General features: G+C 48.3%; 2 protein-coding genes across 4 annotated transcripts; one reads left to right on the plus strand and one right to left on the minus strand.

Annotated features, from left to right (window-relative positions):
- Positions 1 to 2,397: 2,397 nt before the first annotated feature.
- Stx2 (syntaxin 2) lies at positions 2,398 to 26,691 on the minus strand. 3 transcript variants are annotated; one of them, XM_059248940.1, is made up of 11 exons: positions 26,528 to 26,691; positions 16,414 to 16,486; positions 13,034 to 13,133; positions 11,667 to 11,741; positions 10,266 to 10,339; positions 9,442 to 9,550; positions 8,804 to 8,877; positions 8,557 to 8,694; positions 6,558 to 6,668; positions 5,386 to 5,510; positions 2,398 to 4,086 (listed from the first exon to the last, which is right to left on the minus strand). In XM_059248940.1, exons 2-10 carry the CDS (start codon positions 16,432 to 16,434, stop codon positions 5,430 to 5,432), a joined length of 783 nt encoding a protein of 260 aa, XP_059104923.1. In that variant the 5' UTR covers positions 16,435 to 16,486; positions 26,528 to 26,691; the 3' UTR covers positions 2,398 to 4,086; positions 5,386 to 5,429. The 3 variants fall into 3 exon arrangements, with proteins under 3 accessions (XP_059104923.1, XP_059104920.1, XP_059104922.1); XM_059248937.1 differs by having other exon boundaries at positions 16,414 to 16,491; positions 26,528 to 26,676; XM_059248939.1 differs by lacking the exon at positions 5,386 to 5,510 and having other exon boundaries at positions 16,414 to 16,491; positions 26,528 to 26,676.
- A 12,150-nt stretch (positions 26,692 to 38,841) lies between these two features.
- Positions 38,842 to 42,193, plus strand: Ran (RAN, member RAS oncogene family). Its single transcript, XM_059248840.1, has 7 exons — positions 38,842 to 38,947; positions 39,230 to 39,275; positions 39,388 to 39,472; positions 39,598 to 39,723; positions 41,005 to 41,192; positions 41,368 to 41,538; positions 41,800 to 42,193. Exons 2-7 carry the CDS (start codon positions 39,240 to 39,242, stop codon positions 41,842 to 41,844), a joined length of 651 nt encoding a protein of 216 aa, XP_059104823.1. The 5' UTR covers positions 38,842 to 38,947; positions 39,230 to 39,239; the 3' UTR covers positions 41,845 to 42,193.
- Positions 42,194 to 70,962: the final 28,769 nt, after the last annotated feature.

The following is a 70,962-nucleotide window of genomic DNA, read 5'->3' on the forward strand; positions in this document are numbered from 1 at the left end:
CAGGCAACACCCAGGTCCAGGAAAAGCCTTAAGCTGACACCACCCAGGGATCCACCCAGGGATGAGGAAGTACCTGACACCCCACACATTCCAACCATTAGATAAGGTGGCCAGATGTCCTTGAGTCTAGCACACACCTATTTTTGTTTTACAGATACCTTAGACAATTGTCAGCCAATCAGGGTCCTGGACCCTGGAAATCCCCTCACCCCAGCCTCTGCTATGATTAAAAACTCTGCCCCACCTGAGCTCAGGGCTCTCTGCTCTCACCACTGTGTCAGACAGACAGAGGGACCAAGCTCCAGAGCTTGAAATAAAGGCTCTTTGCTTTTCCACGTGGGATTCGGTCTCTGTGGTGGTCTTTTGGGGGTCCCTGCGATCTGGGCATAACAGTGCACTGGGAAGTGCAGAAGCAACAGGAAGCAAAGGAGGAAGGGAAGTGGGACAGGACACAAGGCAGGAGGGAAAGCAAGGCAGGAACAGGAAATGAGGCAGGAACAGAAAGTGAGGCAGGCCAGGAAGTGCGGCAGGAACAGGAAGGCAGGCAGGCCAGAAGTGAGGCAGGAACAGGAAGTGAGGCAGGAACTGGAAGGCAGGTAGGCCGGGAAGTGCGGCAGGAACAGGAAGGCAGGCAGGACCAGGAAGTGAGGCAGGAACAAAAAGGCAGGCAGGCCAGGAAGTAAGGCGAGATCGGGTACCCTCTGAGATGTGTAGCTTCCTGCCCTGTCCCTCTGGATTACAGACCCCATGGGCCCAGACCTTACTTGGGTACTTTTCTGCTGCTCCTAGGCAGGGTGGGCTTGCCAGGCTCGCAGATGGTATATACGGGCATGTATGGAGCAACAACTGCTACTTCATGGAAAGAAGGGAGATGCTTCCTTCTGTGTAGAAGAGCGATTTGTGGGTGTGGATGTGTCTGTCTGTCTTAAGCTGCAGATTGAAGCCAGGGAAGCCTTGTTGAGGAGGCCAAGTCTGCCATGGAGTGATGAGACAGGGATGTTCCCTTCTTTCTACACCTGGACCAAGAGAGGCCATGCCCCTGCAGAGGACCTCTATGGAGCTATGGAGCTCCAGGTTGAGCTCCAGTCCTGTGGGACTGTTTTTATAAACATTAAAGACAAGGTAGGGTAAGGTTACTGTAGCCGAACTAAACTCCAGCTGCTGGTACCTCACAGGCCCCCAGCACACATAGGGACCTATGCTTTACTGTTTCCGTATCTGGGCCCTAGTCCCATGTGGGTCTTCTCCAGGGACTGGACTGAGGGTGAGACTCCACAGGGTGTCAGGTTCCTGGCCCCTCTTCCATGTTCTCACATTCCCTCCAGTCAGGGTGAATCCTGGGAAGACATAAAGAATGCCCACTGAGGGGCTGGAGAGATGACTCAGAGGTTAAGAGCACTGATTGCTCTTCCAGAGGTCCTGAGTTCAATTCCCAACACCCACATGGTGGCTCACAACCATTTGGTTTTTTGGGTTTTTTTTTGGTTTTTCGAGGCAGAGTTTCTCTGTGTAGCTTTGCGCCTTTCCTGGAACTCGCTTTGTAGACCAGGATGGCCTTGAACTCACAGAGACTTGCCTGCCTCTGCCTCCCGAGTGCTGGGATTAAAGGCGTGCGCCACCACCGCCCGGCTGGCTCACAACCATTTGTAATGAGACCTGGCGCCCTCTTCTGGCCTGCAGGCATACATGCAGACAGAACACTGTATACATAATAAATAAATCTTAAAAGAAAAAAAAAAAAAAACTCAACCACTGTAAAGGGGCATCTAAGCCGGGCGGTGGTGGCGCATGCCTTTAATCCCAGCACTCAGGAGGCAGAGCCAGGTGGATCTCTGTGAGTTTGAGGCCAGCCTGGTCTATTAGAGCAAGCTCCAGGCACCAAAACTACACAGAGAAACCCTGTCTCGTAAAACAAAACAAAAAAAAGAAATGTCCACTGAACTTAGCTAGAGAGACACCAAGAGACGTAAGAGAAATTCCATCCGAGTCCTGCTTGGTGAGCCACTGAATTTACTGTGGTCACTTAGAGCAGCCTGCTGCATTAAGATTTGGGAAAAGCTGTACCACAGGCAGTCCATGGACAGCTTACGGGGCAGTTACACTACCACCGAGCCCCAAGCCCCGGTCAGCCTGTGCCCAGCCCTCCAGGGTGACAGGCCTGACCAGCAGGGGTCTCCTGTGTTCATCTCAACTGCTCTGCTCTAGGTGATGATGGCCATGTCCTGCCTGGAAGACACAGCTACATGGAAGGTGTGTTTAGACTTACTGTGGCCTGTGGTTGGATCGTCTGGAGTGAGTAGACATCTATTCATGTCTCCTCAGAAAGTATCACACAACAGGGCCTTATGGAATGCAGATCTCCCCAAAAGTTCTTCTATAATGATGAGGCAGACAATATTTCTCATTTGCTTCTCTGAGAACTTTTTAATGTAAACACAAAATTTTTGAAGAAATCGTTGGAAAAAGTAACAAGACAATCTGTAAATGTATTTTTAAACAGGCTATGAAGTCAGCATAGAAATATATCCTGAGGGCTGACTCACTCACCCACACACCCCTGCCTCACTAGAAAGCCAGATTCAGGCACCCGCTTGGTCAAGAGGCCACCTGAGCACGTTGGGGGCCAAGGACTCAGGCTGGACTTGAAGGAGCCCTGGCCACGCGTGGTGGGAACCTCGGTGGCATCAGGTCCTCTGCAGCTAAATCCGATGGCACTGGAGCAGAGAGGGTGGGAGCTCCACAAACAGCTCCATCTTCAGAGCGCCCCGCTGCAGACTAGCTCTGGCCCAGGACATGTAGCCCAGCCTCCTGCGGTCGCTCTCGGCACATGGGGTGTGAGGCTAGGAGGTGTGAGGAGGCGAGTGAGTGACTCACCGCTGTAAAGGTTGTGCTTTCTAAACAGTTCGGTATCTCTCACGATTGGTGTTCCGAATCAGCGTGGCTCAATCAGATCCAACCAAGTGAGGCTGGGACAGAGTGAGCATACACACACGCGGTCAGCAGTGGGCGGCGCAGTTCACTAGGCTTTGGTGTCTTTCACATATTCAGTCAGCGTATCAGCATACAGATATGCAGTCACTGGGCCACACGGCCCACATCTTCATACCATTCATCAGTTTCTTAGGAACTCTGGGCATTGGTGGGGGTTCAGCCAAGCATCTGGTCCTTCGGATGCTGCCCAAAAATGGCTTTGCAGCTGGGACTAGTCCCTTGAGATTAGTGAGCACCAAGTCTTGGTTCCGTCATCGACTTGCCTTGAAACTCCGCCAGCACCAGTGAGCAGGGAGGAGGGCCACGTGAGTGCAGCGCAGAAATGAGCTAACGACAATCAAGACTTCTCCGACCCTTACACTTCCTAGGTCAGGGTCACCAGAAAGCCCCAACGAAAGGCCCGAGGGCCTCGAGACCACGTTCTCAGTGACAACAGCAACCTGTACATGGCTGCCTAGGGCCTGCCCATTGTCCTTCTCAAGGCAGTGTCTAGCTTAGAAAAGGGGGTTGGATGTTAATATATTAAGGAATTTAATTTATAGATATTTAAAATTACAGATACCTTACAAAACAGTTCTGTGATGATTCTGCAAGCAAGGCATGAACAGAAATCAGGCCCGGTGCGAAGACTCCTCTTTATCACTGTCAGCGAGAGCACAGAGCACACCCTAATTAAACTGCACACAAATCTGTAACACTGACATCTTTTCTTAGGATTTTTCAATCATTCCTATTTCAGTATTTCCAGGCCACTGAGACAAGGCCACCATTGTGAAATCTCTGTGGTGTCCTTCAGAGACCAAGGCTATCTGGGCTGGCATGCTGCGTCCACTCAGCTCATGGTGTTTGCATGGTATGAAAACCTCTGTGGCGCTTTATTCTTCGTCACTGATAAAAACCTCAGCACTCGGCCCAGGCCTGGGGTCTGAGAATCACATGTGAAAGGACAGGACAGGACTCTGCTGCAGGTGTGGCCGGAGTCTCTGAGGACAAAGAGCTCTTGGGGTGCTGCGGTTGCTATGACAATGCTGTTGCTAGGATAATTCCAAGGATCACAAGCAAAGTGACTACACAAATGAGGACGAACATCACCTTCTGCAAGAAAAGAGACAGGAATCTACAATGCAGAGAGAAAGAAGCACCATCCCCAGGATGCCCTGCTCTAACTTGGCAATCAAAACAACTGTCCGTCATTAGGAAACACGCTCCAGGGGAGAAAGGGGGGAACAGGAAACCACCTTTCTAGACAGGGCCCGGCTGACTGGTCTAGTTTCATGAATGAGTGAATGAGTGTGCATGTATGCATGTGTGCATGTGTGTTTTAACTGCAGGCACTATGGCAAATGTCCAGCTGGCCCAGGCAGAGGATACACCTGATTTCCAGGTCCTAGCAGGAAGAGCCCATGGGCACCCACAGAAAGCAAGCCCTTTCCTGACCATGCTGAGAGCCACCATCGGACCTTTGTGATCATATTCAGCTGACCTCATTGTGCTAGAGAAAAAAAAGTGCATGGTTGTACAAAGACTTATGAAAATATCGAAAACTACTGTTTTCTTAGCAGAGAAAATCCAATGTCATCTTTTTCAGTAGACTAAGAGGATGGCATCGGGAAAGATGTATAAACCTCCTTTCCAACAGACATGGAGCTGCAAGTCCTTCTCGTGCCAGGACGGATGCTCTCTGTGAAATCCCAAGGCCCGCACTGACCCCAAGAGCACTGCTCCTGCCCATGGCAGCCATGCCCGACAGCTGCTCAAATCATGAGAAGCCTCATGGGTGGAAAGGCCATGAGGAACTGCAGCTTGGGAGAGCCTTTCCGCCACAGTGGGAAAAAGTGTCAAGCACCACCACCGAGTGAGTGCCCAGTGTTCACAAGGATGCAGTGCAGGATGGGGGGGCGGGGGAATGATCGACAAAACAAGACTTTCCACACGGACAGTGCGACACTCACGGTCCTGCCGGAATTAGCAGGCAGGTGATCAAGTATGAGGGTTTTCATTTTAGTAGGGGTTTGCTGCCAAGAAGGGCCCTGAGAAGACTTTGGTCTGCTGCTGCTGCCCACAGCTCAAGCTCCATGCTCTCAGTTCCGTGGTGAACTGAGCAGTGAAGAGTATTTCAGTCAGTCTCGGCTGTGCCCATTATTCTGGAAGTTACAATATAAGAACCAACCTGCAGCGCTGCATTAGTGTCCACTGGGGACAGGCTCTGTGGCACCCTGCGCAGAATTGAGTGGCCTCCCAGCCTGGGTCACCTCAGTAAACGGAGGCCACTAAGACCTCCACCGAGCACTCAGCGGACAGGCCCCTGTGACTTCTAAGTGTATTAACACTGGGCAAACACACTACGGGCTGATTGAAAAGGTTAATAAGTAAATTAGTTGATTAGTCACTTACTGCCACCCTGAGGGAGAGGCAAGCACCCAGCGCCAGCTACGCAATCATTTGCCAACCGATAAGCCAATGATTAGAGCCAGGACAGCGATGACAGCCGCCACCACAGCAGCAATTATCCACTTTTTCTGTCAAAGAAAAGCAGGCTGATTACACCACTCTGATTGCACACTGCCACGGTCGAGGGCATCCTTCACTGGGAGTGGAGCGAGTGCCAGAACTCATTTTCAACTCTAACTTACAGGCCCTCTCCTGACGCCTGGAGCAGTCTTTACTTCCCAGAGTGGCTTGATCAATAAGATCAGGCCTCTGAGAGGCAGTCTGCTCTGTAACCCGGAAACACTAGCTTTCTCCGGGGCACACAACAGGCTCATACCGGTTTCCGCTGGACTGAAACATGCAACACTTTCCCAGGAGCCCCAAAAAGTCAGAGCTCTGACAAAGGAACCAGCCCGCTTCTGCCTCCCTCCCACCGGGGGCAGGCAGTGATGCCCTCTGCAGGCCCTCAGCTGTCCTGGAAGAGCTTGCATGCCCCTGTGGTGCTCTGAAGATGCAGACAGAGGTGTTACAACTTGTTGCCAAGCAGACATCATCCTCCGCACCTCTGCGGGCAGCAACGTGGAACCCAACCCCCCTCCAGCTTCAGAGATGTTATGGGAGACACCCAAGCTAGCAGAATACGTCCAGAATCCTGCACCAGTAACATCCACTGCTCCAGAATTCCCTTGGGACAGTCTGGGTGCAAGACAGAAGCCTAAGCAAAGGGATGTCTGCCTTTGAGACTACCTTCCAGGGCTCCTACACAAGACACCAGGCCTACCCACGGCCTCAGACGGCCACTTACCTAACAGAGCAAACAGCTCTCACATACAATGTGCCACCAATGATTTTTAGCTGAAACCCAAATCCCATCACCTTGTCCCTCCCTCCAGATGATGGTCAAAGGGAGCAGAGCTCAGAAGAGGCAGGCTCGTCCTGACTTGAGGTTCTTAAGGGTTTTAATTACTTACAACACTAAATGGCTAGTATACAAATAAGCCAATCAAGTTAGGAAATTTTAGTGAAAAGAATTATTTTGGTTTTAAAATAAAATACATATTTAAGGCACTTCCACAGCTAGAGAACAAGAGAAGAGAGATCACCCCAGGGCTCAGTCCTCAGCGCACGCAACTCACCCGCCTGGCTTTACTCTGATATTTGATGGCTTTCTTGGTTTCTTCCTTGGCATGTTCGACGTAGTCTACAGCATTCATCACATTTCTCTCAATGTTGTTGACCATTTCACCCTGAAAACAAGTGTCAAACTCAGCAAACGTCAAATCCCTCTGCCATGTCTCCTGAGACGGCTCTCACGGAGGCCCAGCATGAGAGGGATGGAGACAGGATGGCTCACTGTTACGAAGGAGGGACGTGCCAGCAAACGCAATCCAATTCCATTCATGTTTCAGAAGCAGCTGAACGGGGCGGGCAGTGACGGCGACAGGTGAGGACTATCTACGGATGAGTTATGACCTGACATATCTTCATAGATACACAGTGAAGGGAGGCCGCAAGCTTGGATTCGTCTCATGTTTTACTGCTGTGTAAAACATTGCACACACAAAGGATGATGTCTTTTCTAACAGGCAGAAAGTCACCACTGTTTATCTTTACAATATCAGCGAACTAAGGACAGCCTCTGGGTGACAATAAACTGATGACCAGACATGAAAATGGAAGAGACTCCACAGCATGTTGGGGGGATGGGGTGCATTACCTGGGTCCTGTCCAGGAGGAGAGAGAGTCTGCAGCAGCCAATAGCAAAGCATTGGAGAAGGATGGACAGGTAACTATCATTCACAAACAAATGTACTACAAAGTCCTGACTCTGTGTTTCTGGATTATCAACATGACACAATGTCAGACTTCTAAAAGGTAACAGGGAAGTGAGGCCACCAATGGTGGCTGGTCCTAATGATGCTTCATACCACACACTAGCTTTGGAGTGATCATAACTAAAACCTGAGCTGTTCCAAAGCTTTGTGATTTCAAAATCAATCTACCATTCTTATCTAACTACCTGGAAAGTCAACAGATACCCCGCTCCCCAGTTCTAAGACCAAGTGGCAACTGGTCCATCCCAGGTCAAAAAGAAACACAACGTGTCCATCTCTGCCCGTCAATGCCCATCCCTGCCCACAGATACCCATTCCAACCCACCAGTGCCTATCTTTGCCTCTACATAACTGTTAGCATCCTCCACAGGTGTATGGTACTTGAGATTTTTCACACGTTTTTATGATAAGGTTTATCAAAATAAACACCATTCAGGGCATGTGGTGATGGATATCCTAAACCCTTTACTTATCCAGGCAATCACAGAACATCACTAGCTATCAGCAAAGATACCCTGACAGCCGTCTCAGAAAGAGGAGAGGAACAAAATCTTGTCTCACTGGAGGCCGGCTGCACTGTAGCCTGCTCCAGACTCTCCTGAGGGATCTGGAAACCCTGGAAGACTAGTTCAGTCTCTGCAGGTTCCTACTGCAACTGAGTCAGTATGGACACATCACACATGCACACACAACTCGATGTTGTTATACTTGCAGGCACTCTGTGGTCCTCCCTGCCTGAGCTGCAGAGCAGGCAAGAACACCACAGTCAGTCTCACTGATTTTCCCTCAAGGTTAGTCTGGAGGCACTGGCATGACCCTTGCTCAGCCATTCTTGTGGGCAACAGCCCCAAGAGAGGAAGACCAACACCCCCCACAGTCCTGCCATTTTCAGGGTGCTTGGCTTGGCCACCTCCTTCCTGTGTGAGCACTGTTACAGGTAGCTGAGGTCACATGATGTGTGTTCACCTATATTTACACTTATACATATCCATGGCTACACGAAGGTTTCTGTATATCCTTTAATTTTAACCTAAAACCCACCACAGACATTTAAAGACTTCGTTATTCTCCGTGAACAAGCACCTGGTGTTGCCTGTGGCTCTCTATTTAAGTCGCTGGCCTGTGAGCATGCCATGACTCCTGGAACTAGCCAGTATCCTACTGAGGAAGTGTACACTCGGGTTTCAGTTCAGCATTAACACCACGAACAACTCCTGAATTTTGAGCCTGGATACCCAGCCATGGCTTTTTTGGCCAGAGCAGGCTGACTCTCCACGACCGGTGGAAGGTCCCTCATTACCTGGGTCTCCACAAACATGGCCATATCCATGAACATCTCGTGCAGCTCTCGGATGCTGGTCTCCAGCTTCATGATGTCTTTGTGACGTGACTCGATCTCGTTGAGAGCTTGCCTAGTGATTTGTGAATCTGATATAATCTTCGGAAGGTAAAAGGAAAAGCATTACTAACTCCAGACTGGCTGGAAGGTTAAAGGCAAAAACTGCCCGTCTACGCTAAGTGTGTGCATTCAGAGCTGTGGCACTCACATCCGAGATGAAGATGGACGGCTTCCCGCTCTCCAGCATCTCCTCCAGCTCATCGTCCGTGGTGGTCCTCCCAGCTGAGGGACAGCGGAACTGCACTGAGGATGCAGCCGTGGCTCAAGAGCCAGGGCTGGCCAACTAAGGGGACCCCTAAGATCTAACTGGGCCACTGACATCGCCAACAGGGTTTCCCTGCCCTTCCTAAGAGCCTTTCCTGGGCAGTTAATGTGGCAGAAATGGGACTGAGATGCGTCACAAACCCACCCTGGTGTTACACAGGGGCGGCAGTGCTCTCCCCTACAGGTTCACCACAGGCTTCTGGCCAGAGGGAGCTCAGCTGAAGGTGGCCTGTGACAACTGGATGACTAAACACACGGGAGGTCATCTCCCAGCCAGGCTGGAGGGGCGGCAGGACACAGAAAGGCCTGCAGAAATCAGGACCTCAAGCTTTCCAAATGTGACTGACGGAAAAGCAACAGCAGTTCCGAGCGACTCAGCATTGGCCCCTCACTCCAAACTGAACACATCTGGCTGACTCTAGGCCCAAAGCCCAGGCATTAGAAAAGGGCTTTCGGGTTTATGGTGCAGTTAAGAGGTGTGAAGGATCCGTGAAGAGTGTCTCCCACACTCTCCCCACTCACTGATCTCCAGCTGCCGCTGGATTCGGCCTTTGCTTCGCTCCCGAAACAGGATCTGTGCTTCATTGTACTCCGTCATGACCTCCACAAACTTCCGAGACAGCACCGAGTGCTACAAGGTGGAGAACACGGCGTTACTGTCTGAGAGTCATTCCTTCCCTAGGAGTGGGAAGCTCGGACTGTCACTCCCTGCCAGTAGAAAATAGAGCAAATGCAGCAAGGGAGGCTGCATGACCTGGGCTCACCGGGCCGTGGTGACACACGCCTTTAATCCCAGCACTCAAGAGGCAGAGGAGGGTGGATCTCTGTGAGTTCAAGGTCAGCTTGGTCTATGAGACTCTGTCTCAAAAAACAAAACAAAACAAAACACCACCACCACCAACAACAACAACAAATAATCTGAGGCCTACAGCCCGCGGCTGACCTCTGGAGGTGGTTATTAGGGGAGGCTGAATCCAGCTGCTAGGCTTGGTCACACAGAGTTGAACTTCCGAGGTTTCAACCATAAACCCCAAACAGTTAAGACCAAACCACTAACATCCAGATGATTCAGCTGGTCCCCTGCTCTGTGGCACAGACCATGTGGGTTTCTGGGGCGTCTCTTCACAGTGAAGAGATGCAGCCCACAGGCGGGCAGCTGGTGACCAGAAAGATCAAAGAACTGGGCTCGGATGTGGCTCGGTGACAGAGCTCTTGCTGAGCACATGCAGGGCACCAGCTCCAATTCCCAGCACAATAAAAAAAAAAATGAAATTGCTTTGAGTTTGGACCAAGTGAAATGCCGTTCTTCTGCATCACTTCAATCTAACTGAGGCTGGAAGGCTGACCTGGGTCCGTCGTATCCGCAGGTCCACAGAAGTTCGGTTCCCACTCTCGTCTTGATCACAACTCTGCTCAATAGCTACAAGGAAGCAGGGCAGTCACTCAGATATGACAGCAGTCTCAGTATGGCCTCAATTTTCCCCATAAAACTAAACAACAGGTGACCTCTTAAAATAATCCTCTAAAGCAGTGGTTCTCAACCTTCCTAACACTGTGACCCTTTAATACAGTTCCTCATGTTGTGGTGACCACCAACCATAAAATTATTTTTGTTGCTACTTCGTAACTGTAATTTTGCTGCTGTTATGAATTGTAATGTAAATATTTGATGTGCAGGATATTTGATATCAATCCCCCAAAGGGGTCAAGACTCACAGGTTGAGAACCACTGTTCTAAAGACTAGCCACCAGAAGAAATGCTTATACACTGCACACACACACATGTATTCAATGACAGACATGTAGACAGACATGTGCAAACACCTGTGTCTACACACATTAACACACATGTAAACACAAATACCAACAAATAAGCATGCATACAGTGTATGCAAACACACCAAAACCATAAACACATGCATACAGAAAAACACACAAAAAGCAAAACCATGCACAAATATGTACACAGATATGTGACTGTGCATGGGCCTTGTATGTTAGTATTTATGCATTTGTATGCTTGTATTTGTGTGTATGCATTTGTGTAGCCACACGTGTGTCTCTGTGTTGCTCTGGTTCTGTATGCATGTGTGTGCATTTGTGTTTTAAGTATTTGGTGTGTATATTTGGGTTGTGTCAGGTGTCTTTAAACATCCAGTCACTGTGATGAGTCTGAATTAGATATAAAGTGGTTGTACTCTTGGGAACAACACTGTTTTTAAGGTGCACACTCTCAGGGTCTGCCTGGAGACCAGTGGGGAGTGCATTAGGACCTGGGCAGCATGTCTGCCTCCGGAGCTGCTGCCCAAGAAGAGGGTGTGACACGCAGAGATGAGATTTGTTCCCTTTGATGTGTCTCTGTGAGTTAAACACGTCTTCCTCACAGATCAAAGAAGGCAACTTGTATTTAAGCACTGTGCGAAAAGCCACAACCCTCACCCAGGCCAGGTGTCACGCTCAACACAGAGCACCATGACCTCAGCTGGGCTCCTGGCGGCTGGAAAGCACGTTCTAGCTAAGAGACCCATCTGAGAGCTTTGTGACTCACTATCAAGGCTATTCCCCTTCTCAATGCCACCAACAGGGCCACAGTGAGATGTAGCATGGGAACCAGCGGCCCAGACACACACAGCCAACCTACTTAGAAGTAGTCTCAATTTTCATTTTGGGAAATGTGAGAGTAACAAAAGTCCAAGGAAAAGGTACCAATGTCCACACCGCTCCAGCACCCTAGAAGGCAGACTTACCCTTCAGCTTGCCTCGGATCCGGTTAGCAGTTTTCTTGATCTCTTTGTTCAGGTCTTCCAGCTCTTCTTTTATTTCTTTAAAAGGTTCAAATAAAGCATTTGAGCTGGAACACTCGACCCCTGCACATCCACGCATGCGGGCCAAGCACAGAAGCATCGGGCCCTCTCTCCCCAGTGCCTTCCCAAGCATGCTCGCCCCAGCCCCCACTGCCATGCCCAGACCAGCTCCTGGTACACCCTGAACTGTACCATCAGATGCAGCTGGTAGGGGGACCAGAACTGCAGGCTCACTCCTGCTAACCTTCACCAGGACAGGAAGTACACACAACCACACCCTGGAAGAGGCCTGCCCTGGCACCAGAGGTCCCTCCTGCTGGGGCCATCCTCCCAGTCCTCCTTGCTCCATGGGACACACCATGCATGCCACTCTCCAGGAGACCTGGCTCTAGACCTTCAGAACCAACTCTGGTGCCCTAGCTATTCTCGGGGTGAAAGGTCACCTGCTGCGGCTAACTGACAATGGTAGTCCCTCAGCAATGTCTGAACCCTTATGGCATCTAAGGAGGCTCTGGGGGACCCCACCCAGAGTCTTTCTTGCAATCTGAGGTGAGGTGAGAAAAACACCCAAGGAGCTGAGGCACACCAGGGCCTGGCAGATGCCAGGGAGGCCCTACAAATCCCCAGTGTGACCAGAAAATCAGAGAGACTCTGAGGCTCTCCAGGAGGAAGCAGAATATGCAGCCTGAAAACAGGCAGACTGGCTCCTTGGGGCAGCGGAGTGGCTAACGGTCAGTGAGCTGGCCTAAAGTTACAGTGTGTAGAAGCAACCAGACACTGGGGGAGGCCTCACAGGCCACGCCTCATTTTCTGGCTTTTTCTGTAAGAGGTAGCCAACACTGAAAGTTTCAAAACAAAGGCATTCGATGTTTCTAAGCAGAGCTGAGATTTAGAAAGATTATTCTGATATCCTAAGGCATGGGGAAATGGAAATGCCCGCTGAGCCCAGTCCCACCTGCTCTGTGAGCACACGGCACACAGCTCACCTCCAGATTCAGAATCCCCTCTCAGTCCTGATCACTAACCCAGCTCTGACAAGCAACCACTGCTTTCCAAATTAGCCTATTGTTAATATCCGCAAACACCAGGTCCACCATCCCTCAACGGTGTGCAGAGTGCAGACCACTGTCATGACTGGAGTCCCACCGGGCACACTCACATATCCTTTGGATCCTACCTAGCAGTGGTCCTCACCCAGCTGGACTCTGACACCCTGGAATGCCAAGGGGACCTGGGCCTGCTAGTATACATGCACACAGGGCTCCATCTAAGGTGAAGCTGGAGGACAGACAGACAGGCGACAGACTTACTTCCTTCTGGGTTTGGAGCAGAAAGGATGATGCTGTGGTTCTTCTTCACATCTTCCACGTACTGAGCAATCCTGGCTATGCTGCCTCGAATCTCCTCCACCTAGGAGAGACACTGGTAAGATCAAAGCTGCCACTGCTGTCCATCTCCCAAAGAGGGAGGCTGGATTATCGCTTAAAAAAAACAAAAACAAAAGGGCTCAGTGGGTGAAGGTGCTTGTCACCAAACCTGACAATCTGAGTTTGATCCCTGAGACCCACAGTGGAAGAAGAGAGCCAACTCCCAAAAGTTACCCTGACTTCCACTTGCCTGTTGTAACATGCACATGAGCGTATACACACATACATACACACACACACACACACCCATACTACTACTATTAGGATTAAAGCAGCCAGGCGGTGGTGGCACACGCCTTTAATCCCAGCACTTGGGAGGCAGAGCCAGGCGGATCTCTGTGAGTTCGAGGCCAGCCTGGGCTACAGAGTGAGTTCCAGGAAAGGCGCAAAGCTACACAGAGAAACCCTGTCTCGAAAAACCAAAAAAAAAAAAAAAAAAAAAAAAGACCTATGGCCTAGTTGGAGGAAGTGTGTCACTAGGGGTGGGCTTTGAGTATTCAGAGGCTCAAGCTAGGCCTGGTAGTTCACTCTCTCTTCCTGTTGCCTGTGGATCCAGATGTAGAACTCTCAGCTACCTCTCCAGCACCATGATGCCTGCGTGCCGCCATGCTTCCCACAATGATGATAATGGACTAAACCTCTGAACTGTAAGCCAGCCTCAACTCAATATTTTCCTTCATAAGAGCTGCCGTGGTCATGGTGTCTCTTCACAGCAGTGAAATCCTAACTAGGATCCTGGGTGATCTAGCTGGTCCCTTCACAACAGAGACTAAAGAACTCATGTCAGGAAGGAAGACGTGATGCGAGAGAGGAGCACTGTGCTGTCGAGAGGGAGGGGCTGCAAACCAGGAAAGTAGACTCCAGACCCAAGTGTGGTCCCTCCTTCCTCTGCAGCAGTCTTAGCTTGACCTGAGCCGGTAACGCTCCCTGAAGACAGACAGCTCTAGAGCTAGGAGACAGGATGTGCTGCTTACAGCCCCAGTCTTCTGGTCACTTGTCACAGCAAAACAGGAAACACACATTCGCACGTTTTTATGAAAAAGTACTTTCCTTCTTGTGGTGGTTTGGATGGGAATGCCCTCCACAGGGTCCATATTTGAATACTTGGTACCCAGCTGTCGGCATGTTTGGGTCGGTTTCAGAGGTGTGGCCTTCAGGGAGGAAGTATGTCACTGGGGCAGGCCTTCAGGTTTCCCGATCTCATACTATCCCCGACAGCCAGCTCTCTCTGTTTTGTGCAGTTTAAGATGTGAGCTCTCGGCCTGCTGCTCCAGCTGCCATGCCTGCAACTTACTGCCACGCCTCCCTGCCATAATGGACTCTTATCCCTCTCTCCTCTGTAAGTTCTCTTGGTCATGGTGATTTATCACGGCAACAGAAAAGTAATTAACATACCTCCAGATCCGTGAAACTATACACAGCGAGGCACATTATGTATAGACAGATTGAGCTTTCTATGGAGGCAGGCTGGTCTTGTGTCCCAAGTTACTGCTGAACAACTCTGTCCCTGCACCTTCCTGGGGTGCAGGAGTGAAGAGGCACACACCTCAGTGTCACTGTGACCCTTCTGAAGGGCGGTGGGGGGGCCAGGAAACCATGGCCCAAGGCCCAGAGACATTCTGAAAACCGAGGTATTAAAGAAAAGTCCCACATGTAACTCCACTGTTGCAGGGCGGAGCAGTGGCTCCACAAGGCGGGGGTGGCGTAGGCCACCTCACTCACCACTGCTACTACAGCAGCACAGACAGCACATCCTAGGGAGTGCAGTTACAGTAACCATGGAAACACCACAATAAAAGCTAGTGGGGGGTGGGGAGCTGGAGAGATGGCTGGGCAGTTAGAGCACTGACTGCTGTTCCAGAGGACCTGGGTTCAATTCCCAGCAACCACATGGCAGCTCACAACCATTTGCAACTATAATTCTAGGGGACCCAACACCTTCTCCTGGCCTCTGTGGGTACTGCATGCCTGTGATGTACAGACATATATGCAGGCAAACCACCTATAAACATCAATTAATTGAATAAAAATGGATTCTTTCAACATCTTGGCTGTGTTGCTGTGGAGGCTGAAATCAAGGGAGAGTACTGGCCCCAGTGCAGAGATGACATTTCAGTTTGCATTAGAAAGTACCACTTCCCAGAGTCTCTTCCACCCACTGTAACCATCTTCTCAGAAGTTCCCCACTCGGGGCCTCGCTTTATTGGTCTTTACCCAAACCCTCCCTAGTCAGGAGCAAATTCTGTCGTCTGCATCATTCTGTGTGATGTGTACAGTCTAAAGGCCCTTCTACTGGAGGGAGACCTTCTGTGAACAAGTCCTGAGTGTTTCTCTGTCGAAGGTGTCACTTCACAGGAGCAACTACGAAATAAGAAAGTCTGTAACAAATAAATGCTGCTTGTGCTTCTGGGAGAATCAGATAAATACATTCACAGTCAAAGGTCTCGGAGCACAAGTACCCTGCTTCCCACGTGGCCCCAGACGCTGAGCTAGAAGTCAGGATTCCTGCTTCCAAGGGACCAAAGAGCCACTCCAGAGGTGTGGCTGGCTTCCCAAGAGAGGAAGTACTGCTTGGGACATTGCAGCTCCAAGTCATAGAAAGAGCAGCAAATACACAGCCCTGACCCCCCCACCCAGGTACACTGGTCCTACGTCCCACAGTGCCTCCATCCCTTGTGTATATCCAGCCCTCCCTCCCAGGCTGTCCGAATGAATAGTCACTTGACTCTGTGTCAATATTAAATGTAATTGTGATGCTGCTGAAAGTCCCAAAGGACTTACATATTTCAAACAACTTTAAAAACAGCCACGTTCAGGAGGCTGAGGCAGTGGGATGGCAGGGTTAACGGTAACCTGAGCCACACATGGAGACATTATCTCAAAACTCCAAAATCAAAAAACAAGCAAAAATACAGTCACATGTCAGTCATGATGGGGACACACTGAGGACCATATGGCTGGGTGACTTGCCCATGGGAGTGACATGGAGTACAGATGGCTTTGATGGTACCAGTGGCACAACCTCATGGTACCACAGTCAGATAGAAGGTCCACCGTGCACAACCTCATGGTACCACAGTCAGATAGAAGGTCCACCGTGCACAACCTCATGGTACCACAGTCAGATAGAAGGTCCACCGTTAGCTAAGACGCAGTTCCAGGGTGCACGTGTGTGCTGTTTCACAGGTGACTACAAACACTGCTACAGTAAGGTAATCAAGGCCAAAGGTAAAGTCTGAGGCTGCACTTCATTAAGAACTTACCTGATGGAAGAAATCATCCATGAAATGGTCCTTCTCAGCAATGACGACAGTATTGTCTCCATCGTCGCTTTTCCTACACTACAATGGAAAACATTTTCAGAATGTCGCACAGGCTCCACAGCACCTCAGCCCACTGAACACTAAGTGCGGCAGAGCAGCCACACTCCACAGCCTGCAGCCACCTAATTCTGCAGCTTCTTCGTGGTGACAGGTGACACCAAGGGGGGAGGGGGGCAGAGCTCAGGAAGAAAACAAAGGCCAGATACCTATGCAGGTGAGTGCATCTTCAGTGTGGGCCACTCAAAACAGGTTTGTCTCATTACAGATGGTTGTGAGCCACCATGCGGTTGCTGGGAACTGAGGTGGCTCGCAACCATCTACAATGAGATCTGGTGCCCTCTACTGGCAGGTAGGCATGCATACAGGCAGAACTCTGTATACATTAACTAAAAAACAAAAACAGGTGTCTCCAAGAACTGAAGTACTGTACATACACACACACACATACACACAGAGTCATCCCAGGGATTGACTCTGGGCTCTAAGCATGCTAAGCAAGTACTCTTAACGCTGGGCTACATCATTATCCCTGTAATAGTTGTATTTTCTGTAAAGATTAAAAATGCTACTGGGGGTGGGAGCTGGAGAGATGGCTCAGTAGTTAAGAGAATTGGTTGCTCTTCCAGAGATCCTAACTTCAATTCCCAGCACCTACATGGAGGCTCACAACTGTCTATAACTGTAGTCCCATGGGATCTGTGCAGATGAACATGAAGGCAAAACACCATATACATAAAATATATAAACAAATAAATCTTTTTTTTTTTTTTTTTTTTTAAGCTGGGCGGTGGTGGCACATGCCTTTAATCCCAGCACTCAGGAGGCAGAGGCAGGCAGACCAGCCTGGTCTTCAGAGCAAGTCCCAGGATAGCCAGGGCTACACAGAGAAACCCTGTCTCAAACAATAAAAAAAAAAAAAAAAAAAAAAAAAAAAGGCCAGGCGTGGTGCACACGCCTTTAATGCCAGCACTCGGGAGGCAGAGGCAGATGAATCTCTGTGAGTTCGAGACCAGCCTGGTCTACAAAGCGAATTCTAAGACAGCCAGGGCTGTTACACAGAGAAACCCTATCTTGAAAAACAAAACAAAAAGTAAAATAAATAAAAAAAAAATGCTACTAGGTTTGGTGGTGTATACCTATGATCCTAGCACTTGAGAGGTGGAGGCAGAATGACCAAAAGTTCCAGGTCAACCTCCACTACATAGTGAGTTTAAGGCCGGCCTGGGAAACAGGAGAGCTTCCTTATCTAAAAACAAACAGAACTCCTGACAGCACTAGCTAACTTTTGCAGAGTGCATACTAACTTCCGAGGTATGTCAGCTGGCATCCTTTCTTTCTAAGAGGGTAATGATCACCACACTGTGTTAATAATAAGAAACATTAGGACAAGGAAAGAGGAGTTGGGGAAGCCAGAATGAAGTAACTGGAGAAGACAGTAACATCACAGACACAGCCAGAACCGAGCTACTTTTTAGCAACGGCCTAAAACAGGACCAAACATACACAGAGCCAGGCACTTCCTTAAGCCTGATGCATGGCCTTGGATCCTGAGAGCGCTGGATGACGTACTAGCCCAGCTGTTGCTGCCCTTGGGGCCTGGGGCCTTGTGTCTGCACAGGATGCTAGAGGAATGCTGGCATTGCCTGTGCAGGAACCCACCTGGAAGCCTCCCTTCCACGCCATCAAAGCCTCTAGCAGCGCAGACAACTCTAAATTAGCCAGAATCGGCTTTTGTCACAGCTCTAAGCCCCCTCAGAAGCTGGCCTCTAAATCCCACTGCTGAGCCCAGCCTGCCAGGAGGCACAGGGGAGGGACTTGCTGAGCTCTCTCCCCTAGGGCAGCCCCATGAGTCAGCAAGATCCCAGCCTCCCAGCCTCCTGTCCAGCAGCCAAGCCCGGCAAGGCATCTTTAAGAACCGACCTCCAGCCGGGCGGTGGTGGCGCACGCCTTTAATCCCAGCACTCGGGAGGCAGAGCCAGGCGGATCTCTGTGAGTTCGAGGCCAGCCTGGGCTACCAAGTGAGTTCCAGGAAAGGCACAAAGCTACACAGAGAAACCCTGTCTCAAAAAACCAAAAAAAAAAAAAAAGAACCGACCTCCAGGGCTTGAGGAACGGAGCCTTCACCCTGCAGGTCTGACACAGCAGTACTCCTTTACCACCCATGAAAACTTGCAAACAAAATTCTACTACAATTCTCAGCTGAAATAAAAGTCTGCGAATTTTAAGACACGTTAAAGCTGGGCAGTGTGGCGCTGGCCATTAACCCCAGCACTCGGGAGGCAGAGGCAGCGACCTGAGTTCCAGGCCAGTCAGGGTTACAGAGAGAGACCCTGCCCCCTACTTCCTACCCCCCCCCCAAAAAAAGAAAACAAAGGAAGAAAGAGAAATATGTTATAAATCACAACAAATTCTGCCTCTCTCGGTACCACCCAGGACCCTAAGGCACGCTCAGCTCTTCCCACATCCTATACACCCTCTAGTGCTGTTTGCGTGGATAAGATGGCTGGTTAGTTAAGGCTGGGAATGTGGCTCTAAGACAGAGACAAGAGTATGAGAGGAACCTCTGTCACTAGGGGAGATGAGTGTGAAGGAGCCCCAAAATAGCTTGACCACACAGCAGCCATGACAGGCTTAGGGGCCTAGACACAGCTTCTGTGACAGGCTTACTGGCAGGCAACACCCAGGTCCAGGAAAAGCCTTAAGCTGATACCACCCAGGGATCCACCCAGGGGTGAGGAAGTACCTGACACCCCACACATTACAACCATTAGATAAGGTGGCCAGATGTCCTTGAGTCTAGCACACACCTATTTTTGTTTTACAGATACCCCTAGACAATTGTCAGCCAATCAGGGTCCTGGACCCTGGAAATCCCCTCACCCCAACCTCTGCTATGATTAAAAACTCTGCCCCACCTGAGCTCAGGGCTCTCTGCTCTCACCACAGTGTCGGACAGACAGAGGGACCAAGCTCTGGAGCTTGAAATAAAGGCTCTTTGCTTTTCCACGTGGGATTCATCTCCGTGGTGGTCCTTTGGGGGTCCCTGCGATCTGGGTATAACAATGAGACCTTATAGCCAGGACCAGCTTAATAAAAAAGGGACATCACCTAAGAGTGCCTTATATATCCACGAAGCCTAGCACAGCCCCCTCTGGCTTCTCAGGGCCACACACCTACATCCTGTCTTCCTAGCCCATGGACACCCCTTCTGTGTGACTTTCCCCTGAGCCCAAGTCACACTGTCAGTCAATGGCTCGCCCAGATGCCGGGAATGAAGAACAGTACTGAAATACGTATGACAGACTGTCCCGACAGCCCTAAGCAAGGGAACCACAGTTGGGACAGGGGCACTGCCATGCCCCTGTAGTTAGGATGGCTACTCCAGAGGAGGGTGGATCATTAATTAAGCCGAGACAGTCACAGAGCAAGGCAGACAACGGTGAGACCAGAGCACAGGGGATCTGCATGCTTGGAAAAGGAGTGTCGAGGACCCGTGTCTCGGAATCTACAAGATGCAAAGAGAAATTTTAGCCATGGCTTTTAGGGGCGCTGACACCCTCATTTCACACCTGAAGCCTCAAATGCCTCTGGAAACTGGGGCAGGAGGATCTCAAATTTGAAGCCAGAAAGCCTGGCAATAATGCCATACAGCTTTAATGCCAATACTTGGGAGGCAGAGGAAGGTGGATTTCTATGAGTTCAAGGCCAGCCTGGTCTACATAGCAAGTTCTAAGACAACCAGGACTACACAGAGGTCCTGTCTCAAATAAAAAAACTTGAAGCCACCCTGTATAACCCAGTGAGATCCTCTTGGAAAAAAAGAAAAAAACAAAAAACTGGTGCTGGTGGGACATGCCTATAATTCCAGCACTTGGGAAGCAGAGATAGGAGGATCCTGAGTTTAGGGCCAGACTGGACTACACAGAAATGGGGTACCTCAAGTAATGGGGCAATCCTCTCTGAGAATGAGCCATGGCCTGAAAGAAAATGTGCCCAGAGTCTCAGAGACACAAGGCAGTGGCAAGTTCAAGAAAGGGTGATTAGGGAATCAGGGGCACATGGAGAGAAACCATTCTGCACCTCTGGGCAGGCCGCTGGGACAAAAGGTGACCATTGCTATGGACACTAAGCAAAGACAGACAGAGACTTCCCGGTGGTGAAGGTGTGAGTGAGGCTGAGAGGGAGGCATGCAGGGCCACAGAGGCTAGGAAAGCTGTCAGGAAGTAGGCTGGCTCATCCTGCAGCTAAGAGGCCAAGAGGAAGTCTGGCCATGGCAGATGCTCTCAGGCCATAGAGTTTACATATATCTTGAGCAAAAACAGGAAACAATTGGTCTACGGGAAAACCCAGAATCTCCTCTACATGACCCGATCCGTTCTGATTTACTAACATCCTAAAATGCAGCTCACTGTGCCTTCTTCTCTTCCTCCCTCAACCACGGGAATCCACGGCATACAGGCACTTCCAGTCTGTCTCTAGGGCCTCATCTAGCTCAGACCTGGCACTCTCTCTGTGCTTGTATGTCGTTAGTCAGAGACAGATTCACCCTGGACGCAGAGGTTAATCGATCTCAGGCAACTTGCTCCAGGTTTTGTGTTAAATGGGCAGTGGAGCCAAGCAAGAAGCTTCTCTCGGCCCATACAAAATCTGTGAATGCAAACCGCTTTCCACAACTAATCCGCTTTGCAATAAGATCTTACTACATCACCTAAGCGAACTTGGAACTCAGGACCCTCCTGCCTCAACCTCCCAAACATTGGAATCATGGTCATTCAAAGGAGATCATTTTTAAGTCCTTCACAGATGATCACCATGAGTTCCTTTTCCTCAGGTGGATGCATATACAGCTAATGAGGAGCTTTTCTGCAAAACCTCAAACTCTGGGTCACTATGACCATTGCAGTTCAGCCATTTTAACCACAAAATTAAACACTACAACTTATCTACAAAAAAGCAGCATTTGGATATACGGTTTGAAGAGGCAGGCAACCCATCCCAAACTACTTGAAAAAAGAACATATTTCACTAAACCAAAATTAAACGTATCTGGAAAGTAACCCTTTGCGCTCTTTTGAAACAGGGTCTCATGTGGCCCAGGCCAGAAGCTATGAACTCAGGATGCTTTACATTTCTGACCCTTCTACATCCCCCTCCCAAATGCTGCAATTACAGCCATGGGCCACCACGCCCCTTTCCTGCTCACACTTATAATCCCAGCAAGGAGAGGCTGAGGCAGGAGGCTTGCTAGGAGGTCAAGGTTGGCCTAGGCTACATAGTTCCACGCTGGCCTGGGCTGTAGTGTAAGACCATCCCCCAAACTTCCCCAACCAAAAAGAAAAACAAGTTACTTTAAACATGCCAAATTCAATTCAGATAATTTTAGACTAGGGATATTAAAGAGAAAGTGGCTTTTTCTAACTTCCTGAAAACAGAAAACCTAGTAGGTATCAACAGTCTAAGCCCAGGGCACTTGCCTCTTGTCCCAGAGGTTCCTGGGTTAGATACATATCTCTCTCTGAGAGGCAGAAAGACAACTATCATACAAGAAAATCCAAGTATTCAGAGTTTCGTATATGAATGACTTGGGCAGAGGATGGGGCTCAGTGGGAGAGCACTTGGCACACTTCCACAAGCCCTGAGTTCTATCCACAATGCCGGAGAAAACAACTGAGAGTCACAATTCATTTGCCTGAGCTCCGTGGTGGAAGCTTCCACTACGCTGCTAACTGCCCGGTCCTTGCTTGGAACGGCAGGACACTGGACCAGATATGGTCACTTCCAGGTCCAAAATTCTACAAGAAAACCAAGTCACTGTTCGCTGTGTGTAACACATGCAGGCAATGAGTAGGGATTGGCACACGCCCTAGTGTATGTGTACATGAAAGCCAGGTGACAACCTCAGCTGTCATTCCTCAGGCACTGTCCTCCTATATTTTTGAGACGGGTTTCTCACCGCCCTGAACTCCAGGGAAATCTGCCTATTTCCACCTCCTCAGAGTTAGAATTACAGTATGTACCGCGATGCCTTTTAAAATGTGGGTTCTGAGGACTGCCCCCATTGTCCTCAAGCTCGCAAGACAAGCACTTTACCAACTAAGCCATCTCCCCAGCCCACCGATTCACATGCCCGCCCTATTTCTGGACATCCTGGGATAGAGAATGACTTACTGGGGCCAATGAGATGGCTCAGTGGGTCAGTGTGCCTGCCATCAAGCCTGACCACCTCAGTGTGACTGTAGACTCAAATGGTGGAGACCAAAACAACTCCAGCCGGGCGGTGGTGGCGCACGCCTTTAATCCCAGCACTCGGGAGGCAGAGCCAGGCGGATCTCTGTGAGTTCGAGGCCAGCCTGGTCTACAAAGCGAGTTCCAGGAAAGGTGCAAAGCTACACAGAGAAACCCAAGTTGTCTTCTGACTTCCACATGCACACTGTGGTGCATGCACTCAAATAAATACATCAAGTTTATGTATTTGTTTTAAGATTTCTGTTTGAGTTTCTGACTTGAGTTTCAATTAGAAAAAAAAAAAATCAACTAATTAGGTTTGGGATCAGGACAGAATTCCCAACAACTTCTGAGATGGCCCTCAGCATACTTCTGCCACTTTGTACTACTCATCTATTCATATGGAGGAGCTTTGGCACATTGACTATTATAAAATCCAAAAAGCAATGCTGTGCTCTGAATCCCATAGTATCAAATATTCAGCCAAGATTTAATGCTTTATGTAAAAACAAACACATATATCTCATTTGCTGTCATCCTAGATAAATGATAAGTGCATGGATACCAAGAAATTGTTTAAACATCATCTCTCCATGATTTATCATCATCAGTTAATGATCCATTTGTATAACTGTATTACAGACTTACACATGCAGGAGCATGTAAAAATTTCTCAAGTGAAAAGGGGTCACTAGTGAAAACATTTAAGAAACCAGGTCTTAGGGCAGTGGGCCTCGGACCCTGCTCCAAGGCTGCAACCATTCACAGAGTGGAGGCTGGGTTTCCGCTGCAAACGCAAACCCAGCCACAACCAGCAGCAATCACTCTGGTGTTTTCAAGAGGGAAGAAATCCAATCGATGACGGTGGCCTTGACAGTCTCGACTCCTGCCCATTCTATCATCACAAACTCCAATTTCACAGTGACCGCTTCATTCACAGTGGTGGCATCTTTACACAAATGGAATGCATGAAGTCAAGTCACTTCTAATACAATTAGTCACTGACACTTTATGTGCAGCAGTACAGATGGAACTAGAAACTGGTTACAGTGGATGATGTTGAGACAAACAAGGGGGAACCCGGGGAAATGATACACACAGCTAAAGCACTGTTAGGCTAGCATTAGAGACAATGACAGGCTCTTAAGGTTTTCATCATAAACGGTCTTTCCAACGTTCATCTTTCCGTCAACATGCAAAGACACTGGTGGATGAGGCAGCTGATGCTCTCGCTGCTCCAGCTGCCTTAAGCAAAAGGACTGTCGGTCAAACAGCCATCTGGACTCCCCCTAGGCCAGCACCAGCCATGTTGAACATTACATGCTTTGAGGAACCCACACAATGCCTGGAGCTGACGGCCCCAGCCTCCAAAAGGCACAGCCTCTTGCCAGGGTTTTCAGCCTGCACGCGACTTGTTGCTATCACAAGCCTTTGTGAACTCTGGGGGACCCTGGAACCATTTTCCCCTAAATCAGCAGGATGGATGCTAAAGAGGCAAACTGGGGATTTGCTGGGATTGGCGCAAACCCATTTGCAAAGGGGGTCTGGGATTGGTACGCACCTTCCCCCCACCTAGACAGCCAGGCTGTCCAGCTCCTTCAGCGCTCATCTGGATAGTGGGCTGGGCTGGCCCTGCCTCATGCAAGCAAGCTTCTTTGGAGTGGTCTTGCCCCACCCCCCACTTCCAGTGGCGCAGGAGGGGACTGGTGGCATGGAGAGAGGCAGATGCAGCAGCTCTGACTGACAGGGGAGCGGACAGGACAGCCTGACTGAGTCACAGCAGCTACAAGGGAGGAAGGGCAAGACCAGGGTCAACAGAGAAGCAGAAGCAGCCAAAGCGGCAGTCGCTGCATGGTGGGAAGCGGCTCAGCAGCTCTAGGGTGTGACAGGAAGGAGCAGATGAGCGGCGCCGGAGCACAAGGAGCGGAGGCCCGAGGCGCACAGAAGCCTTTAAGGGCCACAGAAGAGTTCCAGAGGGCTGTCAGGTCTTTAGGGCCAAGACCTCAGCCGAGACCATCCTAGCAGCTGTTAAGGTCCCACTGCCCAAGTACACTTGCTCGGGGTCCCACTCCCAGTGCCTAGAGCTGTGACACTGGAGGGCACCGCCTCCTGCTGCTGCTGCTGCTGCTGCTGCTGCTGCTGCTGCTGCTCCCTGCCAAGAGTCCAGCCCTGGAAGCAATTTCTCTCCCTTCCCAGGTTTCTACCTGGATCCAGCAAAAAGACCCCCCAGGTGGGTGGGGTCCCCAAGCAGATCAGCACAGAAACACGAATGCCGTGTGTGTAGACGTTAAGACGCTGCTCTCCAGGGGGTAGAAAACAGAATGGTTACAGGGTCTGGGAAGGGTACAAGGGAACAGTGTAGACAGGTGGCTCTGGGGTCCAGCTGGAGAGGAAAAATGCCTTCCAATGCTCAGCATCACAGTGGGGTAACTATGGCCAATGACTCCAGGTAGCTACTGAGGAGGCTCTTGAGGTGCTCACCCCAAAGAAATGATAAGCATCTGGGAGGGTATGGTCAATCACCCTGACTGGGTCTGAACTGCTTACATGTCTTGAATATCACATCACACCCTAAAAGTGGGTACAATGACTGTGTCCACTGCAAATGTAGATATACATTGTAAGCCCTCTTCCCCTCTAAAGAGCTCAGCCTTTCTCTTGCTACAATGCTCACTAGTGACTAAAGCCCTGTGTTAAAGTGTAAACACATTTCTGGTCCCCAGTGCACTGGGAAAATACCCCAGGCAGCTGTGGGTGGTGGTGACCGCACCAGGCACCTAGCCCCTGAGCGCCAAGTTCGTGTGGCGTGTCTGTGAGGGACCCTTGGTACAGCATTCTGTATCAGGCCCGAAACACAGCAGTGGGAAAAGGGACCCTACAGGGTGGAGCAGGCGGTTGGAGAGGTTGTGATAAGAGCCTTGCAAATGAGACCAGGCAGGCAGTGCCATGGTGAGTCCCAAGCAGGCATCAAACATCAGCCCAGGCCTGGAGGTCTAAGCCCAGCCCTTGTTCCTTGCCTAAAAACCCTGAACCACCTCTCACTCATTGAAATTAGACCTGTTAGGGGTCAAAAAGATCCTGACCCAAACATCAGTCCACAGCAGCCAGGGGTATAAGTGCCAAGGCAGGCAGAGAACCCATTCCCAGACACCTACTGGAACCTGTGCCCAGAAGTGCTCTCCCCAGACTAGGATACAGCCAGGACAGGCTCTGGACCTCTCCTATTGCCCACCCCTGGAGTCCCAACAACCTGAGTTCCTTGGAACCCAGGGAACCCCAGGAGTCCTGTCCCAGGGACCCACGGAGATCTCGCCCCCCAGGAACCCCACCCTAACAACCCATGAAGACCCCAGGAACCCTAGAGCCCTTCCCCTGAGACTCTGCTCAGAAATACTGCTCAGGTCCCTTCTGTGCATCCTGTGACGCTAGAAAACCCTGGAGCCCACTCCCTGGGACCCTGCTCGGAAGCCGCTTGGGTCCTTCCTCAAGACTACTCCCTGCCACCCCTGGGGACCCCGGTGCCTCTGGAGGCCCCAGGACACCTAGAACTCTCTTATTCGATCCCTCCTAGAGGGACTGCCCAGGTCCCTCCCGGGGTGTTCTTCCTCAGAGCTCTCTTCCCTGGTCTCCCTCTCCAGGCCCACCTCCTGGGGTCCTCTCCCGGCCCCCCTACTCAAGCTCCTCCTAGGATCTTGCTCCTGGACTCCCCTTCCTGAGTCCCTCCCCCATCATCCCTCTCTCCGGGTCCCTCCTGGAGTCTCTGCCCCGGACCCTCAGCAGCCCGCCCGCCCGCCCGCCGGCCCGGACCGCTATCCGGCGCACCGCTCACCGCCGTGAGGTCGGGCAGCCGGTCCCGCATCCCCACCGGCCAGCAGGGCGGGGCACCCGCCTCTCAGCTGCCCGGCCGCACACTCTCGAGTGGCCGCGTCGCCGCCTCTGCCCGCCGGGGTCCTGGCCCCGCGCCGCCGCCCTCCCTCCGGCAGGCGCTACCACGGCAACCGCGCCCGCGCTCTCTGCGCTTGCGCCTGCCCCACCCCCTCCCGCGGGACCCCGGGCGCCTGGGCGGGTCGTCGCGAGGGGTGGGGAAGTGGGCGTGGTTCCATCTAGGGGCGGCGCCTGGCCTAAGTCCTCGGCCCGCGTGGTTAGACTGTTTAACACGCTGTCTCTGCCCTTGCTGATCGCTGCACTTTCGCTCGTTTTGTGTACTCAAACAATTCAAGAGCTGGGGATGTAGATCAGTGGCTAGTCCTTGCCTGCCATGCCCTAGATGTATGCCCAACCGCGAAAAAACAAAATTCTAAATTCACCATTACAGCACACACACGGACAGCAAGGCAATCTGAATAAGGTAGGCACACCTATCACCTATCCTGACCCTGAGAGCGCCACACCTGGGTCCTCAGACAAAGAACACCTGCAGGCTCCACCGTTGATGCAGTTCTGGTGGGAGACTCCAGCAGCACAACTACTCTTCCAGTCACTGACAGTGTACCCATCAGATGCCGAGTAAGGGAGGAAGGATTTATTTTGGCTCATGATTTGAGGGGCTAAAGTCCATCGTGTTAGGAAAGGCATGGCCGCAGACGGCCCATGTTGGTGGGGACATCAACCAACTATAGCCCCCAGGGCTGAGTCACCAGCCACTCACTTTCTCCAGCCAGGCCACACCTCCTAACAGTTCCACAACCTCCCAAAAGAGTGCCAACCGCCTGAGAGTATTCAAACAAATATTCAAACGCACTAGCCTGTGGAAGACATTTCACATTCAAACAACCACACAGGGGAAGGGGGCAGATTATCAGCAGCAAAGAGGTGTGCATAGGGTGGAATGTGAGGAAGACCACAGAGCGGGCTTCTTCCAACCTTCCTGTGTCCCTTCTGTGGAGCCAACCTCCCTGTGATGGTAGGGTATTGAATGTCAACCTAACAGGATATAGGCTCACCGAGGAGACAAGTCTCTGGGCTCCCTTATCAGGGATTATCTACATTAGGTTAATTGACAAGCAAAGCCCCTTCTTAACTGTTTGCAGCGCCTTCCCATGTTCTGGGGTCCTGAACCCAATAAATAGGAGAAAGGGAGCTGAGTGAGCACCAGCGTTCATCTCTTTCTGCTTCCTGACTGTGGATGCCATGGGACCAGCTGCCTCAAACTGCTCACGTTGAGTCCCCAACCTTGAACTGTGAGCCAAAGTGAACCCTATCTCCCTATGTGAGCCTCATAATGGCTGTGCACAGTAGCTTTCTTTTGTTTTTGTTTTTGTTTTTTGTTTTGTTTTTTCGAGACAGGGTTTCTCTGTGTAGCTTTGGATCCTATTCTGGAACTCACTCTGTAGCCCAGGCTGGCCTCGAACACACAGAGATCCACCTGCCTCTGCCTCCCAGTACTGGGATTAAAGGCGTGCACCACCACTACCCAGCCTAGCTTTCATTCTTAAGTATGCTGGCATGTGAGCTAAGGCTCTGCAGGAAGGAGTGCCACCAGTGATCAGCCACAAATTTGTGGGAGCCTATCCTTAAGTGAGTAGCATTATGCTGGGCGGTGTTGGTGCACGCCTTTAATCCCACCGCTCCAGGCAGAGGCAGGTTGATTTCGATGAGTTCCAGGCCAGCTTGATCAACAGAGTGAGTTCCAGGACAGCCAGGGCTACACACAGAAACCCTGTCTGGAAAACCAAACAACAACAACAAAAGTGTGTAGTATTAGTTTGTGCTCCCCAAATATAAACCCAGCTGGACACCCTCTGGATAGGTCTAATGCTTCAGGCAGCAAGACAGATTTGAGAAGCAAAAGGAAGGAAGGAGGGAGGGATGGAAAGGAAAAGATGAGGAGCATGTTTTTTATTTATAAAAACATTTAAACTCTAAAGATAGAAGCAATTGGGTTTGTAGGGCAGTCTTTTGTTTTGCTTTGTTTCTTTTGAGATCAAGTCTCCTGGAACCCAGGCTGGCCTCAAACTCCCTGTATGCATGAATTTTTTTTTCCTCTGAGAAATTTTTATTCCTCTCTGTGCAATATTCTTGATTGTCCTGGAACTCACTTTGTGGACCAGGCTGGCCTTGAACTCACACAGATCTGCCTGCCTCTTGGGTCCTGAGCTCTGGGATTAAAGGCGTGGGCCACCACTTCTGGCTTTGACCACAACTTCTGATCCTCCTGTCTTGGCCTCCTAAATGCTGGGATCACGGGTGTATGACACTATACCAAAGAAGAAAAACATGTTTAAGGACACAGTTGTATTCTGAGTGGTGGCTCATACTTGTACTCACAGGATCCAGCGGCTGAAGCAGAAGGACTAATATAAATTTGAGCCGGCATGGGCTACATGTGAGATTTCAACAACAAAAATCCATTTCTTCATCGTTTCAGTGGGAAATATGCTAAAAGTATCCAGGTAGCATGGAGACACTGGTGCACCAAGAGAATGAAATAACTGCTAAGTAACCTTAAAGTTGCTAGATTCAGCCGGGCAGTGTTGGTTCACACCTTTAATCCCAGCATTCAGGAGGCAGAGGGCAGGCAGATCTCTGTGAGTTCGAGGCCAGCCTGGACAGCCATAGCCTTATACAGAGAAACCCTGTCTCAGAAAAAAAAAACAAAAAGCCAAAAACCAAGAACCAAACAAACAAACAAAATAGATGTTAGATTCTAATCCCCTCGCCCTATGAATGAGACCTTTACACTATGGATGGGACCTTAGAAGAAAGGGCCTTTTACAATTCAGCTTACCATGAGCTGAAGTCCTGACTCAGAGCTCTACCTCAGCGACAGACATGCAGAGGGATGTCACAACTAGGAGATGGCTCAGTCACTGCAACCACATGTCTACAAAACAAGGGGTGGCCATGAATGCCAGCCACTCAAAAGCTCAGGGGACAGCAGGGCACAGACTCCCAAGGAGCCTTCAGAGACAGCATGGCCTGCCCACTTCTGGGTTTCAGACTTCCAGAAACATCTCTGGCAGGGCTTGGTGGAGCAGATGTGTCACCCCAGGTTCTCAGGAGGACAAGGCAGTAGGACCCCGAGTTCAAATCCAACCTGGACTGCAAAGTGGATTCAAGGATGGGCTGGGCAGTTTAGTGAGACGTTCGTCTCCAAGTCAAAAGTGAAAAGACAACTGAAGGACTGTAGCTCAGTAGTGGTGTTTGCTTGGCAACCTTGAGGCCTGGGTTTAATACCAGGACCAGGTAGGGGATCCATTTTTGTCCTACTAAGGGATTCAGTTTGTGGTAGTTTGTTAAGTCAATGACACCTTGTAATTATCTTATAAATAGGACAGTTATGCTGCACACATTGGCTGTTGACATCCCTTATAAGGGGCCACCTTTAAAACCAAGCATTTAAAATGTGCGCACATCTTGAAACTAAAAAAGCCAGTGTTTGAGATAAATACGCAGTTGAGCATATGCTAGAAAGTCATATAATGGAATGCTATCTATTCACACGCACACATCCCACAGCCTTACATCTCTATCCGTAGGCATCTGAGGCCTGTTTCAACCCGTGAGAAGTCCTAAAACAGTTTTAGGTTTTCTTCTGGTATTTTCTCTCCTTTCTGAAGACTAGATTCTTCTAAAGTGACATGGGACACAGGGTCAAAGTATCATAGAAACTGGATTGTGGGTGACCAGCACACTGCTCTTAAAACTCCCTTTAGCAGCCGGGCAGAGGTGGCGCACGCCTTTAATCCCAGCACTAGGGAGGCAGAGGCCAGCCTGGGCTACAGAGTGAGTTCCAGGACAGGCTCCAAAGCTACACAGAGAAACCCTGTCTCAAATAAACAAAACAAAAACAAAAAAACAAAAATGAACAAACAAACAAAAAAAAAACCAACTCCCGTTAGCTAGGGAATAGCCATCACTCCTAACCTGGGAAGCCCACTTGGTCTGACAGACACCCCTCACATGCCACAGGCAGCAAGTCTGAGATCAGAGGCCTCCAGAGCTGGGGTCTGGGAAAGCTTCTTCCCTCTCCTGGGTCCTGGGATAGGGGAGGAACAAAAGCGCTCCCTGGGAACTCTTGTGTTGTTGAGACACTCTGAGAAAGGCCAGGGACTCACTATGTAGCTGAGGCTGGCCTTGATCCTCCTGCTTCTGCCCTGAAAATGCTGGGATTATACCACTATACCAGGTTTCTTTTCTTTTTTTTTTTTTTTTTATTTCGAGACAGGGTTTCTCTATGTAACAGTCCTGGCTGTCCTGGAACTCGCTTTGTGGACCAGGCTGGCCTCGAACTCACAGAGATTCGCCTGCCTCTGCCTCCCAAGTGCTGGGATTAAAGGCGTGCACCACCATTGCTCAACTTCTACCAGGTTTCTTTTACCACACTTTTGTCTTTTTTCAGTACAGTCTCTGACCCAGGCTGGCCTCAAACTCTCTGTGTAGCCAAAGATGACTTTGAGCTTCTGATCCAGTGCTAGGAATCGAACCCAGGGCCCCCTGCATGCTACACAAGCACTCTACCAACTGACCTGTATCCACAACCACAGGGAACACTTTGATAAGGACACCGGTCCCATTTCTCTATTTGTGAGGTTCTAAATGGTACCTCATCACTTCCCAAAGGCCCTACATCTTTTTTTTCTTTCTTTCTTTCTTTCTTTTTTTTTTTTTTTTTGGTTTTTCGAGACAGGGTTTCTCTGTAGCTTTGGAGCCTGTCCTGGACTAGCTCTGTAGACCAGGCTGGCCTCGAACTCACAGAGATCGGCCTGCCTCTGCTTCCAGAGTGCTGGGATTACAGGCGTGCACCACCCCGCCTGGCCCTACATCTTAATATAGTCACTTTGGGGGAAGGGGTGTTAAAATGGGAATGGGATGGGGAGTAAACAATACATACAACAAGTATCTATAGACAGGGAAAGCCAAAACATGAGTCAACTTGGCTTGCTTGAGGTCCTGAATTTAATCCCCCGTCACAATCACCAAAAACAAACAAAGAGCTTGTGTCCATCAGCCTCTCTGGCCCACCTCTTCTTCCCCCTAGCTCCTCAGCTCAGCTGCACAGTGGTCTTCTTCTTCTTCTTCTTCTTCTTCTTCTTCTTCTTCTTCTTCTTCTTCTTCTTCTTTTGTAATTATAAATGCTCGGCCAATAGCTTAGACTTGTTTTTAGCTAGCTCTTATAACTTAAATTAACCCATTTCTATTCATCTATGCTCTGCCCTGATGCTTGTTTGACTCACACAGTGGTCTTCATATGCTACTCTCTCTCTCTCCCTGGGATCTTTTTCCTTCACAGGTCTCCTTAGCACCCTCCCTTACCTTCTGAGGTCCTGTTCCTCCCTTGCTATCTCAGGGATAGTTTGGGGTCATCCCCCTGCCCAGCCACCTCCTTCCTCCTTTCCAATTTAGCAGTCATCATCCTTTGGACAGCTATCATTCTGTATCCATGGGGATTGGGTCCTGGAACCACCTGCAACCCTGCTGGTACCCAGACCAACAGAGGGTCAGGTCTCTTATATAAAAACAAAGTCACATTTGCATATAACCTACTAATATCCTTTAGACCCTTAGGTAACCTCACACAATGTACACAGTATGTAAGTAGTTGTATAGTAACTATTATTTAGGAAATAGGAACAAGAGATGCCCCATACACATTCAGTAAGGATACAGTGTCCCCTTATACTTTCAACATGCAGTTGGCAGAACCCACATGAGCAACACCATCTTGTACAAAGACAGTCACCTGTGTTTACTCACTTATCCAGTTCATTTCTAGTCTGGTTTTTGCTGGCTTGCTTTGAGACAGCCATCCCTGGGGCTCCCTGCACAATCTGCAGACAGCTCCACTAAAGAGTATCCTCTCTGTCGGCAAGTGTTTGGTGTTTGTACGACCTCAGAGAGGGCCAGTGTGGAGTTTTCACTCGACAAAGATTATCAGAGAATTCTCGAAGACAACGCCAGGAGCTAGCTCAGGTCTGAGGTGTGCTGGGATCCCATGCAGGTGAAGGCATGAAGCACACAGGTCGGATACAGTTCAGAGCACAGCGTACCCTCTGCACAATTCTACGTTACAGAAGAGAGATGAAGCCAGGACGCCTAGATGCATGGGTATCTGGCATATCTCTTCATTTTGCTTTTTGGGGAAAGAAGTTCTGTGTCAAGGCCAAGCAGTCACATGCGTGAGCCACACTCTCCACTTTAGCATCTGAGAAGTTGCTTGATGTTCGTCCCCAGGCTGGGAAATGAGATGGAAAGATGTCTGAGAGTTTCTTGCTCCTTTGCAAAGAAAAGGAACCTGATGGAGACTGCACGAACAGCAAATACTAGTCCTGCGTTCGGTACATTTTATCTGCTTAATGACTCCTTCTATGAGCTATTAAACTTCTAATAGTGTGTGCACTTCGATCTCCATCATATTTTTTTTTATTTTGATTTCCATAGTGCCGAGCAAGTGCTCTATCATTGAACCACCCTCCAGGCCTTGAATCACCAGGATTCCTACTAGAATACAGCTCTGCTATTTCTGATTATGCACTGCATGCTCAGAAGGAGCTGAAGGTCCAGCTCAAAGCCCAATGACTACTTAGGGAGTGTGCTTTATGTTCAGGGCTCTGTGCTCCACGCTGAATAGGACAGACAGGTGACTTCACTTAATTCTAGTAAGGAGACAGATAAATAACAAACCTGTGAGTCATTATGCACGATATTTCCAATTAAGTGCTTTGGGGTAGATGAGTCGGTGCTTTGATGGGGAAAGCCTGGCTGGGTGTGAGGCAGTAGCTGGACAGGGTATTCAGGCTGGGCCCTTCAAGGAGCTTCAGCCTGAGGGGGAAGAGGAGCCTGTTAGGCAAAAGTGTAAGGGGAAAAAAACCCTTTAGACAGAGAGACCAGTAAGTACAAAGGCCCTGGAACAGGAGCAAATTCGGCTGAAATAAGATTCAGAAAGGGCTGGGCGATGGTGGCGCACGCCTTTAATCCTAGCACTCGGGAGGCAGAGGCAGGTGGATCTCTGTGCGTTCAAGGCCAGCCTGGGCTACGGAGCTAGTTCCAGGACAGGCTCCAAAGCTACACAGCAAAACTCTGTCTCAAAAAACAAAAACAAAAACAAACACACACACACACACACACACACACACACACACACACACAGTCGGGGTTGGGGATTTAGCTAGGCAAGCGCAAGGCCCTGGGTTTGGTCCTCAGCTCTGAAAAAAAAAAAAAGATTGTCTGTGCCCTCAAAGTTTGGAGGAAGGTCACACCATCCCTCTTGTGGTATAGCTATCCAAGCTGCATACCCAGAAGTTAATTACAAGGAAGTATTGGACACCACGCGAATGGGGCTCTGTCTGCTTTACTGCTGCTATCCAGCATATGCCTGGGATATCACCCTGTGGTGAGAAAGCTTGGTCACTCTCAGTGTTAAAGGATTCAGCCTGTGGCTGGTTGGCGGGTCCATTGCTTCGGTCTATGGGCGGGCAGCAAATCATGGCAGGAATGTGAGATGGCCAGATTAGCTCATGGCCCGAAAGTGACTAGGGTCCCATAAAGAGTACAGTGACAACAACCTAAAGCCCCTCTAGGGACTCAGTATCGCCATGCCGGGATGAGGCCTTTCACACATGGCCTTTGGGGGACCCTCCAGATTCAAGCAACAGCAGGGATGTCCTGCAAAATGCCTGGTTCAACAAACACTCTGCAAAAGTGTCAAGGGACTGTCGAGACTCTAGATTTAAAGACTCAAGGGGACCTGACAACCGAAGCAACAGGTAACTCTGGGATGGGCCCCAGATTAGACACCTGTTAGCGTCATAAATGGGATTAAGTTCTGCAGATTAGGTAACATGGTATTGGTCAGTATACAGAAGTTGTGTGGCCAAATGTCTGTAACTAAGAAATACATGAGGAGCATTGTGTACTATACATTCTCAAACATTTCAAAGGAGATATCATGCATAAGCACAGGTCTTGTTTTTTTTTATTTTGTTTTGTTTTTTTTTTTTTTTCCGAGACACGGTTTCTGTATGTAGCTTTGAAGCCTGTCTTGAAACTGGCTCTGTAGACCAGGTTGGCCTCGAACTCACAGAGATCCACCTGCCTCTGCCTCCCTAGTGCTGGGATTAAAGGCATGTGCTACCACCGTCGCCCAGCCAGGTCTTGATTCTTTTTTTTTTTTTTTTTTTGGTTTTTCAAGACAGGGTTTCTCTGTGTAGCTTTGCACCTTTCCTGGGACTCACTTGGTAGCCCAGGCTGGCCTCGAACTCACAGAGATCCGCCTGGCTCTGCCTCCCGAGTGCTGGGATTAAAGGCGTGCGCCACCACCGCCCGGCCAGGTCTTGATTCTTAAGAATTTCATTTATGGCCAGGCAGTGGTGGTGGTGGCGGCGGCGGCGGCGGCGGCGGCGGCGGCGGCGGCGGCGGCGGCAGCAGCAGCAGCAGCAGCAGCAGCAGCAGCGGGCGCATGCCTTTAATCCCAGCACTCGGGAGGCAGAGCCAGGCGGATCTCTGTGAGTTCGAGGCCAGCCTGGTCTACAGAGTGAGATCCAGGACAGGCACCAAAACTGCATAGAGAAACCCTGTCTCGAAAAAAACAAATAAAAAAAAAAAATTTAATTTATGTATGTATTTGTATTTATTCATGTGTATGCATAGCATTGTATTAGGGGCCTTTAAGATGGCTTAGTGGGGGTAAAACTGCCATACCTGACTCCCTGAGTTCAATCCTCAGGCCCCACATGATGGAAGAAGAGAACCAATTCCAACATATTGTCGTCCTCTGAACTACACATACCTGCAAACAAACAGACGCTTAAACAACATGTTAGACAGGGTTCTCTAGGGGAACAGGACCAATAGAATGTGTGTGTATGTTTTCAAATGGTTTCCACGACATGTGCTGGGCAGTTCAACAATGGCCACCTACATGCTGGAGAGCCTGAAAAACCAGGAGTTGCTCAGTCCATGAAGCCGAATGCCTTAAGAATCCCAACGTTCCATGCTGGAAGCTGAAGAAGCTGGGTTGGATGTCAGTTGAGTATAACAACAGCAGCAAAAATGATAGAAACACACTCAATACCCAGAGGAAGGGGGAGGCAGTGGTGTTTATCCCGAGGACCTCTATTATCTGGGACACTTAGGGAAGATGCTACCTCTCCTGGGGGAGTGTTTTCCCACCTCAGTTAATGCTTCCTGGAAATGCCCTGAGGACCCATGAGAGGTGTGTCTCTCTTAGTTAATTCCAGATTCTATCACGTTGACCACAGACATTGACCATCCCCAATATACATGTACACCTTGTGAGGAAGGAAGTGGAGGACAGACATGAAGGGGCAAGCATGCTAGTAACTTCTATGTCGCTAGGACCAAAAATACTGGAAAGGATCAAGTGTGGAAGAAGGACGTCCCTTGGTTCGTAGGAATACAGTTCATCATGGCAGGATGGCATGGCATTGGGTCTCACCCTATGGTAGTGGGAGCTTGAAGCTTCACACTGTAGCTGACCAAATACTACAGGATATAGTAATTTTTATTTCATTTTATTTATTTATTTTTGGTTTTTGAGACAGGGTTTCTTTGTGCAACAGTCTTGACTGTCCTGGAACTCGCTCTGTAGCCCAGGCTGGCCTTGAACTCACAGGGACCCACCTGCCTCTATCTCCCAAGTGCTGGAATTAAAGGCGTGCGCCACCACTGCCAGGCTCAGGATAGAATCTTTAAGGGTGACACTGCCACCCCCAACCCTCACCATTCACTAGGTCACAAGTCTAAAACAGCACCATTGGTGGAGGAATGAGGTGTTCAACATACAGACCCTACAGGGAAGATCTCAAATTCAAACTATAACGTAACATTTGGGGAGTCAGAAGAAAATACAATTAGCTATTTTTCTCATTGCTATGGCAAAAATACTTGACAAAAAGCAGCTTTAGGGAAAGAAGAGTTTATTTTGGCTCACAGTTCCACGGGATAATCTATTCTATCTGGGGAAGGTAGACGGTATGATGGCAAGGAGGTGGGGCAGCTGGTCACTGTATCCACAGCAAGGAAGCAGAGAGAGATGGATGCTGGTGCTCAGCTCACTCTCTCCTTTTTATTCGGTCCAGTGTACTGTCCATATTCAGTTAAACCTCTCTGTACAAGAGACACACTCGGAGGTTTGTCCAGTAGGCAATCCTAAATCCTGCAGACAGTCTAACCATCATATTCTACAATCCCTTGTACAACCGCAACTTTTCCCCAGGGCTGTACCCCACCCCCCACCCCCAGTTCTCACACTTGTTAAACAGTTGCCAGGTTTTAAAGTACAGCCTAAGTCTGGGTTTGTAGTTCACGCTGGATGGCAGAGACAAGAGTCTCTGTAAACTAGGGCACAGCGAGCAGCCGAGCAGCCGCCAGTCTGGACGGTGCTGGCAGAGAAAGCATCGCCTGAGCTCACTCAGGTGTATTTTCTTGTTTTCTTGTTTCCGAGGAGGAGGAGGAGGAGGAGGAGGAGGAGGAGGAGGAGGAGGAGGAGGAGGAGGAGGAGGAGGCGGCTCTTTAAATTCTAAAAAATTCTAAGCTTGGGCCGGGCGGTGGTGGCACACGCCTTTAATCCCAGCACTCGGGAGGCAGAGCCAGGCGGATCTCTGTGAGTTCGAGGCCAGCCTGGGCTACCAAGTGAGTTCCAGGAAAGGCGCAAAGCTACACAGAGAAACCCTGTCTCGAAAAACCAAAAAAAAAAAAAAAAAATTCTAAGCTTGGGCCAGTTGGTAACACAGCCCGGCCCACTTAATGATGACATTCAGGAGGCCGGATGCTAGGACAGGAAACTTCCTGGTGAGCTCTCCCAGGGGAGAGAGAGGGTCCCTGGGGATCTTATTACCCAGCAGGCACTGCTGCTTTTATCAACAACCTAAAGCAAGAACTGGAATCAGGCAATGTAGCCAATTTAAGATTCACGTACCCAAGAATATAGTAATTTTGTATTTATATAAATATGTATAACTGACAGCCCATTACATACACACTATGTTAAGGTTACGTAGTCGTTTTTGTTTTGTTTTGTTTTGTTTTTTGTACCACACACAACCACTTTCCCTTCTTTCATTCACTGTTTTACCCAATATTATCCTTCCGGGATCTCCCTATAATAAAATGGGTAGTAACATCTATTTTCTCACTGGTACTGCGAATTCAAAGTCTTGCATATGGCAGGCAAGCGGTCTGCTATTGAGCTCCCTAAGTTGCCTAGGCTAGCCCTGCACCTGCAAGCCTAAGCAAGGCCCGTGCTGGCCCCTTTTAAACTGCATAGTACAAAATAACAGCAGGGCCACAAGCTGTGGTCATCAGAGATGTATTTTCCATTTTCCCAGCAGCACCTGTATTTGCTGGTGCTTTGGGGAGTGGAACTCGGCTCCCAGCAGGCCCAATCGAACTGTTGTTTTCCCAGGCCTGGGAGGATCCCGTCCCTGGTCACTTGGTGCTCAGGAGGGAACCCGGGTGGATGATCTTCTCTGAGTAATGAATTATCCACCTCGGCCACGCAACAGAGGAGGGGTCCCGGGGTGCAGAACGCATGGACGCCCCCCCAACTGCATCCCGCCCGATCCTCAAGGTCTGAGCCCCTGCTAGGGCCTGCAGGACCCCAAGCGTGCAAAGCCAGGCCGCGTCCATCCCTCGCACGCGTAGCCGCCCGAGCAAACTGACGCAAGCCGGGTCGCGGGCACGCGCGCCCTCATTCATTCACTCCTTCATTCATTCTGCGGGAGCCGGCCACGAGACCTCAGCGATCCTCCGCCCCCGCGAGGTCCAGCGCGTTCGTAGAGACAGGACGCGGGGCGGGGGGGACGAAGGTCGGGCGGTGCCCGCTGATCAGCGGGCAAGCGACAGGGAGGCCGCACCCGCCTTTCCCGCCCACGAGGCCGGGGCTACGCCGCCGCCCACGTGACGTGTGTGTGTGTGTGTGTGGGGGGGGGTGCCGCCCGCAGTGAGCGCATGCGCGCGGGAGCCCGCGCTCGGCGCCGGCTCACGAAGACCTCCAGCTCTGCGTGCGTGCGCGTCCCCGCTCGCCCCGCACCACGTGACCCGCCGCCCCCCCTCCCCCTCCCGCCTTCCGCGCTCAGACGGACCGGCAGAGTCGGGAGGGTCCCCCCCCCCGCCGTGAGGACGTGCGCGCGCGCGTGCGCCCGCGTGGTTGGGCGCGGCGCCGTTGCCCCGCCCCCTCCAGGCCCCGCCCCCTCCGCGCGCCGGCGTCCGCTGCGTCTCCGGCATTTGAATCGCGCTTCCGCCATCTTTCCAGCTTCAGTCGCGACAGGCGCGGAGGCTCTGCTGGAAGGTAGCGGCGGGGCCCGGAGGATCGGGGCGGGCGCGGGCGGCGGCGGGGGAGGGAGGATTCCTTTCGGGTGGGCGCGGGGCAGGCGGCGGTGAGGAGAGCGAGCGGGCAGCGCCCCTGGGCTTCTCAGCCAGCTTCCCTTCCCAACCCTCCCTCCCTCCCTCCCTCCCCCCCCAACCCCCACCGTCTCACGCCGCGTCCCCGCCTTCCCGCGCGCTCTTCCCGGCCGCGGCCTTTGTGGGGCGCACGTGCCGCAGCCGCTCTCTCTCTCTCTCTCTCCCGCAGGATCGCCGCGATGGCCGCCCAGGGAGAGCCGCAGGTCCAGTTCAAGGTGCGTGTGCGGACGGCCCAGCGGGCGGGCGGGCGAGAGGGGAGGTCGGGAGGACAGACAGCATGGCGGGAGGGAAACCGGGCCGCTCACGCCGCTGCCTTCCCTCTTGTAGCTCGTCCTGGTGGGCGACGGCGGCACCGGGAAGACGACGTTCGTGAAGCGCCACTTGACGGGCGAGTTCGAGAAGAAGTATGTAGGTAGGTGCGGCGGGGCTGCGCGGCTGCTGCGGGCGGAGAGGTGGGGTGGGGGTGCGCGGGGTGGGGGGGGTGGGGGAGTCGCCGGTCGGGTATGGCTGACCCTGCCGCCCGGTCCCCGCCCGCAGCCACCCTGGGCGTGGAGGTGCACCCGCTCGTCTTCCATACCAACAGAGGGCCCATCAAGTTCAACGTGTGGGACACAGCCGGCCAGGAGAAGTTCGGAGGCCTGCGCGATGGCTACTACATCCAAGGTGAGGTCCTGCGGAAGTGGGCCTGGCCTTGGGAGCATGTGCCTGGGGGTGGGGGGTGGGGGAGCCCGGGATCCGGCCGTTGCCTGGTGACTTAAGACGGGAGAAAGATGAGAGACGCGTCCCTTCCGAAGGGAGGCGACCTCGTGTGTGAGTGGATAGGAGATGATTTTTTTTTTTTTTTTTAATTCGAGTCGTCCGTTGGTGTCATTCGATCGCATGCTGTGTCATGCTAGGCATGGTTTAGGGTAGACTGTGTGTGTGTCTTTACAGCTCAACAGGAGGCAGGGAAGCTGTAGGGTCGCTATTTGGTTTTCAAAACTTACATCCGGATGTACGGGCAGTGGTTATCCGTGAATATTCCCATCACTTAAAAAAAAAAAAAAAAAGATAGGCCTGAGGCCAGTTACTAAAACCCAACTTCAGCCCCAGGAGCCAGGCCCTCTCACATGTGAGGGATATGCTATGCCGTGTCAATTGTGCTAACTTTTACTCTTCTCCTTGAAAGTAATACAGAAATTTTAAGGGAAAGGGCCTGTTGGGTGGTTAGAGACAAATGAATGAAAAAAAATATTCTGTGGTCTTACTAGCCTGAAAAATCATTTGAAGTTCTTTGATTTCTTGGTGTCTTTTAGCATGTAAAAACACGAAGGTCATTGATCCCTGAATTGGAACTTTTTTTTCCTTTTTCAGTTTTTTGGGTTTTTTTTTGTTTGTTTTTTTTTTTTCCAGATAGGTTTCTCTGTGTAGTTTTGGTGCCTGTTCTGGATCTCACTCTGTAGACCAGACTGACCTCGAACTCACAGAGATCCGCCTTGCTCTGCTTCCCGAGTGCTGGGATTAAAGGTGTGCGCCACCACCACCCAGCAAAACTTTTTTTTTTTCAATTGAAACTTTTTAACCAGAAAATAGAACTGTACTTTTCCTGCCTCTTTAACTGTATTTCGCTGTCCCTGTAGGTCATTTAAAGACTATATCTCTAGGTGGCAGAGTTTTTATGCATAGGTCCTCCTCACTGTAAAGGAGGTCCTCTAGAATGCTGATATATTATTATACCTTTGACAAACTTGGGGTGACTAGATGTCCAGAAGGAGAGTGGGGAGAAGGCAGTTGATGGAGTAAATAGGCCTTGGCATTTGAGCTTTCATATGAAGAGGAATTGGAATTAGTGCCTTGGATTATAGTCTGGTTTTTTTAGTATTGGGATAGAGTGGGTGGATCGTAAGAGGGCCTAAGATGATAATGCTGCAGACTAAGACATCTCAATGCCTTGAATGTTTTCAGCCCAGTGTGCCATTATAATGTTTGATGTAACATCAAGAGTCACTTACAAGAATGTACCTAACTGGCATAGAGATCTGGTGCGTGTGTGTGAAAACATCCCCATTGTATTGTGTGGCAATAAAGTGGATATTAAGGACAGAAAAGTGAAGGCAAAATCTATTGTCTTCCACCGAAAGAAGAACCTTCAGGTATGTTCATAATTTATTGAATCATTCTTAGAAAATATTGTGTGTAAGGCACACATGTCATGTGGGACCAATGTGTGTTTTGTGTGGATTACAAAATGTCTTTTGTTTAAAGTGTCTTGGAATGGTGTTTACTAACAGGACTTTTAAAACATGAATTTCTTTTTGTTTTTAACAGTACTATGATATTTCTGCCAAAAGTAACTACAACTTTGAAAAGCCTTTCCTCTGGCTTGCCAGGAAGCTCATTGGCGACCCTAATTTGGAGTTCGTCGCCATGCCTGCTCTTGCCCCTCCTGAGGTGGTCATGGACCCAGCGTTGGCAGCACAGTATGAGCATGATTTAGAGGTATTTGTCCTTTTCAATTTTCCTTACAAGTGTGGGTGTCTTGCCTTCATGTGTGTCTGCCTGGTGCCTGCAGAGGTCAGGAGCTGCTGGCATTGGATCCTCCCAGCCATGTAGATGCTTGGAATCAAACCCTGGTCATCAAGAGCTAGCAGTGCTCTTAAGTGATGAGCCATCTTCCAGCCCCATTAGAGTTAGTACTTACGTTTGACTTGGTCATGGCGGTTTTGATCTTTAGTGTTTCTTTTCTGTTTCTTGCTCCAGGTTGCTCAAACGACTGCTCTCCCGGACGAGGATGATGACCTGTGAGAACGTGAAGCTGGAGCCCTGAGTCAGAAGTCTAGTTTTATAGGCAACTGTCCTGTGACGTCAGCGGTGCAGCGTGTGTGCCACCTTATTTAGCTAAGCAGATCGTGTACTTCATTGGGATGCTGAAGGAGATGAATGGGCTTCGAGTGAATGTGGCAGTTAAAACATACCTTCATTTTTTTTGGACTTGCATATTTAGCTGTTTGGAACACAGTTGTTTCCTTCCTGAATTTCAAAAATAAGACTGCTACAGTCACATCACACTCTTCAGTCAGTGGTGAAATCTTGTTTGTTACTGTCATTCCCGTTCTTTTTGTTTAGAATCAGAATAAAGTTGTATTTCAAATAATCTAAACAAGTGAAGCATCCCTTGTCTGTAAGCATTTTAAAACCAACATAAGGAAGCTTGTTACAAATGCCTTTGCTTATTACCTGAGGTCCATTCAGCTATGTCCTCGTGCCTACCTTCTCAACCATTTGGATCCGGTCATGACCTAACTCCTGTTACAGGTGTACATACTGTGACTCAGCCAGGATGTCTATCTGCCCTGCCTGCGGTTTGATAGGTAGTTCAACCTAAGAGAAGAGCTTGTTTGAAGATGTTAAGTATGTTTAGTCTGAGGACTGTAGTTGACAGTGTCTGCAACCTAGACCTTCAGAAGGTAGAACTGCATTTGATGGAAGCTTGAGGGGTTTCTGAGATGTCTCAGGTTGGTTCTCTAAGATGTTATCTGCTTCCAAGTGGTGGTCTCAGCACTCATGAGCTAGGGGCAGGAGGATCTCAGTTCAAGGCCAATCTAGTCTACAGAGCGAGTTTCAGAACATAGCCCAGTCTTAAGTGTTCATGGTAGGTAGGCTGTGGCATAGCATCTGATGATTTTTCCAGACATTGTTTATAGACAGGAAAGGAAATGCTGCTCTACCACTGTAGAGCAGGGTGGGTGTCTGGCGTGAAACTGTAGGTTGATCCTTTTTATTAGGTGTGTGATCCCTTCAGAACTATGTTGTGATAAGATGTATTTAAAATAAGCCATTCTGTGGGCCCTGCTAGTCCAGTCTACAAAGTTCTTAAAGGGTGGAATACCCTTAGATGGTTACTTTGTTTCTCTCCAAAGAAGGCTGAGTCACTTAATGTGGGGAGGGTGAAGAGAAGGTGTACTGTGCACCAGCTTTTCCTGATTTCAAGATGGAATGTGATGTATATGCTGTGCTACAATCAGGTGAAGACCCTCCCCCAACTGGGATTAGCTCTCTTGAATTAATACAATGTGAAACCTGATGTAGAATGCAAATACCCAAGACTGATTATTGTAACAGTTAAATGTAGGAGCTACTCTTAATGTGTTTAACCAGAGTATAGAGGATTTATGTTATTTATTGGAAGAACTGTTGAAAATATATATTGCTTCTGCTTTGCCTAAGTTTTCTGAGTCATCTCTAGTGTTTGCTGTAGGAGTAGTGAATGGCTTTTTTCTTTTCTTTGTTATTTTTTTAAGGATTTGAGGTTTGATCTGCCAAATAGCAGAGATCACATTATTTTAGGGGTGTGATTTTATCCAGTTGTTTCTTGTTTTGTTTTTTGGCTTTTCCAGACAGAGTTTCTCTGTGTAGGCCTGTCTGTTCTGGAACTTTAGACCAGGCTGGCCTCAATTCAACAGGTCTGCCTGCCTCTACCTTCCGAGGGCTGGCTTTAAAGGCATGTGGCACCACTGTCTGGCCTCTATTTGGTTTTTACATGTGGGGAAAATTTTCCCCCATTTTAAAAGCATCCCTGAATAGATGGCTTCGTACTAATCAGTTACTGTACAGCAGATAGAACTGGTTGAAGCAAGGTCACTGAGGAGAAGCTGGAAAGTCAGCTGTTGAAGAAGTAGTCTATTCTGGGGGCTTTGGGAGGTTTTCCTAAATCAACATGGAGCATGGAGAAGAGCTTCGCCCTCTACCTGAAGGAGCCCAGAACTGCTTGCGTTGGCTCTGGGAGATGCAGCCAGGGACACACGAAGGTAAGAACTGGGTAGAAGCCTGCTTTGGGCTTATTGGTATGAAGTGGAACAATAACTGTCAGCCAGGAGAGCAGTTGCTCTCCCCAGTTAAAGCTGCACCGTGTCAGAACCGTGCTGGAAGCAATACTGTCAGTCTTGAAGTCTTCTTGAATTGTCTCGGTACCTTTTACTCTTGAAGCTTGAGGTGGAGCTGGGTGATGAAAGGCACCTAGCCATCTAGACAATGGCTCCCATTCACAGCTAGTAGGACTGCATAGGAAGCTCAGGCTTTCTGAGGTTATTGTAGCCACTATGTACCCTCCCCTCTAAGGTCTCCAACCTGTTGAGCATCTCACACATCCCTGATGTAGACATCGCTGGATCCTCCCCTCAGCCCTACCCTACGTGGTGGTAAATTTATAGTGAGTCCAGTGTGCCGTGAGGGCAAAGGTCTTGGATCACTGGCATCCCATGGTTTATTAGTGTTCTTTGGGGAACCAGAGACAGACTAGAGAGCAGAATTTTTGTTTGAGACAGGGTTTCTCTGTGTAACATCCCTGGCTATCCTGGAATTTACTTTGTAGACCAGGCTGGCCTTGAACTCAGATCTGCCTGCCTCTGCCTCCCAAGTGCTGGGATTAAATGCATGTACCAGTACCTTGAGAACAGAATTTTAGGACTTGGGGATTTAGCTCAGTGGTAGAGTGCTTGCCTAGCAAGCGCAAGGCCCTGGGTTCAGTCCTCAGCTCTGGGGGGAAGAAAAAGAATTTTATCACACCATTGGTATGCTATGGGTGCATGATCCACTCTGGTTCATTTGACCCAGCTTTAGGCAGCAGGGAGATGAGTGGACAGTCAGGGTACTGGCCATAAACAAGTGAGATTGGTGCTCTCTAGGTGGGTAGGGACCTCACACTTTAGGAACTGGGGTGGCACGGATAGTTTGTTCTCAGTGCCAAGCAGTGCTCCGTGACCTGAGGAGCAGTGGCTTTGTTCCAGCAGCCCGAGAGTCACTTGGGGTGTGTTTGGGTTAGAAGGCAGGGTCCTCTGAAGATGTCCCTGGAATCTAGTCCCCTGCAAAGGGCCATTGGTCTGGGAAGAGGCTTGGAGCGGGAGTCCTGGGGCAGATAGACTGCTGCCTTAAAGGGATGTTCATTTGTGGCGTCCACTCTAGAAGCCACTGGAGACTAAAATGGCTGGCTACAGGTTATGACAGCCAGGAAGGCTGGCTGTGGCCTGTGAATCAGCCTCTTTTGTGGAGTCCATTGGTGGTGGTATTGGATAAGCCATGACTGGAAACTGACCTCTTGGGGAGACATAAGGACTCCATTGCATGCTGTACTGTCTCAAACCAGGGGTTTGTTTCTAACACGTAGGTAATACAGGCAGGGTTTGCCCTAGGGGTGGAGCTAGAGTCCATACGCAGACTGTGTTGTATAACAGTGTCCTCCGACATTAAACATTTCATCTTGTACGAAGCTCCTTAAGCAGGAAAGTGAGCAACTCAAAACAGCTTTAGGAAGTCCCTGAAACGAATCAGATTCACTAGGCCCCCCACCCTCCCTGCCACAGTAAGCAATAAAAGCTGAGTGCCCCTCACAGGGAAGAAAGCTTAGCTGCAAAGACTCAGACCTCACTAGCTGCCTGGAAGAAGCTTCCTGGGAGAGGTTTAGACCACCTGAGGCACCTGGAAAGGACACTCCCCAAACCTGTTGATTCTGCCTGCAGGCCATGCAGTGTGCTCCAGGTTCCCAGCTTTGTGAGCTGTCACCCACACGGGGAGTGGGCTTTGAGGCTGCAGCTGTGAGTCATTTCCGCTCTTCTAAGTAACCCCTCACCCGTATTCCTGTAAGTAACCCCAATAAAACTCATTAGTTCACTAAGCTGGACTTTGGTAGTATCGGTAAAATTTGGTCTGTTGTGGTTTCTGTATCTGGAGTGAATAGATGTGTGTGTTATGTCTCCCCAGGAAAAGTTTTGTCACATAACCGGCTGCACCCAGTAAGGGGGTCATGTGGAGATGACCAGGCCCTGCTGTTGATCCTCCCGGCATAGAAAATGGGCCTCCAGGCTTCTAGGGAAGGGTGCTTGCAAGCTGACTCAAGCCTGGACCAGTAAGCCAGTAGCTGCTTTGTAGGTAGCATTGGCTTTTTTCTTTCCCTGACATGTCTAAGGCCCTCCCCCATGCTTTCTGACCAGTGAAGAATAGCTTGTTCTATTGGGGTTGGGGATTTAGCTTCAGTGGTAGAGCACTTAGGCAAGCGCAAGGCCCTGGGTTCGGTCCTCAGCTCAAAAATAAATAAATAAATAAATAAATAAATAAATAAATAAATAAATAAATAAATAAAATAAAAAAATAAAAAAATGAAAGAATAGCTTGCTGATATTTTGCTGTTATCTTTCAAATGTTTTCTCAAAAGACAAAGGACCAGCAAGAGGCTCGGCAGGTAGAGATGTTTGCCACCAAGCCTGAGGACCTGAGTTCAAGCCTCAGAACCGGTAAGTGGAAAGAGAACCAGTTCCTGAAAGCTGCCCTCAGACCTTTGCAAGCATGCTATTGCATGTGTGCCCAAACACACACAGGTGTTTAAACAAATGTGATAACAAAGCTGCTTTCAAAAGAGATGAAATTAGCCGGGTGGTGGTGGTGCACCCCTTTAATCCCAGCACTCGGGAGGCAGAGGCAGGCGGATCTCTGTGAGTTCAAGGCCAGCCTGGGCTACAGAGTGAGTTCCAGGACAGCCAAGGCTACACAGAGAAACCTTTGTCTCAAATACAAAACAAAACACACAAACACACACACACACACACACACACACACACACACACACACACAGAGAGAGAGAGAGAGGGGTGAAATTGTGCTATAGTTCTGCTTCATTCACTTTTCCTTTTACGTAGCTGTTAACTAGTCATCCACAGCATGGATGGACCATAGTTTGACCAGTTCTGTAGATCTGGCCAAGGTGCGCCCATGCTTGTGCTCTGCTTTGTCATGGGCAACTTTCACCTCTTCTGTTGAACCTAGGGCCTTGGTTGGGCTAGGCCAGTGTTTCTCAACCTATGGGTCCCTGACCCCTTTGGGGGATGAATGACTCTTCCACAGGGGTTGGCTAGGACCATCAGAAAAACAGATATTTACATTATGATTCGTAACAGTAGCAAAATTACAGTTACGAAGTAGCAATGAAAATAATTTTGTCATTGGGGGTCATCACAACATGAGGAACTGTATTAGAAGGTGGCAGCATTAGGAAGGTTGAGAACCACTGAGCTAGGCTAATGCTCTACCACAGGACATCAGTCCTGACTGGACTGGCTGTGTTCTCTAAGTGTTTTACAGTTTCTATGTTCTACTTCTGTGGGACACTCAAACTGTCGATGGTCTTACTTTCTAAAAGTACACATTGCTTAATGAAAGAGAAACGTTACAGTTACTATTTTGAGGCAAGATTTCACATAGCCCACTCTGACCTCAAACTTGCTGTATAGTCAAGGATTACCTTGAACTGCCTCTACCTCCCAAGTGCTGGGATTACAGATATACACCACTACATCCAGCAAACTTAAAAAAAATCCAGTAGTGGGGACTAAGGGCATGTGAGGCAAGTGTCCCACCCTCCACTGAGCTATATACCCAGTTGCAATATTTTTTTATTATTATTTTTTTTTAATTTATTTATTTGGTTTTTCGAGACAGGGTTTCTCTATGTAGCTTTGCGCCTTTCCTGGAACTCACTTGGTAGCCCAGGCTGGCCTCGAACTCACAGAGATCCACCTGGCTCTGCCTCCCGAGTGCTGGGATTAAAGGCGTGTGCCACCACCGCCCGGCTGCAATATTTTTTAATTGCTCTTTTGTTTGTTTAAATTTTGGTTGTTGCTGGGCGGTGGTGGCGCACACCTTTAATCCCAGCACTCGGGAGGCAGAGCCAGGCGGATCTCTGTGAGTTCGAGGCCAGCCTGGTCTACAGAGCGAGATCCAGGAAAGGCGCAAAGCTACACAGAGAAACCCTGTCTCGAAAAACAAACAAACAAAAGATAAATTTTGGTTGTTAATGTGTGTGGGTCCAAATATCATAGTGCATGTGTAGAGGTCAGAGGAAGCCTTGGAAGACTAGGCTCTCTCCTTCCACCCTGTGTGTTCCAGGGATAGAACTCAGGTTGTGACTTGCATGCCATGTGCCTTTCACAGGTGAGTCATCTTGAGGGCTCATCTCACCACCCCAACCCCTGCTTCAAGACGGTCTCACTGTGTACCCCAAGCTGGCCTCGAACTTATAACCCTCCTGAATTCTGACTGCTGTAATTATAGATGTGCACCACCATGCCCAACTAAAAGTCTATGTGTGTGATGCAACTGTGCCACTACCAGCTTTCTGTGGTTGTTTGTTTTTTCTGTTTTGGCTCTCTAGGGGGCCCATCACCCAGCTCCCAATTAAATCACACAGAGGCTTATTCTTACTTATAAATTCCCGGCCTTAGTTTGGCTTGTTGCTAGCCAGCTTTTCTTAACTTTAAATTATCCAGTCTATCTTTGGTCTTGGGGCTTTTATCTTTCTCTCTCTTGAATACTTCTTTTTTCCTTCTTTCTGTGTCTGGCTGTGTAGCTGAGTGGCTGGCCCCTGAAGTCCTCCTCTCTTTCCTATCTCATTCCTTCTTCCTCTATTAATTCTTTCTGTCTGCCAGGTCTGCCTAGTTCTCTCTCCTGCCTCACTATTGGTCATTCGGCTCTTTATTAGACCATCAGGTATTTTAGACAGACACAATAGCACAGCTTCACAGAGTTAAACAAATGCAACATAAACAAAAGTAACACACCTTAAAATAATATTCCCCAACAGCTTTCAGTGTCCAGCTCTGGGCAGGCTGTGTCAAAACTCATAGAATCCTACTCTCCCTTGGTCATGTTATAATTCCTGCTGATAGTCTCAGACTTGTATAAGGCAAGGTGCATGCTCTTAGTCCCTACTGTTACATACTCATTTGGAGCTTGGAAAACAGTGGCTGGTGATATTGGCAGTGGATCGTAGTCACGAATTTGTTTGTTTGCTTTTTGAGACAGGGTTTCTCTGTGTAGTCCTAGCTGTCCTGAAACTGGATTTGTAAACCAGGGTGGCCTTGAACTCACAGAGATCCACCTGCATGGATTCTAAGGGAAAAGATAAGGTGGCTCTAGCCAGGTGTGGTGGCTCATGCCTTTAATCTCAGCATTCAGGAGGCAGAGACGGGGATCTCTGATTTTAAGGCCAGCCTGGTCTACAAAGCTAGTTCTGGACATCCAAGGAATACACAGAGAAACTCTGTCTTGAAAAAACAAAAAAGGAAAAAGAAAATATAAGGTTTGCTGTGGAACTTTTCTACACTATGAATATGTGTTACTTTCATAGGTTAATAAAAAGCTGACAGGTTAGTAGCTGGGCAGGAAGTAGGCAGGAGAGCCAAACTGAGAATGATGGGAAGAAGGAGGACAGAGTCAGGAGAGATGCCAGCCAGCCTTGCAAGAAGCAAAATATGCTAGAAGACAGATAAAGCCACGAGCCATGTGGTAATACATAGATTAATAGAAATGGGTTAATTTAAGTTGTGAGAGCTAGTTAATAGCAAGCCTGAGCTATTGACCAAGCATTTATAATTCATATAAACCTCTGTATGTTTATTTGGGACTGGGCAGTTGGGACAGGAAACGTTGGTTTACAAAATATGAGCAGGAAAGCAAGAAATTAATTGAATGATTAATTGCAAAGAAAGCACATAGTAGGGCAGACCTTGGGGAGCTCCCAGTGCAGAGGGGCTCACACAAGGAGCTGTATGGCTGCTTCAGTTGGCTGTTTTACCATTTAGGCCATGTGCTTTGCCTTTTATTCTGGCAATAGCTGGCAGCCATTTGGTAATGGGCTGAGATTACCAGGCTATCCTAAAATGACTTGACCATTCCTCCAAACAGCCTTAGTGCCAAATCATCATAATTTTGATTCCCTGTAGTTACAGAACTGGGTCAACTTTGCCAGAACATCGAATTGTTAATAATGTAGTCTCCTTCCTCCACGCACATGGGACAGCTAGCCCCTCTGTCACTGGTGTCCCTACTTCCCCCACTGCAAGCTCCAATATCACCCCTTAATGACTGAAGAGATCAGAGCCCTTTCCCAGGAGAGAGTGATGTGACCTTATGCATGAGCACACCACTGCCCTGCACACTGTTGGGGAGCTGATGGTGTATGGAGGCAGGGAATAGTTGTGAAGTGGTCATTTGCTGTCATATATTGTATAAGAAGAACTATGGATTTTTCAAACAGTTATAATTGATATTTTTATATAATTTCAGTGAGCATTTTTGTATATACAGTTTGAATGTTTTCTCCTCTTTGGTAGAGATGGCATCTGGAGTCTCTTGTACACTGAACACGTGCTCTGCCTTCAGCTACACCCCGGCCTGTTTGGTTTACTTTACCAGTAGCAGTGAGACTGGTTGGCCAGAACTTGGGAAAATCACTGTGTTTTATTTTATTTTATTTTTTAGATTTATTTATTTATTATGTATACAGTGTTCTGCCTGCAGGCCAGAAGAGGGTGCCAGATCTCATTACATGTGGTTGCTGGGAATTGAACTCAGGACCTCTGGAAGAACAGCCAGTGCTCTTAACCGCTGAGCCATCTCTCCAGCCCAATCACTGTGTTTTAAAAGACATTGTTGCAGGGTGGTGGTGGAGCACATCTTTCATCCCAGCACTTGGGAGGCAGAGGCAGGTGGATCTCTGAGTTTGAGGCCAGCCTGGTCTACAGAATGGGAGTTCCAGGACAGCCAGTGCTACACAGAGAAATTATGTCTCAAAAGCCAATAAATAATATAAGGGGCTGGAGAGATGGCTTGGAGGTTAAGAGCACTGGCTGCTCTTCCAGAGGTCCTGAGTTCAATTCCCAGCAACCACATGGTGGCTCCCAACCACCTATTATAATATCTGGTGCCCTCTTCTGGCCTGCAGGCAAACAAGCAGGCAGGACACTGTATACACAATCAATAAATTTATAAAAAAATAAAATAAAAGACATTGTCACGTGGTCCTTTTGGAACCTGGACTGGTTTCAAAAGAATGACCCAGGTATAATACACTAATGTTTAATAAGGTGACTGGTGCCTGGAAACCAGCACTCTGAAGGAAAGCCAGGACTTCCTTGGTGACAGTGCCCAGGCTATTGGTAGATGTGTGTACTGCTGGGAGTCATCCATCTTGTCTGTCTCCCTGGTACATCATTACACAAGGGCTCCAGCATTCCCTCTGTGTTGGTTTCCTGCTGTTGGCAGCACCACACCAGCTGCCTCAATGTGACTTCAACAAACGCACCTGCACGAACCCCATTCCTAAATAAGTCATACATTCCAAGATTAAATGGGCTATTACCAAGCATGTCTTGTGGGGATGTGGATCGGCTTACAGCAATCTCCTGCCAGTAACCAAAAGGTCTACACAAGTGTCTCACTATCAGCGTTGTCCCTCATGCCTTGTGCCTGAGCCTAGGGTCCCTTTTGGATCGAAACACCCCTCCCCCCATAGAAGTGAATGGCTAGATAAAGGACACTTGATGAGATGGTGACAGAGTCTTCCCAAAGACATAGACTGTGTCCCTCAACCCTGGGTTGTATCTGGTTTTTGTTGATTGATTGATTTATTTATTTGGTTTTTCGAGATAGGGTTTCTCTATGTAGCTTTGCGCCTGTCCTGGATCTCTCTGGCTGGCCCCCAACTCACAGAGATCCCCCTGGCTCTGCCACCCGAGTGCTGAGATTAAAGGCGTGCACCACCACCGCCCGGCTTAAGATTTATTTTACTTGTGTTTGTGCATGCACACACACACATGTGGGTGCAATGTCTGCAGAAGCCCGGAGAGGGTATTGCATCTCCTGGAGCTGGAATCCCATGTGCTTGTGAGCCACCATATGGGTACTGGGAACCCAACCCAGGTCCTCTGCAAGGGCAGCAAGTACTAGTAAGTGCTGAGCCATCTCTCCAGGCCCTGTCTAAATTGAGAAAAAAAAATGAATCAGGTAATTAAACTTTTGGAAATATTCTTCAGGGGTCACTTGCTAACTTGGGGCAGGTTTGAGACAGGAGGTAATTTCAAGTCCAGACATCTTTGCCCTTTGCCCACATTTAGGCCAGAGGATGTTAAGTCCTGTTAACGCTCTTCGTCTGGGACTATTAGGTGGCTGGGGAAATGATTCAGTGGTCAGAGCACCTGCTGCTCTTGTAGAACACCTGGGTTTGGTTCACAACACTCTTATGATGGCTCACAATCATCTTTAACTCCGGTTCCAAAGGATCCCACGCCCCCTTCTGGCCTCTATAGGCGCTGCACTCATGTGGCATACACATGTAGTCACACATACACATATGTCAAGTACAAATTAAAATGAGACCCCTCTACATGCTTACTGGAGTGGTGTGAGCCCAGAACCTTGACAACATCTAATGTTAAAGAGGTTGCAGGTAATGGGAACTCTCATTCACTACTTGGAGAATTGAGTGGTTTCTCATAAAACTAGGCATAGTCTTATTGTATGATTTAGTGGTCATGTTCCTTTGTAGTTACCCCTAGCGAGCTGCAATTACTTCTACACTTGATCTTAGCCAAAAGGCCGAGAAGCGATGAGCTGCAATTACTTCTACAAAAATCTTCCATGTGGATATTTATAGATATTTATAGAAGCTTTTTCATAATTGTCCAACACAGCAGCATCCATGGTACAGCTAGGAAATAGAATATAATTAAGCAAAGAAAAGAACCAAGCAACTGTGCTGGGGAGATGGCTCAGGGGTAAGAGCGTTTGCTATGCAAGCACATGGGTTCGAATCGCCGGCACCTGCAGAAAAAGGGGGCATGGGTGAACACACTTGTAAACTCAATGCTGGCAGCAGTGGAGCAGAGATAAGGTTGCCAGGGCTCACAGGTCTCCAGTGGAAAAAAACGATGAACTCCAAGTTCAGTGAGCCTGTCTCTAGAACAAGGCAGAGAGTGATACAGAAGGACACTGGATGTTCTCTTCTGACCTCAGGGTGTTCTCACGGGCATGTGCACACTATACATCACACACACACACCACAAAACAAAAACCACTCAACAATCAAGCCATGAAAACCAGGAAGGGACCTTGGGTGGACATCACTGCTCTTGAGACCCTTTTCTCCTACTGGGTTGCCTTATTTCAGCCTTGATATGAAGGTTTATGCCTAGTCTTATTGCGTCTTGTTACGCTGCATTAGGTTGACATCCCTCGGAGGCCTGTTCTTTTCTGAAGGGAAACAGAGGAGCAATGGATCTGGGGGGAGGGAAAGTGGAGGGGGGGATGGGAGGAGTAGAGGGAGGGGAGGCTGTGGTCTGGGTGTATTGTGTGAGAGAAGAAATAAAAACAAACAACAGCCGGGCAGTGGTGGCGCACGCCTTTAATCCCAGCACTCGGGAGGCAGAGCCAGGCGGATCTCTGTGAGTTCGAGGCCAGCCTGGGCTACCAAGTTAGTTCCAGGAAAGGCGCAAAGCTACACAGAGAAACCCTGTCTCGAAAAACCAAAAAAAAAAAAAAAAAAAAAAAAAAAAAAAAAAACCAAGCCGGGTGTGGTGGTGCTGCACACCTTTAATCCCAGCACGCAGAAGGCAGAGGCAGGTGGATCTCTGTGAGTTTGAGGCCAGCTGGGTCTACAGAGGTAGTTCCAGGACAGGCTCCAAAGCTACAGAGAAACCCTGTCTAAAAAAAAAAAAAAAAAAAAAAAAGGAGAAGAAGAAGAAGAAGAAGAAGAAGAAGAAGAAGAAGAAGAAGAAGCAGCCAATGTAAAGTAGTTGTGATTTCAACTCTGCCACGTTCCACCCACAACAACGAAAAGGCAGGCCTGTTGAGATATCATTAATGTGAGCAGCTGCCAGGGAGGTCAGAAATGAGCGGGTGGAGCACAGAGGACCCCAGGAGCAGGGGGACCCACTCTGCATGAAGCCGAAATGATGGACAACATCCCTTCACACCACAGAACACACAAGGCCAGGATGAACCCTGATGTCCCTTATGGATGTCCAGGAGGATAATGTTCATGGAGGTTCATTCAATGTAACAAGTGTGCCTGTGAGAAAGAGTGCTGATGGATGTACACACAGTAGGGGGAGTCCAGGGCATCCCAGGAGTACTGTATTCTGCACACAATTTTTCTATGATCCCAAGACTGCTCTAAAAATAAAGACTATTTCAGATGATAAATAAGTTTTAGGTATATCTAAACCTGTACAGAGACAGCTGTCAGTGGGAAAAAGTTGAGCATCTTTTGCTGGACAATTTGTTAGTAAAACTGACTTGCACAATTTGTTCTTTGAAGCTTTTTCAGGTCATCTGAGAAGCAAGTACCTGAGCTGCTAACATGGGCAGTTAAGACATCTGAGTCCAGATGAAGGAGCCAGAAGCCTCAACATTTCTGCCCAGAGCTAAGAGTATGAGAGATTTTTGGAAACAGGGTCTCACTATGCAGTCCTGGTTAGCACTAGACTCAAGATCCTCCTGCCTCAGCCTCCCCAGTGTTGGGATTATCACAATGTGCCACCACACTGAGTGGGGAGTGTAGTTGGAGGTTTCCTGTTCTGACTGCTTGGTCTCAAATAACCGACTCAGAGGCTGAATATGAATTATAAATGCTCGGCTGACAGCTCAGGCTTGTTACTAGCTAACTCATACTTTTTTTTTTTTTTTTTTTGAGACAGGGTTTCTCTGTGTAGGTTTGGAGCCTGTCCTGGAACTCACTCTGTAGCCCAGGCTGGCCTCACCAATCATCATTTTATTAAACAAATTTGAGTGACAAATCTTTACAGTGTACAAGAGGATTATTCCACAGTAGGGAAATTCACCATTTTAAACACTTGAGAGTCTTAGACTGTCTGCCACTAATTTGGGCACTTTGAAATGCTGCTGGGTGGTGCTGGAGAAATGGCTCAGTGCTTAAGAGCACTGGTTGCTCTTCCAGAGGACCTGGGTCCAATTCCCAGCACCCATATGGCAGCTCACCACTGTGTGTTACTCCAGGGGATCTGACACCCTCATATAGACATAAGTAAAAAATAAATAAATCATTTAAAAAAAGAGAGCATTTCTAATGTAAGGTAGCACTTTAATCCCAGCATTTGGGAGACAGAGAGAGGAAGCTCTCTGAGTTTTAGGCCAGCCTGGCCTACAGAGTAAGTTCCAGGACAGCCAGAGCTACACAGAGAAACCCTGTTGCCCCCCCCCCCCCAAAAAAAAAAAAAAGAAAAAGAAAAAGAAAAAATACAGAAAATACTGCTCTAAGCTATTCATGGTGTAAGTCTATTTACAGCAGACGGCAGAAGACTGACAGGAAGATGTGCCTGGCAGATGAGTTGACAGGAGAGGACGTATCTGAGCCATTAAAAGAGAGCTGAACTGTTAGTTTGCTCACGTGGAAGAAAAGAAACCTGGCTGGGGAGATGGTCCAGTTGGCAAAGTGTTGCCACACAAGCGTGAGGTCCTGAGTTTGACCCCCAGCACACACATATAACAGCTAAGTGCAGTGTACATTGTAATCCTGGTTCTGGGAAGGTGGATACAAGAGGATCTCTGAGGCTCACTGGCCAACCAGATTAAAGACTACTTGGTAGGCTCCTGGCCAATTAGAGACCTTGTCTCAAAAAAAACAAAGTATGGGCTGGAGAGATGGCTCAGAGGTTAAGAACACTGTCTGCTCTTCCAGAGGTCCTGAGTTCAATTCCCAGCAACCACATGGTGGCTCACAAACGTCTGTAATGAGATCTGGTGCCCTCTTCTGGCCTGCAGACAGACATACATGCAGGCAGAACATTGTATACTAAATAAATAAATCTTTAAAAAAAAAAACAAAAAAAACAAAGTATGTGTGTGTGTGGCGGGGGATGGGGGTGGGGGGGTGGGGTGGGCCTGGGGATCTAGATCAGTCAGTAAGAGTGCTTGTTAGCATGCATAGGGCCCTGGGTTTGATCCCTAGTGCTGCATAAACGAGGTGTACAGGTGCAAATCTGCAATCCCAGTATTTAGGGCATAGGCAAGGGGATCAGAAGTTCAAAAGCAGCCTGGACTACATGAGACTCAATAATAATAATAGCAACAATGATAATAAATAATAGTAACAACAACAATAAATACAATAAATAATAATAATAATAATGGGGCTGGAAAGATGTCTCTGCATCTAAGAACACTTCCTGTCCTTCAAGAGGACTGGAGCTCTTAACACAGCACCCACATTAGAGTCTCACAACTGCCTGTAACTCCTTCTCCGGGGACTCAGACTCCCTCTTCTGGCCTCCACAGGGACTGCACTCATGTGGCATGCACTCACATAGACACATACATGTAAACAAAAATAAAAATGAATCTTTTGTTTGTTTGTTTTGTTTTTTTGAGATAGAGTTTCTTTGTGGAACAGCTCTGGCTGTCCTGGAACTTGATTTGTAGACCAGGCTGACCTTGAACTCACAGAGATCCGCCTGTCTCTGCCTCCCGGGTGCTGGAATTAAAGGCATGTACCACAACCACTTGGCCTAAAAATAATTTTTTTTTTTTCTGAAACAGGGTTTCTCTGTGTAGCTTTGGAGCCTGTCCTGGAACTCGCTCTGTAGACCAGGCTGGCCTCGAACTCGAAGAGATCCGCCTGTCTCTGCCTCCCGGGTGCTGGGATTAAAGGCGTGCGCCACCACCTCCTGGCTTCCCCCAGCTTCTTATCTCTTCTCTGGGACCTTCTGGTTCTAGAGGTTTTGTTACCAGAGAATACCCCAGTGGATGTCCTTGATCTGCTACTTTCCCTCAGTCACACTTCCAAGGCTTGTGTTATTTTTTTTTTTCCTTTCTTTTTACGGCGGAACACTATTCTGTTGTGTGGATAGACCACACCATCCTGTCCACTCATCACCTGGTGGACGTTTTCCATCCGCAAACATTCATAGGAACTTTGTTTTTCCTTTTAACCTGTTTTAAATTCTTTAAGATATTTGGATAGGGATAAGATGGTTGGTTCTTACGGGAATTCCATACCTAAATTATATATCTTATTTCATTTCATTTATTTCATAAATTACATTTATGTATTTAATTGTGTGTGTGTGTGTGTGTGTGTGTGTGTGTGTATGTGAATGCATGTGGAGGTCAGAGGACAAGTTGCAGGAGTCAGTTCGTTCCTTCCACCACATGAGTTGAACTTGCTGAGCCATCTTGCTGGCCCTTTCCTTTTCCTCATTTATTATTATTAAAGGTTTATTTTTTATTGTATGTATATGAATGTTTTATCTTCACGTAGGCCTGTGCACCATGGGTGTGCCTGGTGTCAGAGGAGAGCAGAAGAGGGTGTAAGGATTTCTGAGAGCCAGAGTTACAAACAGCTGCTGGGAATCGAACCTGGGTACTCTGGAAGAGCAACAGGTGCTCCGAACTGCCATTTCTCCAGCCCCATGAGGAAGAGGTTCATTTTGCCTCATGCTTTGAGGGTGCAGCCCGTGATAGCGGGGAAGGCGCAGCAGCAGGAGCGTGAGGCGGCTGGTCACGTGGCATCCACAGTCAGGAAGCAGAGAGAGATGAACGCTGGTGCTCAGCTCACTTTCTCCTTTTCAATCAGTCGGAGATGCCAGGACCTGGGATGGACGGTGCTGCCCACATTCGTGGTGGGTTTTCCTTCCTCAGTGAAACCTTTTTGCCACCCTTGCGGACAGGCCCAGAGATGTATCTCCTAGGTGGTTCCAAATCCCATCAAGGGCACAGGGAAAGCGAACCCTCACAGTGAGTTATTTGAAGTAGAAGCTGCTCGGTTGGAGCCTCCGGCTCACCCCTACATTATCGGGAAGCCCCATTCCTATCTCTCTCTCTCCAAACTCCACCCACTCAGCGAGCCTCTGAACAAAGGAAAGACTCCAGAAAGCCCAGTTCTGTATTTTTGGTGGCTTTTGCAGCTTCCTCCCCTGAAGTTGCCAGGCCCCAAGTCCCCACGTAAGTGCCCAGCTTTTGACCATACTTCAGGACAAACCCAGTTTGTGGCAGACACATCATCACCCCTCACCTACAGTCTATAAAACTTTCCTGCCCTGGCTCGGTGCAAGACTTCTCTGGCCTCGACGATCTCTAGGACCAGAGAACCTGCCTTACACTTTTCCAGTTTGGTTTGATCTGGCTTACTGCGTCAGGGGAGAGACCTATTGGGGGAGTAGAAAACCTATTAGAAGCTATTAGACTATATAAACCTATTAGAAGGTTTTCATTTAAAGTCCAGCTAATTTTTTGTCTTTTAGGGTTTAAGCCTTCCAGTGGTTTGTTTTTTGTCTTTTTGTTGTTGTTGTTGTTCTAGAGGATTTTGGACTTTATACAGCCCCTCTGTGATAAATTTTGTATTAAACTTACACAGGGTTAAGTGCAAGAGTCCTTTTTTCGTGTAGACAGCCCGTCGATCGATTTGTTGAAAATAAGTTCTTTTGCGCATTGTATTACCTTGACATCTTGCCAAAAATCCACTGACAAAACACGTGCAGGTCACTGTTGGACTCATCAATTCTGTGTTGACGCTCTCCAGGTGACCTGACACCATCACCCCGGAGTCTCTGATTTACGTGGCTTATTCCTTGGTGTTTGAGAAGCGAAATGTTCCAGTTTCTCTTTTGTGAATCTGCTGATTCAAGTCCTGTCCTTGTGGCCACCTTTATTTAACTTTAGTGACCCCCGTGCTGCAAACACAGCCTCACCATGTGGAACCTGGTGGATACTTTGGCATGCGGGGGTGTGGGGCAGAGACATTCAGTCTTCCACAGCTTGCTGGTTCCAGCACCCCCCTGCTTCTTTCCAGCCTCCTCGACCCCCACCCCCCAAACAGTCTTCTAGGCAACACCTGATCTTGTCCAGCAGCCCTTCTGATGTGGGCCAGAAAGTGGCATCGAATTCTAGGCAATCCCCACATTTAACTCCCACTTCAGAGGCAGTGTGGGGTCAGAGGACTCCGCTGAATTGTATCAGCCAAGCCCAGAATTCAGGAAGCACAAGAGAACAGCCTGGAGCAAAACAAGGAAGGACGAGGGAACTTTAGAGCTCACACACTTGAAAGCTGTGCAGAGCATCCTGGTCTTAACAAACTAAGGGAAATATTTGCCACATAGTTTTAGAAAAATGGGCATTTGACTAATGATTCTCAGGATTTACACTCTTCTGTGCGATAGATTTTTGAAATCTACTTTTCTTAAGTATGAACAGTCAAGTAAGAAATGTGTTTATTTCCTCATCCATCTTTCCTGACAGCTTCCATGGTCATAGATGATTGATAGATCCGGTACTTCAATCCCAACGGCACGGTGGTAATTTCTTGACTCCGTGGTTCTTGAGCTTGTTAACTGGGACTCTTCTGAAGACTAGGTTCCTTCATTAACCACTTGATAACCCTGACACAAACCCATATGGGACAGGCATAGTTAATACCCCGTACTTTCTTACCAATAGTGATGGATAATCTTCACTGTCAGCTTGACCAGATTTAGAGTCACCTTGACTAGATTTGGAGCCACCTAGGAGACACACCTCTGTGTGTGTCTGTGAGGGTGTCTCTAGAGAGGTTTAACTGGGGAGGTACGGTCACCTGGGATGTAGTTGGCATCATCCCACAGATTGGACTGAATGAAAAGGAGAAAGTGAGCTGAGCACCAGCATCACCTCTCTCTGCTTCCTGTATCCTGTGGATACAATGCAGTCAGGTACCTCTTGTTTCTACCAACGTGCCTTCGCCATCATGACAGACTATATGCTCGACCATGACTAAAACCCCCATTTTCCTTCAGTTGCCTTTGTTAGTGTTTTGTCACCACAATGAGAAGCCACTAATATATCAACTTTGAGAAGAATGACTTGGTACTCAGTTTCCAGGATGACCAGTGAACGTTTTCCATTGTGGCATCATTAGAGGCGTAGAGATTCTTATATCTTGGTTGTGTTTCAATATAGTGAAGTCATTATTTTCTTCTTCCATGGCCGAAGGCTCTCTCTTGGGCCATTGGGGACCCATCAAATTGGTTTCTGTGTCATTTTGCTCTGGCCTTTCCCCCCTTTAATATATTTCTTGCTTCCAGGCATGACAGACCATCATCTCCGTCTCTGGCTCCAGATCTCGTTAGAGACTTCTGCAGTTGGTGTCAGTTTAGATGGAGGAGGAAGCCTGTGGGGCTAGGGGTGTTTGTTCCTGGTCTGCCATTGCCACCAGCCTGCTTGAGTGACAGATAGAAGAAGCAGATATTGTTTTCTGAAAGGGAAAATTAATCCTCAATTTCCAACTGAAAATTAAGAATGCACAGGTTTTACCTAATGTTTCTGAGGCTATATTGATGTCTTTGCTTTTTTTTTTTTCACATGTGTTTGTTACTTTGTGTGTCTATGATGTGTGTACATGTGTGGGGGTGCACATGTGAAGGGGACAACTGTGGGAGTCAGTTCTTTCCTTCCACCAATCAGAGGAAGAAGAGAAGGGGAAAAAGGGAAATGTAAACACACACATTTGTGCCTATGTGAGTAGAGAATATATGCATATCACGTATCTCCCCTTCTTCCCTTCTTTCCTTTCCTTTTCTTTTTTCTTTCTTTTCTTTTTTTTCCCCCCAAGATAGGGTTTCTCTGTGTAGTTTTGGTGCCTTTCCTGGAACTCACTCTGTAGCCCAGGCTGGCCTTGAACTCACAAAGATCCTCCTGGCTCTGCCTCCCGAGTGCTGGGATTAAAGGCGTGCGCCGCCGCCACCGCTGCTGCCGCCGCCGCCGCCGCTGCCGCCGCCGCCGCCCAGCTCTTCCTTCCTTCCTTCCTTCCTTCCTTCCTTCCTTCCTTCCTTCCTTCCTTCTTTCCTTTCTTTCTTTCTTTCTTTCTTTCTTTCTTTCTTTCTTTCTTTCTTTCTTTCTTTCTTTCTTTCTTTCTTTTTTGGTTTTTTGAGACAGGTTTTCTCTGTGTAGTCCTGGCTGTCCTGAACTCACTCTGTAGACCAAGCTGGCCTTGAACTCACAGAGATCCACCTGCCTCTGACTCCTGAGTGCTGGGATTAAAGGCAAGCGCCATCACTGCCCGGCTCTATCTCCTGTTTCTTAGAAGGTAGCCATCACCCTGCACATTTCTTGAGATAGTCCATCTTTGACACACCACGGCCATCTGAGAACCTTTGAACTAATTTGTGTAGCCTTCTAGGGGAACATTTTATATGTAACACTGCAGGACTCTACATGAATGGGGCCTATTTCCAGGATTCGGTGGTAAGGGTCTAGTGGGTATGTAGCATTTCTACCTGTTGATCTAATTTCTCTTTGATTAAAAACTCCAAGTGAGGGTTTCAGGTCTCCTACAACTGAAGTTACAGACAGTTGTGAGTGGCCATGTGGTTGCTGGGAATTGAACCCAGGTCCACTGGAAGAACAGCCAATGCTCCCAACAACTGAGACATCTCTTTAATCCCAGCACTCGGGAGGTAGAGGCAGGAGGATTTCTGTGAGTTTGAGGCCAGCCTGGTCTCCAAAGCGAGTTGTAGGAAAAAGCGCAATGCTACACAGAGAAACCCTGTGTCAAAAAAAAAAAGAAAAAAAAAAAAAAAACTTCCAAGTGTATGAGTGTATGCTGGGGGCAAGAATTCAAAGGGCTGAGGCCTGTCTGTAGCCACATTACCCTGAATGTGCCCAATCTCATCAAAGGCTAAGGCCTACTTAGTTTTGGTAATTACTTCCCGATTCCTCCATTTAGGGTCCTGTCAACTTTCATTCCCATCAGTAATGCATTCTGTTTGGGTTATAAACAAGTTTTAAAAATGCACATACAATTCTAGCCAGTCCTGATGGCTCATGGCTTTAATCTCAGTGGTTGAGAAGCCGAGGCAGGAGGACCGCTGTGAGTTTGAAGTAAGCATGAGCTAAAGGGCAAGTTCCAGGTCAGCCCAGGCTACAGAATGAGAGCTGCCTCAACAAAACACAACATAACACACACACACACACACACACACACACACACACACACACACACACATACACATACACACACACACACACACACACACACACACACACACACACACTTTAAACATTTCCGGTACGTATACTTTCTTGAAGAATGGGGTGAGAAGCTATGACGTTATCCCTCCTACCCGCTGTGATTATAACAGTTCTCTGGGCTGCTGTACTCCTGTCTCTAGGACATAGTGGCTGCTGCTCATGCGCACCAGGTGGGCCAGGCCATGACTCCTCACAGGCACTGGAATCTAGAATCTGCCTGAAGGCGTACACTGTGCTTTCAGACATGCGCAGTTAGTGAATGAGACAGAACAGGCCTCGGCTCCGAGTGTGCTTGTGTTTGGCAGAGGGTGAGTGTGAGTTTGACTATGAGTGTGAATCCCTCTGAGTGTCAACCTGTGTGTAAATGTGCATGTGTGTATATGCCAAGGGCTCAGCATGGCTTACAAAGTCCTTCCGTAATCTAGAAGCCAACCTCCTGTTTCATGTGTAATTCTCCAGGACTTTTATATTTATTACTGTTTCCAAAATATTTACTTATTTTCTATGCGTGTATATGCATCTGAGTGTTTGTATGTCCATCATGTGCACGCAGTACCCACAAATCCAGAAAGCGGTGTCAGCACTTTGTTTTTTTGAGACAAGGTCATACTATGTAACCCTGGCTGGCCTGGAGTTTGCTGTGTAGGCCAGGCTGGCCTGCCTCCTCAATGCCACCATTCCAGGCTAGCTAGTATTCTCAAGCACTGGGCTACCTCTCTTTTCTTTCATTTATTTCAGCAGTGAGGTGATGGGAGAGCTTTGCCTCAGGAAGGCCTTAATCTTAACCTGTTCAGGGGCTGCTAGGGAGGGAAGGTATTTTCTCAGGGTGTGTATTTTCATTTTCCTGTGCACACCGAATCTCCGCCTGATAAAGGTAGACTTAGTGGAAGGTTGCAGCGGCCACCCCAGCCCTACTGTGTGGTGAGAGATACAGATTTTTCTGCTCGTCGTCCTTTTAACAGGAAATCAGGCAATATTTGGTAATAATCAAGGCTAACAAAATCCCAGTGTGAGAAACTCATCAGTGTGTCATAGGAGTGCCTCGTTAAGTGAGGATAATTGGGATTAGGCGTAGTCACTTGAGTCTGCTTAAACAAGGTCGGGCATCTCAGAGTGGAGATGTGACAAGTTTTGTATCGAATGCCATCAAGCTACTAGCTGAAATGATGTGCAGATTCCTGGAACCAACCCAAAGCGGACTGCGTGAATCTGGGAGGCTCGTCCCTCGTTCGGAAGAGCTACAGTTTCTTCTTCAACACACACTTGATTTTCACAGCACCATCATCAGAAGAGATTCGAGTAGAAATATTTGCAAGCCTCATCAGTCTCCCGGAGGGCCTTCCAGTGTCTGAAGTGCTCGAATTAGTCTCCGTTCACCGATTAGGAGCGATGCTTTCCATCTCCAGTCGCCGCTGGTCTCGTTCTGTGGACCTCGGCTTCTTGATGGCTCTAAGATGGGTCTGGGATAGCTCTCTGGCATGGCTTTCCACCCCAGTTATCCAACATTGCTGCTTTTCTGGGGTTTGCAATGTCTTTGCTCTTTACAGTTCGGTCAAGAGGAGTAAGCTCTGAAATGCCTAACTTTGGTTTGGGTGGGACAGGTATAAGGAGCAGGGGGGACTTGGAGGGATGTTACCAGACCTCTTATTGACTCTTGGTGATTTTTGCCTCCTGTTGTAGCCCCAGTAGGAAAATATTCACTGCCCCTTGCCCTGCCCATTTGCTGCTGGGGATTAAACCTGGGGCCTTGTGTGTGCTAGGTAATAAGCATATTACCACTGTGGTCCACATCCAGCCCTTTGCTCTTGCTTTTGGTTCTTGGTCTGGGGATGTAGGTCACTCCCAGGGCACATGGCTAGCCTGTGAGAGCTTAGGTTTGTATCCTCAGAACCACAGGGGTAGGGAAGGGGAAAGAAAGAAAAGAAAAAGGAAGAGGAGGGAGAACCTGGTGATGGTGGCACATGCCTTTAATGCCAGTACTAAGGAGGCAGAGGTAGGTGGATCTCTGTGAGTTCAAGTTTAAGGCCAGCCTGGTCTACCTAGCAAGTTCCAGGACAGCTAGAGCTACATAGTGAGACCCCATCTTAAAAAAAAAGAAAAAGAAAAGAGGATTAGAGCATACTAATCACGTGAGTCGGCCATAGCCTCTCAGCCAGGACACTCTGGGCCATCATCCACCTGTCCCCTTGAGTCTCTCTTGCACTGAGATCCAGAACCGTGCTATGAAAGATGGGCCAGTAATGCTAACAGACACACATACTAAAAGAGCCTCCAATGTGGGGCTGGTGCCATGGCACACTGGGTAACAGCACTTGCCGTACGGCGTTAGGACTCAAGTTCGAATCCCTGGAACCCACACAAAGGGTATGGCCTGGGTCTGTGACCTCAATATTTTTCAGAGCAGAGACACAGAATAGTTGGGATTACTGGCTGACAGCCTAGCTCCAGGGTCATTGAGAGACCCTGTTGCAAGGGAATAAGGTGGACAGTGATAGAGCAGGACACTCAGGGTACTTTGGCATGCGCGCGCTGCGCGCCGCGCGCGCGCACACACACACACACACACACACGCACACACATGCACCTACAGATACATACATCCAAGTGTATATAACACACATATACACATACATGCATGTATAACACACATGTGCATGTAATATACACACATATACAATACACACACGCATATTTAACATATGTGTGGGTATGACACGTATGTGCATATAGCATACACACTCATACACACACATATAGTCTCCAGTGTGTAGTCTATTTCAAAGGGTTCTCATTCTTTCTCCCTTGTTTTTTTTTTTTTTTTTTTTTTTAAAGATTTATTTATTTATTATGTATACAGTGTTCTGTTTGCATGTATCCCTGCAGGCCAGAAGAAGGAGCCAGATCTCATTACAGATGGTTGTGAGCCACCATATGGATGCTGGGAACTGAACTCAGGACCTCTGGAAGAACAGCCAGTGTTCTTAACCTCTGAGCCATCTCTCCAGCCCCTCCCTTGTTTTTATTAGCATATTTAATTTATTTTTTTTTTCTTTGTTTTTCAGAGACAGGGTTTCTCTGGGTAGCCCTTGCTGTCCTGGAACTCACTCTGTAGCCCAGGCTGGCCTCGAACTCACAGAGATCCGCCTGCCTCTGCTTTCCAAATGCTGGGCTTAAAGGCCTGCCCCACCACCGCCCAGTAGCATATTTAATTTAATTGCATAAAATGATAGGTTTCATGACGTTCTCACAGGGAGACATAGTATATGTTGAACACACTCAAACCCCCTGACCTGATTGTCGGCTCTCTTTCTTTGCTTCGTAGAATGAAAATATCTGATATGGACTGTTAAGGGTTTTCCTCCATTTTACCACCCCCCAACCTCCACCCCGCACCCCGGCCCCCAGCCCTTCCCCTCTCTGCTTCCCCTTCCTCCTTCGCAGTTCTGGGGACTGAACCAAAGGCTTCATACATGCTAGGCAAGCATTCCACCATTGACTAACACCCCCCCCCCCCCCCCCCCCCGCAAGTTCTGATTAGAGTTGTTTTTTCTTTTTTTTTTTCTGCCATAAAATTCAAGCAAACAGCACAACAACAATGGGTTGGACCAGGATGTGAGGTGCACGGTAGATATAAAACACTGATCATTGTACAATGAGGCGGGGCCTGGGGAGATGGCTCAGCAGGTAAAGCACTTGCCTCACAACCAGGAGGGCCTGAGTTCGATGCCGGGAACCCACGTAAGAAGCCAGACAGGATCGGTTGGGAACCCAGGTAAGAAGCCAGACAGGATAGGTTGGTCTGGTCTGTAATTCCCCTCTTATGGTAAGAAGGGAGGTGGAGACATGCGTGCGTGGATCAGCTCACCTACTGTGCTGAGTGGAAAACAGCAAAGGGACTCTCTCTCTCTTTTTTTTTTAATTTTAATTTTAATTTTTATTTTTTAGACAGGGTTTCTCTGTGTAGCTTTGGTGCCTGTCCTGGATCTTGATCTGTAGACCAGGCTGGTCTCGAACTCACAGAGATCCGCCTGGCTCTGCCTCCCGAGTGCTGGGATTAAAGGCGTGCGCCACCACCGCCTAGCAGGACCCTCTTTTTAACAAGGTAGAATTTGAGGACTGGCACCCAAGGCTGTCTTCTGACCTCCACACTCACAGCTCCACTCTCACGTAAGAACAAACGCACACATCACACATGCATACGCGTCTCTCACACAGACAAACACACACACAAGATTAGAAGAGAAGAGGAAGAAGGAAAATGAGATGGACCCCCACAGTGCTTTAAGATTCTAACAGTGGTTAACCCCAGTTCTTCATGGAAGGCATGCATTACTGATATGTATTGGTGGGTGTGCTGGTTTGAAAGAAAAGGCCCCCCAAAAGGAATGGCATTACTAGGAGGTGTGGTCTTGTTGGAGGAAGTGTGTCACTGTGGAGGCGGGCTTTGAGAGTTCATATATGCTCAAGCCATCCCCAGTGAGTCAGACCACTTCCTGTTGCCTGTGAGTCAAGATGTAGAACTCTCAGCACGTGTTGATAATGAACTAGACCTCTGAAAATATAAGCCACCCCAATCCAATGTTTTTCATTTATAAGAGTTGCTGTGGTTGTGGTGTCTCTTCACAGCAATAAAAACCCTAACTAAGACTAAGCTAGTAAAAGACAATATATGTGATTAAAAACAACTAGTTTCGGGCTGGAGAGATGGCTCAGAGGTTAAGAGCACTGTTTGTTCTTCCAAAGGTCCTGAGTTCAATTCCCAGCAACCACATGGTGGCTCACAACCATCTGTAATGAGATCTGGCACCCTCTTCTGGCCTGCAGGGATATGTGCAGACAGAACACTGTATACATAATAAATAAATAAATCTTTAAAAAAAAAAAAAAACAACTAGTTTCAGCTGAGCTTGGTGGTATGTGTCTGTAGTCCAGGCATTTGGGAGGTAGAAACAGGAAGATAAAGACTTCAAGCCCAGCAGATGTCATATATTGGGTCCGAGATGGTGCCTGAACTTTGCAAGACCCTGTCTCAAAAACCCCCAAACTGACCAACTAACCATATTTGTTTTTATGGCATATGTACCGGCCACAATGTCAAATGCTTTACCATTATCTCATTTAACCCCGGATAAAACTAATATGTATATTAACATGTACACATTATTGTTTTCTCAATTGTAGAGTTTTAGCCGGCAGATTCTGAGCTCTTTGCCCAGTGTCTACACAGCATAGTCAGTGCCACGGCAGTAAATATTAACTGACTTTTACACCACAATCATCATCTTGACTTCCCCAGGATCTCTGCCCAGTTCACACTAAATGATTTTGGACAAAGGTGATTTGAGGACTCAGCATCAAGATGACATTTTACATACAGCCAGGCAGATTGCAAACCAAGTGAAATTCCTCAGCCCGAATCCTTCCATCTGTGAGCATCGATCTGTTGAGTCGCCCAGCATCCTGTTGCTACGGTTACCTTAAGGCAGCCATCAGGATAGGAAAAAGGGGAATGCTGTAACTCATCACCCCCTCCTGTTGGAATGTGGAGCCCTGGGCACAGTGACACCAATTCTCTAGATTTCTCGAAAAAAAATATCAGAACACATATTAAAAAAAAAAAGGGGGGGGGGGCTGTGGTACTAAAAAATGATGAACAGTGTTCCTGATTCCCAGATCAAACAGAAAAAAAGCTTCTCTCCTGGGTCATTTTGTTGACTAATGCTATTTTTTTTTTTTTTAAAGGAGTAGTCTAACTATGTGGCCCTGACTGGCCTGGAACTTGCTGTGCAGACCAAATTAACCTCAAACTCACAGACATTTACCTGCTTCTGTCTTCTGGGTGCTGGGACTAAAGGCCTGTGCCACTGCAGTGCCTAGTTAACCCTGGTTTATAGGATACAATTTTAATGCCTTTTTCTTTTTAAGATTTATTTATTTATTTAACATATGAGTGCTCTATCTGCATGTACAACTTTATGCCAGAAGAGGGCTTCAGATCCCCATTACAGATGGTTGTGAGCCACTAGGTGGGTGCTGGGAATTGAACTCAGGACCTCTGGAAGAACAGTCAGTGCTCTTAACCACTGAGCCATCTCTCCAGCCCCATCCTCCCATTTTAATGCTTTTATTATGCTATTTTAAACACAGAAAAGTGAGAGAGAGCACCCTCTCCATCTGAATCATTTTGTGCTGACCATGGTGGATGTGTTGATAAAGTTCTCATTTTTACCGAGGGTTGTCTATTAGGACTGTAGTTACCTAAGAACAGTGCCTAAACCTTAAGACTATACCCCAGAAATAAAGACCTTTTTTTTTTTTCCTTCTCTGGAGAATTAGAAAGTCTGGGGGGTTGGGGTTTTTTTGTTTATTTGTTTTCACATTTTTATTTTTTTATTTTTTGAGACAGGGTTTCCCTGTGTAGCCCTGGCTGTCCTGGAACTCACTCTGTAGACCAGGCTGGCCTCAAACTCGGGGATCCACTTGCCTCTGCCTCCCAAGTGGTAGGATTAAAGGCATGTGTCACCACTGCCTAGACAGAATGTTCTTAAGAAAGCAAAATAAATAACTAAATGAAAATACAGGCTAAGATAAAAATGTGGTTGAATTTCTGAATCCCATGCTCCTACTATCACTAAAACATTAAGATGTTTTCAATAAGGAAAAAAAAAATCTCTTTCTTACAGACGATAACCATTCTTCTCCGGTTTTTGTTTTCCTTCTGCTGAAAGAGGGCTAAATGTTTTCCTTCTACAGCATAAAAATCTGTTCATTTGTTTTTTTTAAATGACACTTTTATTGATTGGGATTTTTATTGTGCTTATTTGTTTACGTACTGTTGGCTCTCTCTCTCCACCATGTTGGTCCCAGAGACGGGAGACAAATTGTCAGGCTTGGCGGTAAGTCCCACCACGCTGTCTCACTGGCCCTTTATTGGAACAATTAAAAACAAAACAAAACAAAAAAAACAAAAAATGACTGGTTTTAGTTAGACAAGTGTAGATGGCAATAATAAAAACCGTAGATGCGGCGCGCAAATGTGCCTTGGGCCGGGAGCCTCACGTTCATAGGGGTTGCTCATCATAGGTAATGTAATTCTCAAGCACTTTTTGAAAGTACACTCCCCCATCCCAATCCTCTGCCCATCTATGTAACCATTGGCAACAGCCTGCAGGGTTTTTCTTCCGTAGTGTGGTCCTGTGTCCTGCTGTGTGCGCCTGAATGTAGTGAGGTTTTAACACTTTGAATTATTTGAACAAGGGATGCTTAGACACTCAAATGGCCCCAAGCAGGAGCACTGGAGGCACCTGGCTGGGCAACATCTCTCTCACCACCGCGGCTCCGGGTCTGTTTTTATTTCTCCTGTGTCCTGCCATGATTTGAATATGCAGAAACCAATGATTAGGATATAGGTCCTTACATTCTCTCTACTCAAAGACACTATTGGTGTCTGGCTTTTTTTTTTTTTTTTTTTTTTTTTTCCCACGCAGCACAGAGTCTCTGGGAGAATGCTCCACATTATGCATATTGAGCCGGCTCTCTCCCTGGGTTGTCGATAATGTTTTGTTATTAAGAACACAGCTGCAGACATAACCCGGGCGTGCGTGCTTGTCATTCGCCACGTGTGTGCAGACTTCTCATCAGCGCGGTAGTTCCCAGGAGGAGCATCGCTGGGTCCCTGCTGCTCTGCTCTGTTAGCTGTTTGTTACCTAATCGCCTTTCCAAGCCCTGGACCTTCCCCCCGAAAGTCCTGGAAGAGCTGAGGTTTCCGAATCCTGTCGTTCTGACCCGGTGTCTTGGTAACTCAGCATGGTTTGAATTTTCGCATCTTCCTGCGATGTGAGTGGATGCCTCTTCATACACGCTGGGTGCCGGACCTTTCTTTGTGGCTTCCTGCTTCTGTCCCCTACTACTTTCCCTGAAAGCTCCATTTCATTTTTCATTCATTTTTAGTAGCCCTTTATTGTGGAAAATACAGTTGATAGAGCGTTGGTGGTATTTTCTTCCCATTCTCATTGTGTAGCCCTGGCTGGCCTGGAACTTTAAGTACACCAGGCTAGTCTAGAGGGTTGGAAATATTCCTTATCCCCTCTTTCCTGTCTCACTAAGTAGCCCTGGCTGTCCTGGAACTAGCTCTATAGACTAGGCTAGTCTTGAATTCACAGAGATCCACCTGCCTCTGCTTCCCAAGTGCCGGGATAAAAGGCATGAGCCGCTATACCCAGCTTGGTTTTTGCATTCTAAAATATAGCCAAATTTATCGATTTTTTTTTTTACTTTTTTAACAAATTAAAATATGATTTATTTATTTTTATGTGTATGAGTGTTGGCATGCATGTATGTGTACCACATTAGCACAGTACCCTCAGAGGCCAGAACAGGGAACTGGTTTCCTTGGAACTGGGTTAATAGGTGGTTGTAAGCAGCCACATGTGTGCTGGAAACTGAATTCAGGTCCTCTACAAGAGCAGTGGTGCTTTTAACCACTGAGCCGTCTCTTTAGCCCCCAGATTTATCAATTTTTTAAAAAAATGGTTTCTGGATTTTGAGCCAGAAGTAGTAAGATGATTTTCCCTTTCATGGTGATAACAACATTTGTCTACTGACTTGGCATTTGCAGGTTTTGGTACTTAGGTTTTTTGTCATTGAGCCTGATTCCCATGCAAGTGTCGGAGGCATTGTTCTGTGTGATTTTATGGCCCTTGTAATATGCAAAGATCACAGTCACTGAAGATGCTCCAAATTCTGAGATGCCCCCTTGCCTCTCGTCTTAATTATTGTTTGTGTTGTTGTGGTAAACGCCCTGACAAAAACAACCTCTGAGTTTATTCTGGCTCACGGTTTGAGGGTTCACAGTCCGTCATAGCGGAACGTGAGGCGGCTGGTCACAGTGGCATCCACAGTCAGGAAGCAGAGAGAGATGGACGCTGGTGCTCAGCTCACTTTCTCCTCTGTACTCAGTCTGGGGACCCCAGCCCATGGGATGGTGCTGCCCCCTTACAAGAAGTGTCTTCCCACTTCAATGAACCTAATCAAGATAATCCCTCATAGCTGCGCCTGGAAGCCTGTCTCCTAGGGGACTCT

Source organism: Peromyscus eremicus, chromosome 23 (assembly GCF_949786415.1).
Source record: "Peromyscus eremicus chromosome 23, PerEre_H2_v1, whole genome shotgun sequence".
Taxonomy (NCBI): Eukaryota; Metazoa; Chordata; class Mammalia; order Rodentia; family Cricetidae; genus Peromyscus; species Peromyscus eremicus.

Coding starts and splice junctions, on each gene's coding strand:
- Ran (XM_059248840.1), top strand. CDS start 39,240: ATGGCCGCCCAGGGAGAGCCGCAGGTCCAGTTCAAG. Junction 39,276..39,387: donor AGCCGCAGGTCCAGTTCAAG/GTGCGTGTGCGG, acceptor TCCCTCTTGTAG/CTCGTCCTGGTGGGCGACGG. Junction 39,724..41,004: donor CGATGGCTACTACATCCAAG/GTGAGGTCCTGC, acceptor GAATGTTTTCAG/CCCAGTGTGCCATTATAATG.
- Stx2 (XM_059248937.1), bottom strand. CDS start 26,557: ATGCGGGACCGGCTGCCCGACCTCACGGCG. Junction 13,134..16,413: donor TGGATGATTTCTTCCATCAG/GTAAGTTCTTAA, acceptor TGTCTCTCCTAG/GTGGAGGAGATTCGAGGCAG. Junction 10,340..11,666: donor GATCCGAGGCAAGCTGAAGG/GTAAGTCTGCCT, acceptor GCTTCCTTGTAG/CTATTGAGCAGAGTTGTGAT.